Raw genomic sequence first — 70,380 nt, 5'->3', positions numbered from 1 at the left:
TTACCAAGGAGGATTTCCCTGCCCCCCCCCCCAAGCCCAGCCACTGTGGTCTGTGGGGAACTCTTCGTCACCAGTGACGCACGGCCTCCCGAGGGAACCACTTGCCCTGTGACTGGCACATCCTCCTCCTCGACAGCCGAGAAGCCAAGGGAACCAGGTCAGTGTGGCACACACAAGGAAGGTGATGCCAGAAGTCATCGAAGGAAGGCCCCCACATGGCCATGGCAGCCTGGGGCATAGCAAGAGGGGGGCCTCTCTGAATCGTGAAGGGCTGGTGCAGATGAGAGCCTGGAACTGGTGACAGAGGGAGCTGCTCAGAATGACAACGCTTCCCTTCTCCTTGCCCAGAGTCGCTCAGCAGCGTCTCATCCTTACGTAAGGTGGAAAGACAAATCCCTCCCTTCAATGCAAGTGCGGCAAGGACGCAGGTGAAGAGAAGCCCCCCCACCCCGGCAGCCGTGCCTGCAAACGGAGCCTCCACCATTTTAAGCAAGACAGGGCTCCATCCAATGGCGGCTGAGGCAGGGAGCACACCCACCACTCTCAGTCCATCATGGCAAAGCAGATGGAGACTGAAAACCAAGTCATGCAGGACTGGCTGCAACTGGGATGGCTCTGAGATGCGGGTGGGAGGCAACTTTCGCTCCCCCTTGAAGCAGGCAAACAGCTCTTGGGAGGCGCTTAGGAGGGCTCTGCTGAGCCGGCTTCCCAATTACTGGAGCATGAAACAAGGGCCTGCCGCAGAGGCAGCTCTGGGCGAGCTATACTTGCTCACATCCAGAGCAACTCACGTGAAACAAAAAAGAGGAGAGGGGGAGTAAGGGAAGAGACACAAGAAATGAAAGGCACGTGGAAGCCTATGCAGCCGGGGAAGAGCTTTCCCCCCAGCCAAGGCTGGGCTAGCAGAGCTTGTGGAAAACTCAGAATAATGCCAGGGAAAGATGCCACCACCTCCTCACAGCTGCCATGAGGTTGGCCAGAGAAACCAGGAGCACTTCCAAACAGAGGGCTGAGATAAGAAGAAGAGTTGGTTTCTATATGCCAACTTTCTCTACCACTTAAGGAAGAATCAAACCGGCTTACAATCACCTTCCCTTCCCTACAACAGACACCCTGTGAGGTAGATGGGGCTAAAAGAGCTCAAAGAGTAGGATTGCCAGGTCCCTCTTCACCACCGGTGGGAGGTTTTAGGGGTGGAGCCTGAGGAGGGCGAGGTTTGGGGAGGGACTTCAATGCCATGGAGTCCAATTTCCAAAGCGGCCATTTTCTCCCAGGTGAACTGATCACTATCGGCTGGAGATCAGTTGTAATAGCAGGAGATCTCCAGCTAATATCTGGAAGTTGGCAACCCTACCTAAGAGAGCTGTGACTAGCCCAAGGTCACCCAGCTGGCTTCATGTGAAGGAGTGGGGAAACCAACCCGGTTCACCAGATTACTGTCCGCCGCTCATGTGGAGAAGTGGAGAATCAAACCTGGTTCTCCAGATTTGAGACCACTGGCCACTCTTAATCACTACACCATGCTGAGCACTAAGCACACTCTGTCACCACTCGGGACACCGACAAGACACAGAGCATTTGGGCCTATCCAAATGGTGCGGCCCCAGCTAAGTGGCTGCAGTGTCAACGTGCCCCACCCCCAATGAGAAGGAACCTTTTCCTAGAAAGACCTCCTATGGGCCCACCTCTGGCTTCGAGCTACAACTCGAAGTCTGGACACAGTTAAGAGTGTGGAGACAGAAGGGGTAATGAGCCACAAGATGCCAGCAAGAAACTCCAGCCAAGGGAAAGGGAACTGGGCCAGCAGGACACCACACAGCACAACACCAACGATTGTTCCACTAACTGGGCTAGCCTTGCTCTTTCCCAGCAAACTACATTTCGCGGTTTGAATGCGCAGGAAAAGTCATTTCCCGACAACGGGACTATGCCGTCTGGGTGGGTTAGTGATGGCTGCACCGTCTACTCCAAGAAACCACAGCGTCTGGAGAAGCCCTAAAATGTGGTATCGTCTGCAAATTTTACTACTTCGCAGTCATGACTTAATATATGAACGGAGGGGGAAAGGAAGAGGGTTGACTCTGACGGCCCCTTGCAAGAAGAACCGGCTGTTCAAGCCAACCCTTTGATTAATATCTTGGTAGCATCCGTTGATAAACCACAGAAGGATGTTCCTCTTTTAATGCTGCTTTTCCTTAAATTTTAAGAATTAACTGCTTGCTTTGCATATAATTCCGGTAGGAGCGGCAATGCTTTTGTGCTTCCTGGTCCCACATGGTACTAGGCATGACAACCTAGTGTGCTGTTAGGATGTCCAGACAGGAATGAGGAGACAAATCTCCGCTCAGCTATGAAGCCCACTGCCCTGTCCTTGGGTCAGTCACTCTCAGACTAACCTACCTCACAAAGCTGTTGTGAAGGTAAACTTAAGGAGAGGTTAGCCATGTATTCCACCCTGAGCTCCTTGGTAGACATGCAGGATTAAAATGTAAGAAGTTGCTCTTCAACTACAGCTGAAAATAGCAACCAAGCTCAAGGTTTTCCTGGGCTGCTCAAGGCAGGAACTCTCTTCTTCTGTGCTCACATTAATTTGAGAGATTCCCAAGAAAGATGGCCAGTTAAGGAGGCTGCTTCAGATTTTCTGTCCCCAATTAAGTCAAACCCAACATGCTGTCATGCCAACATGCAAAATGGCTAATGGAAAAGAACACTGAATTCTAGATCTCGGTTGATCTCAAGATGGCTAAAGCAAAGTGCCTCGGGATTAGTCTCCTTTGGGTCTCATGTTTTTACTTTCAAAAAGCAGCAGAATGCAAATTTATACATTGCCCACCATTTGTATGAAACGATGTGCTCCATTGTCAGACTTGGCCATAGCGGAAAACAGCCTTCAGAAAACAATTGTTTTATTTATTCATTATATTTACATCCTGCCTCTCTTTTTTCAAAGAAAAATGCAGCCTATATGGTGTAGTGCTTGGACTAGGATCTGGGAGACCCAGCTATTAATCTCTGCTCTGCCGTAGACTTTTTCTGGGTGACCTTGGGCCAGTCACTCTCTCTCAACCTAACCTGCCTCACAGGGTTGTTGTGAGGATAAAAAGGAAGAGAAAAGAACAATGTTGTAAGCTGCTTTGGGTCCCCATTGGGGAGAAAAGTGGGATATAAGTAAGTAAAAAAATAAATTCAAGGTGGCTAAAACACCAATAGGTGAATGCAAGTCATGCCTCTCCCTCCTACACTTGCAGATGGATGGCTGAGTGACATTTGGCTTAGGCAAGTTGATAGAACAGCACTTTCTCCTCCTGCTAAAGCTGCAGAATTCACTTTGATGGCCAGTGACACCACCCACATGTCACCTGGGGGGGGGGGTTATGCAGTAGAGGGTCCGAGACTTTGATCTCAGAGTTACCCTAAGATGACCAAAATCCATCAAGATTCCAAGGTGACTCTGCTACCCACCCCCCACTCCCCTGCTTGGGTCATACCCTGACCACCTGTGTTGCTTTACAAAGCCATCAACTCCCATCATTCCTACATCTCAAGAAGGGTAGTCCCCTGATCTCTTCCCTTAAAGACAGGGGAGAGGAAGCCTCCCTCCCCTGACACACACCAGCAGCCTTGGTGTCTCTAGTTTTGATGCACCAGCCTGATGTCTACGGAGCTGTCAAAGCCTAGCCAGGCTTAAGGCAGCCTGACCCTAGATCTCAGTGTGTTTGCAGCTAAGCTGTGACCAGATGAGAGGCTGAGAAAGAGGCAGCTTGTCAGGCCAAAGGACAGCGAAGGATTGGAAAGCTGGCTTGAGTAAAAAGACAAGGCGGGGATGGGAGACGGGATGGGGACAGGTACTTCATAGAGCCGGCGTGGCATGGCAGCACCCAATCATGCTTCCATGGCAGCGTGGGAATTTGAGCCTGGGTCTTCCAGATCCTATAATCTAAGCACTACAACCATGCTGGCATAACAAAAACAGAATGTTAAAATCCCACGTGCACCCAGCTCATATATTTAAAATCCTCAAAGGCTTTCTGGGGCAAAAATGTTGTTCCCTTTCTCACACTAGATCCCTGCCTCAGTCCCTGTGCTGAGCTGCCCGATGGACGCAAACTGTCCCTTCTTGGCGGCGGCAATGGGGCATCCCTCTGGCTTCTCACAGCTCTGTGAGGCAGGACTGCAGAGAATCCTGCCCTTGTCTCCAAGCCTTGGCACCGGCACATAGTGAGCAGCTGCTCCTGTGCCACAGCGCCAGGCCCTGCCAGGAACAAGCCCGAGCTGGGCAGCGGTTATCAGCACATGGAGGAGTCTCTCTTCTCCGAGTGGCTGAAATCCTGAAAGGCTGGGAAGGAATTGCTCAGAAAAAGCCCGCTTTGGACACCTTCCTGGCTCAAAATAATCTAACAAAGATTGCCTCCCACACATGTAGATACCATGCCCGGGTGGCCCCGTCCTCTCTCCTTTGGTGGCTTGCAGAAGAGCTGCCTCAACATGGCATTGGCAAAGAACCGGTTGTTGGTGAGGGCGGCTTGTGTGGCTAGGGACAGCTGGAAGAGCACTCCCTCCCTAAAGCAATCCTGGAGATCCTGCACCAAACACACCAGGGAAACGCAGGGTGGGGAGTGAGCAGGAGAGCCAGGGCCAGCCCGAGGATTTTTGGCTCCCTGGATGAATGACCTTGCCACACATTTCCAGTACTGCAAGGAAGCCATCACACCATCCTCCCACACACACACTACAAGGAAGCCACCCCCACGCTCACTGCCTCCACTGGGGCCGGGGCATGCTGCAGTGCCACGACTCCCAACGGGATGGACTGGGAGGCACTGGAAAAGGGCCCAGCCCCCCACCACACACCCACAATGGAGAGAGAACTATCAGCCTTGCAGCAGGCTGCTCATTGAGGCTGGGGGCGCTGCTGTTTGCCATGGCAAACCCTGACACCTTGGTTGGGCGGGCAGTGACAGGGCTGATTTTGCCACCCCTCCAACTGTGGTGCCCTAGTGATCACCTAGGTCTGCCCAATGGTCAGCCTGTATCTGAGGAGAGCTGTGTGATCCACGGAGGTGGCAATCAATGCCAGACATCAGCATGGCCCACAAGGACACAGCCTACCTAAAGCCAAAGGGGCTGGATGAAAGCAATACCGTGCAGGGCAACCAGCAACATTTCCAGAGTTTGCCCACAGGAAAAAACCCTCTTTGTTCCCAATTATGATTGCACTGTTGACATTCTAGCCTGAGGCATGCATGGGCAAAGCCTCCAGAAAGCAGGTCCCATTTCCTCTGGGGAATGATGTTTTAAGAAGCAGAGTAGCTCCAGGCTCTGGCCCAGTACTTCAGAGAGGTCTACTGCACAAACAGAGAAAAGTAGGTAAGAGCCCACCATCCCTTCAGCATGACCAAAGACCATGCCTGCATCTATCAGTGGGCAAAAATCAATTTCTCGGGGAAAATGTACTCCTCCTCCTTCCCCCACTATGCCAAACATGCAACATCACACAAGGAAAGAAACAAAGCAACTGCAGCAATACTTCCAATCCCCCTTTCCAGACAAAATTTTATCTGGGAATATCCAAGCAACATAAACTTCTTGGGGCATAATTAGCCAATAGAAGGGGTCTAAAAATAAGCACAGCCGCCTGGAATTCTCAGTTTTCAAACAGAAAAGCAAGTTTATAGCTCACAGGGTCTGCAGAGTAAAGAGTCACAATACAACAGCATTTGAGGGTTTTGTCATCCTCATGCAAGATTCTGTAGACAGTGATTCCTTCTCCTCCTCCACCACCCATACCAGCATTTAATTCACAGAATCCAGAGTGCAAGTGGTAGAAGAAGAAGAGTTGGTTTTTATATGCCGACTTTCTCTACCACTTAAGGCAGAATCCAACTGGCTTACAATCACCTTCCCCTCCCCACAACAGACACCCTGTGAGGTAGATGGGGCTGAGAGAGCTCTTAATAGAACTGTGACTAACCCAAGGTCACCTAGCTGACTTCATGTGGAGGAGAGGGGAAAGCAGCCCTGTTCACCAGATTAGCCTCTGCTGCTCATGCGGAAGAGTGAGGAATCGAACCCGGTTCTCCAGATCTGAGTCCACCGTTCCAAACCACCACTCTTAACCACTAAACCATGGTGAAAGCAGGCACAAGCAAAGAACCCACAGGGCTACACAGACACAGTTGGAGCAAACGAGCGAGTCCGTGACACAGTCTCCCATAAGAGAATGCAATGAAAAGTTCAGAATTGGTTGGCTAAGTCACCAGAGAGGGGAAGAGAATTGTTAAACCTTGAGCACAGCACAAAACACATCTACCAAGTCTAGCCAAGAGGAAATTTTATTAGGACAACCACCCTGCAGCTGAGGATATGATTCATGCTGTACCTGCTCCAAGATACTTTCAATCCAGCTTGCATCCATTCGCACCAAGGATGGGCACTGTCACAGATTTGGGGGAGGGAGTACTGCGCGCATCATTGCTGGAGCCATGTTAGGAAACCAGAGCCATACTGTCCCCAATTAAAGAACAAAAATAATTACTCACACTGCCACATTGCCTTTATGGCTAGAAACAGCAATCCACCCTCAGTTCCTGTGGAGACTACAGGCAAGTTTTCACAAACAAGTGAGATGCTCGACCAGTGCTCTAAGTCGCACCATCCTAGACTGCAGATGGGCACTCCAATGAATGTATGCCCCTTCATCCATAAACAACCCCCTCCCCTAAGATTGAAAAGTACGATGTCAAGAAGGAGGGTTCTGATCTGGTCTTCTCCCTGATGCTCTACTTTTCTGTTGGGGGGGTATGACAAAGTGTTCAGTCATATGTACCCCCCACTAGCAATCTGAACAGCCAGAGCCTAGATGCAGGCTTATACTGCCTGAATTGCCATTTACAAGAATATACTAGGGGCTTTTAGTGGGAAAATTCAGGAGCTGCGGTGCTAAGGTTCCGCTTCCCTGCATGGTGAACAGGTGGTAGCTGTCCTTTCAGCACCACACCGTCTTGTCGGCCCCAAAAAACACAAAGGAAGCTTAAAGGAGTCTCTGGGTAGGGGAAGAGGCTGAATAGCACGGGTGTGCATTCCTTTAACCACCACCAGAACCCATATTTCGTACCAAAAGAATTAGCATTTCTGTGGATGGCATGAATCACGCAAACCAGGCATCTTTGCATTTATTGGCTTTGTGTAATTTATTCTGTTCCTGCTAAATTGCAGAAATGCGCAAAGAGGTGCAGCAGATTACTAAAGCTGGAGCCCCAGTTCCTAGAAAGACTGGAGAAAGGACTTCCATCTGGCAGCACTGCATATTAATCTGTATATTCCCTGTTGCATATGAATCTGGATCAACCCATTGAGTAGGAGAGAGAAACATGCAGGGTTCCCAAAAGATTTACCATACAAAGGATCATGGAGAACACAGACTCGATGAGTGATTTCTAAAGCTCTTGCCAAGACCCATTGTTAGACTCCAGGACAAGGCTCAAATCCAGTGCCTTCACCTTCCAGAACCTGCGGGGAGGCAACTGCTCCATCATTCTCACATATGACCCGGTCTGGTCATTGGAGCCTTTGGACAAGGGATGTGTATGTGTTAAGGTCTGGGCTGGACAGATGTGGAACCAGGACTGAGAACTTCTGATAAATCTAGGTACTCAAATGAGCCTGCCCAGAGGCTTCCTGCAGAAGCTGCTGCCTCCTGCATGACTTTAGGCTCTGTGGGGGTTGTTCAGCCAGCTAGCTGGCAGGCAGGCAAATGGCACTGTGCAAGCAGCCAGCAACCTGCTCAGATTTCATGTACGAGTCCTACATGAGTCCTGTTCCTCACCAGCCACAGGTTGTCTACAAACTGAATTTCAAACTTGAATGCCCTTGAACTAAACACAGATGGGCCAAGGGAGACTGCATTGCACCTTCCCAAGAGACACCTGCCTGCGTGCTTCCTCCCTACCCCTACTGTAAGCCTGGTCTTCTGGCCACCTGTGCCCTCTCTCCTTGCACACCCACCAACTGAAGTTCAGCACCACAAACATGGCTTGGCCTCAGCTGATGTGCCAAGGGGACATCAACCCAGGAGCAAAGGTTTCCCAGCTGCTGTCTTCCCCTTCACATTCAAGGCAGGGGACAGAGTCGTCACAGGCCAGGGCTACTGACCTTGCCTCTCTCGACCCTTAGATTTGTCCGTCTTCTCCTCTCACTTTACACAGAAAAGATTGCTCCCAGGCTGTTTCCTGGCCCTGCACAGCCCCTTGGTCAAACCTCCAAAACCCAGGATTGACCCCTCCCCAAGCTTGATAGTGGGGGAGGGGGCAGGGCATCCTTTTTTTTGCAAAGATTGTCTCACAGTAAGTGAAGCAGCTCTGAGACCACAGAGCACCCCTCCCCTGCCTTCCTATTGTGATGCTAGGCCCAAAGATCCAATAGCATGGGGAGTAGGAAGTACCAATCCTTGGGACAAGGGCGCAAGGGAGATCCAGCAGACAGAACAGGGGCCAGGCAATATGGCCAAAGTCCAAAATAACCACTGCCAAAGCAAAAGCAAGACTGAGCTGGCAGATTTTATGGCCTTGCCAAGCCAAGCGATATATATAGGCTGCCAGGGTGGGCAAAGTCACCTTGGGATCTGGGAGGACATCTTTGTTCAGGGAACCCTTCCATTCTCATCCTGAGTGCCTTCCCCAAAGCACAGATGTGTAGGTTCATGGCTTTTGCCATGCTTGCCCCTGGAACATAGAAGGCCTTTGCTCTCACCCTCTCTCTGAGCTGCTGCAGCTTCTGTGTTGCAAATGCATGGACACAGAGGTTGTTATCTTCTATGCACATGAGGGATGAGGCAGGGAGAGTCCTTGCCCATATCCTACTGGCAAAAATGACTCGCAAACTGGCCCTAGTTTCAGTTAAGCTTACTCTCCCAGTGCCTAGGCCAGCCTTTTCTCATGCCTTACAGATGCCAACCCTGCTTACTCTTCTGTACCACGACAATTATATCTGACATCTGGACAGTTGTCAGCCGCAGGCCCCCACTCAGGTGGGTTCCTGCTTGTTCCCTTCAAACAAGAGAAGCAGCCTTTGCTCCAGTTGAATCACTATCATCAACATGGAACTCAGTCCAGCCAAAGGCTCCTTCCCCCTTGAGACACCTGACCACTTCATCCATCAACAGCGATGGCGCTGAAGAGCAGCAGTGAGCAAGCCAGCAACTACCTCCTTTGGCAAATGTCCAGAGAGTGATGTGCCCAGTCCCTACTGCATAGATTCATAATTCAGGTCCCATACCAATTCACGTCAAGAGAGCCATCAAGGGGAAGTACAGGCATGTGCAGATTAGTCTTGAACCATCAGCCAGTTACCATATGCAGTAGTTTACCGATAGGAGCATTATAGTAGGGACTCAAGTCCTGGCAACGTTCCAAACAAAACCTGGCACAGAATTCATGGGGGTGAAATTAAATTTGAGAGCCCAACAGCCCAGAAAACTTGTTTTTGGCATTACGTTTAAAAGCATTTGCTCAAAGGTCTCCATATTCAAAGCATGGTGGTTTCTTCACTTCCCTGATCGCTTCCAGTCATCTTTTACATCTCACCCAGTGGTGTTGTCCACAATCTATGTCTCTCCTTTGGCCTCCACATCAATCCTTATCATTTCATTCCTACTTTCCCAGAATTCTGATAGTGGGCCCGGCAAGCAAACAAGCAGGTTGATACAAAATACATAGGTAAACTGATTTAGTGTGCATGCATTTGTGTATGCTTCAGAGAGATCAGTAGCTTTTCATCATACAGAGCATGAATGTATCTAGCAGGCTTTCCACCTCTCTTCATATAAGGCCTGGCTTCTTTGTTAATGTCCAGTATGTCCAGGATGGTTTAAACCACTTCTGCTTAGCATTTATCCAGCACATTCTTCATGTTCAAATATTTCTGTGATCCCTACAACACTCCTACAGAGTATTGCAGTATTGCAGATAGGGAACTAAGGCTGAGAAACAAAGAGAGAGAGGAGCTTGGCTAAGGGTATATAGTAAGTATGTGCTGAAGAGAGATTTGAACCAGGGGCTTCCAACAAGCTCACCACTCAGGCACTTAATTCCATAACAACATTCATGTGGAGGGCCATTTGTGTGCCCATAGTAAGGGCAACTTTCTGCAGAAGCTTGTCTTTTGGAGTGTTCGCCCTGACTGCCACACACAGCTGCTGCCACACGGAGCAATTTAAAAGAGCCTCTGCATGGTGCCTTGCAACACATCAACCAGTCTTCCCCCTTCTGAGGCAAAGAGATAAGATACACTCTCAGGCTGAATGATCTGCAGCCATGCAGGCCATGGCCCCGGTCAGCAGCCAGGAAGACTATCTGGAGGGGAGCTTTGCTTCTCTGGAGAGCAAGCCTGAGAGAGGACTAGTAATGCTCACTTTGCCCAGCCATCAGATATTTAAACCGGCATCAATAGCCCTTCCTGGTATGTGCCAGTTCAGACTGCAAGAGGGATTAGAATACAAGCTTGCAATGAACGTGTGATGGACTTGAAACACAGCTTCCTGCTACAGGCACTCCCATACACATGGCCGCTACATAAGAACATAAGAAAGGCCATGCTGGATCAGACCAAGGTCCATCAAGTCCAGAAGTCTGTTCACACAGTGGCCAACCAGGTGCCTCTACGAAGCCCACAAACGAGACGAGTGCAGCAGCATAGTCCTGCCTGTGTTCCACAGCACCTAATATAATAGGCATGCTCCTCTGGACCTGGAGAGAATAGGTATGCATCATGACTAGTATGCATTTTTACTCGTAGCCATGAATAGCCCTCTCCGCCATGAATATGTCCATTCCCTTCTTAAAGCCTTCCAAGTTGGCAGCCATCACCACATCGTGGGGCAGGGAGTTCCACAATTTAACTATGTGTTGTGTGAAGAAATACTTCCTTTTATCTGTTTTTGAATCTCTCACCCTCCAGCTTCAGCAGATGACCCCGCATTCTAGTATTATGAGAGAGGGAGAAAAGCTTCTCCCAGTCCACTCTCTCCATACCATGCATAATTTTATTGACCTCTATCATGCCTTGTCCAGTCCCAAACTCATCTCTTTCCCTAATGCCACCATCCCATGGGGAAGCAGCATCCCGTGGGGAAGCAGCATTCTGCCCTTGTTGCTCACACTGCCAGCCGCTGCTGGGACCAGTGGACGAAGGCAATAAGGGGAAGGTGGAAGCCAGGCAAGCCAGTTGGAAAGGGCCTGTGGGCACACCCGGCTGCCTTGTGAGAGTTCGTGGCACCAGCATGCCTGTGCCATTGAAGAATGTAAGGATCTCCTGCCTTTATTCTCTAGAGAAGCCTCCATTTCCCCAACAGCACAATGGGTGGCACTGCCTAAAACTACAGCCGGCACGGGACACTAACAGATACCCCATTCCCAGAGAAAGTTTAGTTCAGCATGTAAGAGGCAGCTCTTGGTTACTGAAACTTACTATCAGTTCTGGAACATGGAAAGCAGTAAGGAGGACTGGAGTATGTCTGAGCAGGTACAGAGTGCCTTTCCTTCATTTCCAAGAGTACACTACCAATACCCAATGTTTGGGGGGAAAGATAAGAGGGATTCCAGGCAACAGGAAACCTTTCAAATAAAAGTGTGACTAAATGAGATGCCACGAGATCCATGGTGGAATCCTCCTGGGGATTTTCAAGCACTAATATCAGCCTCGAAGGGACCTAGTTTGGATTAATGCATGAAAACGCATCAATGAAAAAAGGGACTCGGCTTCCCCCTTGTGTTGTTTTGCTGATCAAAAGTGGCCCTTTACTATAACTATCCATTAAAAGGAAAAAGACAGGCTGTTTCTCTGTTTTTTTCCTCTGTAAGACTAATTACAGCCCCGGGGAAAGAGTTCAGTGAAACTGTGAGGGGAGGGGGGAGTTCAAGCCCCTCTTTCCTCCCCGCATTGCCTCATTCAGAATGAAGCTCTGTGTGGCTGAAACTGGCCTATTCAAACCCTTGGGAGGAACTAAGCACAGATCTCCCCAGGTCTCATCTAGTTTGACACTGAAGACGACAAAAGTTACTAGTCCATAAAAACATATACAGTTTTGCCTACATTGCTTATTTGAGCCCTTGTTTACAGGATAAAAGAGAAAGTGTGAACATGAGGATTCCCCCCCCCCATTTTCAAGTACTTTACTCCCTGGTCTCCTGGAGCTGGTTTGCAATCGCCCTTGGTGACAACCAAGTGAATTGGCTGTGGAGATGCTCGACTGCAGCACACAGCTTTCACTCAAGATGGGCTGAGTCCTCTTTTACTCAAAATGAATCACTGACTGGCAAGGCTTGAATACAGAACATGGGAGGTGTCACCAGCAGAATTCATGAAGGTCTGGACACTTCCGTTCCCTCCTGCCATAGGTTCTGCCTTGACTGCCTCCCAGCCAAACAAACATCTGAAAAATAGTCTATGACTTCCTGCTGCCAACAAGATGCCTCCTGGTTCTTGCCTCTTTGGGCTGCTTGCTTCCATTAAATAGGGTTGCCAGTTCCAGGCTGGGAAATACTTGGAGATTCTGGGGGTGGAGCCTGAGGAGGGCAGGGTTTGGTGAGGGGAGGGACTTCAATGCCATAGAGTCCAATTGCCAAAGCAGCCCTTTTCTCCAGGGGAACTGATCTCTGTCACCTAGAGATCAATTGTAATAGCGGGAGATCTCCAGCCACCACCTGGAGGCTGGCAACCCTACTATTAAAATATCCTTGTATTCCATACTATGAAGCTCACTGCTGAGCCCACTCAACATCACTGCCCCAGCCTTACACTATATTTGTTTCTTAATGAGCCAAGGGAATTCCTGGGAAATTTCAGCAGCCCAGCCCAGCCCAGTAGATAGTGCAGGAAGCTACTTGGAGCAACAGCATTCCAGTGTCTCCAGGCTAACAGGGAGGATCCTCTAGGGAGAAAACCAAAATTTTTCACAAATACAAACTCTTCCTGATCCTCCTAGAATAACAGGCTTCAGGGTGTGAGGGTAACTGTGGCCCTTCTCCACTGTCCATACAACTGTGCATTCCATGAGGGACTACAGTCGAGAAAACCCCCTAGAGGAACAAAACACCCTGTCCTTCCTTCGTCCCAGAAGTTGCCATTCCAAAGGCCTGGAGTGGCGGTAGGCATTCTTTCTCTTAATTATATGGAACAAAATGGGAAAGAACTGTTTGAACGTGAATGCATGAAGCTGCTTTATACTGAGTCAGAACACTGGGCTATCTAGGTTAGCATTGTCCACTCTGACTGGTAGCAACTCTACAGGTTGAGATCCTTCACACCACCTGCTACTCAGTCCTCTTAACTGGAGATGCTGGGGGATTGAATCTGGGACCTTCTGCATGGAAAGCAGAGGCTCCACCCTTGAGCCAAGGGCCAGTCCCTTTATTTGGGTAGTTTCAGAGGGTAGCCAATCTGCAGTAGAAGAGCAAGATTAGAGTCCAGTAGCACCTTAGAGTCCCGATAAAATTTTGGGGATATATGTTTTTGAGAGTCAAATCTCCCTTCATCAGATCTGGTAGCTGATGAAGAGAGCCTTGACTCTCTAAATCTTATCCCCTGAAAATCTTCTTGATCTCTGAGGTGCTACTGGACGTGAATCTAGCTCTCCCTGTAATTGGAAACTCCCCTAAAAATTAAACTCAGAATAAGATGCTGGACCAGAGACAGCAAAATAGTTTGACCCAGCGTGCTGCAACGAGCATTCGGCGCTTGAAGTGAAGGGAGAGCCAAGCCGTCCCAACCAGGCCAGAAGCCAGCAGCTGGGGCGGGCATCCACTCCCCAGAGATAAGTCGCCTATTTCTGTGGTGTCCTTGCTTCTAGAGATACTTCAAGCTGAAGAAGCTTTTTCATCCTAAACAGAAGTGGAGTCTCGAGTTCAAGTTACTAGCCCTTTGACAGGAATGAGGCAAAAATGTACCACGTGCACAGTTTGAGAGATTTTTTTGCACATTACGAGGCAAAACAGGCCAGGCAGAAGAGCCACTCATATAGCTGGTCTTGGCCTTCTTAGGGGAGAACAAAGCAACCCTCTCCACAGGCCCAGCCAGATCAAACACGCAGTTGACTCGCCACTGCCCGGCACATGTCCAGTCTGAGGAGTTGCAGCTCCCCCCACTTCTGGTGGGGTTGTCATGTCACCGTGGGAATGAGCTCTGAAGCTCCACATACTTTCTACGAAACCATTTCTTCAAGGGCCTGCCAGAAAGCACCGGGGATGCCGGGACAGCTGCGTGGTACCTACTTGCTGAGGATGTCCTCAGTGCCTAATTCTTCTCTATCTGCCTGAGAGGAACTCCGAGGCCCAGCCCTAGCCTTTAGATGGCTGTCTTGCCAGTCTTAAGGCCACCCCCCCACCTTGCACATAAGAACACAAAAAGGCCCTGCTGGATCAGACCAAGATCCATCAAGTCCAGCAGTCTGTTCGCCCAGTGGCCAACCAGGTGCCTCCAGGAAGCCCACAAACAAGACAACTGCAGCAGCATTATCCTGCCTGTGTTCACCTAATATAATAGGCATGCTCATCTGATCCTGGAGAAGTAGAAAAGGGCAAGAGTCCAGTGGCACCTTACAGACTAACCAAAATATTTTCTGATAGGGTATGAGCTTTGGTGAGCCACAGCTCACTTCTTCAGATACCTGGAGAGAATAGGTACACATCATGACTCTTCTCCATTTTTACTAGCAGCTATGAACAGGCCTCTCCTCCATGAACACGTCCACTCCCCTCTTAAAGCCCTCCAAGCCGGCAGCCATCCCCGCATCCTGGGGCAGGGAGTTCCACAATTTAACGATGCGTGGCGGGAAGAAACACTTCCTTCGATCTGTTGCGAGTCCCCCACCAGCCGGCTTCAGCAGATGACCTAGTATTAGGAGCCCCGCCCCGCCCCAGCAAGCCCCCCACACCGGGGAAGAGGGGCGCTTTTCGACCCGCCACCGCTCCCCCCCCCCGGGGCCGATCCGCAGCCCCCCCCCGGCCTCCCCCATTCGGCGGGGGACGCGCAGCTCCCTTGCTGGCCCGCAGACCCCCGCGCCAGCCCGCGGCCCCCCCCCCCCGGAGCGGGGCCAGGCGGGAAGGGGCTCCGCACGACGCCCAGCGATGCCCGCTGTCGGGGCTCGCCAAGGAGAAGCGAGGGAGCGGGCTGGAGGAGGGGCGCGGCGGGGACGCGCAGGCAGGGGACGGGCCCGGATCGGACCCAGGACCCCCACCCCACCCCCCGGGAGGCAGGCAGAGCGGACCCCCCACCCTCGCCCACCGTCCGGAATCCCGTCTGCGTTTGCGGGGGGGGGGGGGAGGACGGACGATGCCCGCCTCCTCGGCAGCCGGGAGCGCCCGTGCACGCGCCCCGACGCGCGGCCGCGCGTCGGGGCGCGTGCACGGGCGCTCCCGGCTGCCGAGGAGGCGGGCATCGTCCGTCCTCCCCCCCAAAAAACGTCCTCCCCCCCAAACGTCCTCCCCCCCAAAACGTCCTCCCCCGCCGGGCCGGCTCAAGTCCGGGAAAGCCCCCCCCCCGATCTCAGACGCCTTTCTGTGCCCCCCCTTTTTTTTTAAAGGGGGGGGCGCTCCGTGCAATCCTCCTCCGCCCCGTCTCCATGGCAACGCCGCCGGGACCGGTGGCGGCGGCATGCATCCCCCCCCCCGTCGCCAGCCTCGCCCCCGCCCCCGGCCAGACGGGCATCGCCGGCAGAGGGGGGGGGGCGCGAAGGCTCCAGCCCGCTGCAGCCCCAGGGAGGGGCTGGAGCGGGGTGGGGGGTCTCCCCGCGGGGGCCACCCAGGGGGGTCGAGGCCGTCGGTCCGTCCGCGCCCGGATCCCCCCCCCTCCCCGGCTCACTCACCCGGCCCGGAGCTGCTGCTGCTGCGGGGGCGGCGGGGGCGGCGGCAGCCCCGCGTCAGCCATGCCGGGCAGCAGCCAGACCCGTGGCGGCGGCGGCGGCGGCGGCGGCGGGGGAGGGGGGCGCGCGCGATCCCGCAGCCGTCAGAGCCGCCCCGCCGAGCCGCGAAGTCCCCGCCCCGGCTCCGGGCCGCGCGCCTCTCCGGCTGGCCGGCCCCGGGATCGAGCGCGGCGCGCGCCCGGCGGGGAGGGGGAGGAGGAAGGGGAGGAGGGGCAGCTCGGGAACCCCCCCGCCGCCTCCGCCCAGCGGCCTCGGAACAGGACCCCCCCCCCATCCTCATCCTCATCCTCGCCGTCCGATCTGGGTGGGGGGAGGGATCGTGCTTTGCAGGGATGGGGGAGAGAGCGGTGGTGGCTCTCCCACCCAGGGCCAGCCCCCACTGTGGCCCTCCGGCCTGTGCCCCCGCTCCCCTCCCCCACCGCTCCCCTGTGGCTCAACCAGGGGCAGGGGAACCTACCTAGATGGACCAGGAGAGCGTCCATCACTTCTTCCTCCACTGACCCCCCCCCCCTCAACCTGGGCCTCTACTCCACCTCCCTCCCCGCAATACCCCCCATGCCACTGCCTACACCAGGGGTGGGGAACGTCAGGCCCGGGGGCCGTATAAGGCCCTCAAAATCATTTGGTCTGGCCCTTCATGGGTCCTGGTAGATCTCTAGCTCAGAAGGATGCTGCCCTGCCTGAATCTCTTGGGCCCAGCAGAGCTCAAAAGCAAGTCGCTCTATGCGGCAGTTACTCGGAGCCGTCTCCGGTCGTGCCTCTTGGCTAAATGTTTGACCAAATATAGCAGGCTAATTTTTAAGTTGATAGTTTTGTATGGCCCCCGAATGATGTTATAAATATCCAAATGTCCCTTGGCAGAAAAAAGGTCCCCCACCCCTGGCCTACACACATCCACACACCCACTGGACTGAAGTGCTACTGCCATGGAGCAATGGCGGCTGGCACACTCAGGACCAGTGGCTGTGACCCACCTCTGCCAGGGAGCTGCCTTGCTACAGCTCTCGGAAGGGCCCCCCTTTACTTCTGGCCTCCCAGCACTGCCTCCTGCTGTCCCAGAGATAAGCATCTGGGCAACTGGGAAGTGCCTACCAGTTGCCGAAAGACTGCGGGAACCAAAACTCTAGCTGATCAGATTCCAGCGCTTGTTCAGGGTCAGCCTTAAATCGGGGCAGGTTAGCTCTGGGCCACGCATCCCCAAGTGACTCTCCTAGCACTCCTTCCACCAGCAGCGTGGTGTAGTGGTTAAGAGCATTGGTTTGGAGCGGTGGACTCTAATCTGGAGAACCGGGTTTGATTCCCCACTCCTCCACATGAGCGGCGGAGGCTAATCTGGTGAACTGGGTTGATTTCCCCACTCCACACAAAGCCAGATGGGTGACCTTGGGCAAGTTACAGCTCTGTTAGAGCTCTCTCAGCCCAACCTATCCCACAGGGTGTCTCCTGTGGGGAGGGGAAGGGAAGGTGATTGTAAGTCGGCTTGAATCTCCCTTAAGTGGTAGAGAAAGTTGGCATATAAAAACCAACTCTTCTTCTCTTTCCCTGAACTCATGCCTGGCCATGTTGGGAGAAAGGCACTGAGCTAACTCACAGACAGCTGTCCCATTTGCCAAGTGCCTCAGCTGTCCCATTTGCCAAGTGCCTCAGCCATCCCCGTGCTTGCTGGGTATTGCAAAGCTTGTGGTATTTACAGCTGCTTTCTCAGCCAGCCAGCCAAGGCATTCTCATGTGCAGTCAGACACCCCCACTCCATATAGTTGGAGGACCAAAGACAGGGGAGCTACAGCCCCTGAGACCCCAGACTCTTTGAGGAGCTGAGAATGCCTTGGGATAAAAGATGGAGCCCCCCTCCCATTTGCCACTAGGGAGAAATGGGCAGTGTAGCACTTTCACCATCTGGTGGCTGGAACGTGGGTTGTTGGTTGCCAGCAGAGGGGCACATCTCTCCTGACGTCCTTGGGTTACATCCCTAGCCACTCACCCAGCCTCTTAACTGTTCTGTTATTTGCTTCAAACAAAAATAAGGACTTGAGCGTACCAGGGAAAAGTTCCAGAGACCTCCTGAATCCCACGGTCTTGTTCCAGAGACACACTAGTCCTGACCCCAGCCAGGCCTTAGCCAAGAGGCAGGAAGGAAGGGAGGAGGAGGAGGAGGAGAAGGAGAAGAAGAGTTGGTTTTTATATGTCGACCTTCTCTACCACTTAAGGGAGACTCAAGCTGGCTTACAATCACCTCCCCCTCCCCCCAGGAGACACCCTGTGAGATAGGTGGGGCTGAGAGAGCTCTAACAGAGCTGTAACTTGCCCAAGGTCACCCATCTGGCTTCATGTGGAGGAGTGGGGAAATCAGCCCAGTTCACCAGATTAGCCTCCACTGCTCATCTGGAGGAGTGAGGAATCAAACCCAGTTCTCCAGATCAGAGTCCACCGCTCCAGACCACTGCTCTTAACCACTGCACCTCGCTGGCTCTGCCATTCCTTGCAAATGATTTATGAGGCAGAGGGGTGTATGTGAGTGCTCCAAATCACTGTAACAAGGATGAAATTCAGGATAGAAAAGAAGACACAAACAACTTGGCTGGGTAGGTGATGTCACCCACTTTCCTGACAGTAGGATCAAGAAGATCACATTCAAGAGATAGCCAGCATTTCTAAACAAATTATTAGAATGGCCAGATGCTAACATCCTGACAGTGGGGCAGCACAAAGCAATGCCTGAATCCACAAAACACCCCTTCGTTGCTAGAAGGAATATGGGAAGAGGTTTCATCAGGGCAGAAAGGAACTGTACTAAGCACCCAAAGACATGCACAGGATGTAATCTGTTGGAAGGGTCACTTGGGTAAAAATGTGGTAGATCCTACCTGCTTAGAGTTGCAATTTTTGGTCAGCAAGAAGGATGTGCTGGTGTCAAGATAATGAACATGGCCCAAAGCCGCTAACCCAAGAAGATGCGCTTCACCAAAGGTATAAGCATCTAGCTGCTGTTTCTGGTAACAACCAATTAACCTTCTCTTGTCCATTTCCTGCTCTGTGGATTGAGTTTATTTGGATGCCACGTGAATCTGTGCTCTGTTATCCACAGCTGAAAAGTGCCAGTTTCTGCCAGCAGCTGCATTAGAAGCAATTGACTCTCCGGAGCAAAGGTTTGCAGTCTTTGCTCCTGATGAGCCTTCTTAAGTCTGAGAAATGCCTGCCCAGCCCCAAAGAGGCTGACAATAAAAAAAGGATAAGCAGACTTCTTCCTTCTCTCCCCTTCTCAACCTTACGTTAGGTCTGAAAGCAAACAGACAGAGAGCGAGCGAGCTAGATTGCCTATGATCCAAAGCTGTTTTTAAGCTCTCAAAGGAGCTAAGCAAAACAAAAAGACAGGGAGTCTGCAATGTCCCAGGGCAGTCTCACTCCTTTGGGGGGCAAATCTCCATCCTCAGAAGCCAAAGCTTTGGAGCAAGCAACCTGCAGTTCCTGAAAGGGATGGACAGGTGCCAGTAAGGTTTTGATATGAGCTGTTGGCTAACACAGTAGAGCACTCAGAAGAAGTTCTGCCAAGTCAGAGTTAAACATAAGAACATAAGAAAGGCCATGCTGGATCAGACCAAGGCCCATCAAGTCCAGAAGTCTGTTCACACAGTGCCCAACCAGGTGCCTCTAGGAAGCCCACAAACTTAGATGACGCAGCAGCACCGTCCTGCCTGTGTTACAAAGCACCTAATATAATAGGCATGCACATCCAATCCTGGAGAGAATAGGTATGCATCATGACCAGTATCCACCTTTACTAGTAGCCATGAATACCCCTCTCCTCCATGAACATGTCCATTCCCCTCTTAAAGCCTTCCAAGTTGGCAGCCATCACCACATCCTGGGGCAGGGAGTTCCACAAATGAACTATGTGTTGTGTGAAGGAATACTTCCTTTTTATCTGTTTTGAATCTGACCCCCTCCAGCTTCAGCAGATGGCCCCGCGTTCTAGTATTATGAGAGAGAGAGAAAAGCTTCTCCTTTTCCACTCTCTCTATACCATGCATAATTTTATAGACCTCTATCATGTCTCCCCTTAACCACCTTCTTTCCAAGCTAAATAGCCCTAAGCATTTGCACAATACTTCACTGTGGGCACAATTGCAGGTCATACCCACCACCCTTCCCAAAGAATGAGGTCCTCCACAGCTCTAGAAACCTGAACATGGTTATTTATTTAGATACCCTGCTTTTCACCCCAGTGGGGTACCCAAAGCAGTTTATAACCTCATTTTCCTCTGCTCTATTTATCCTCACAACAACAACTCTGTGGGGTAGATTAGGATGAGAAACAGCTACTGGCCCAAGGTCACCCAATGAGTTTCCCTGGCTGCTGAGAAAGGATTAAAACTTGGGTCTCACAGATCCCAGACTCATTGAGGAGCTGAGGATGCCCTGGGATAAAGATGCAGTCCCCTTCCCACTTGCCACTAGTGAGAAATGGCCAATACTCATGCAGGTCAGCACCTGAAGCTTTTCCAGACCAGAGATCCACACCATTTCAGGGTACTCTCCAACCCCAGACCACTTTTGAATCCTAGTGTCATTCTTCTTTGCTCCAGGGTCACCCATCAGCTCAACTCCTGTGTTGTTTTACTGCTTCCTGCTCTTTCTTGAATGAGGCATCCCTGTCCGACTCCAGAGCATAATCCCTTGTTATGAAAGCATATTTTCTGGTTCTTCTTTCTCCTCCAATAGGAATCACGGAGCCTGAGAAATCTGGCCACAAGTGAACTCTGCTCCTTTGCAAGTTGTATCCAAAGGTAGTAAAATGCTACAGCCTCACATGGAAACCATCAAAAAGGTGTTCTACGTGGCAGCATTCCAAATGGGGGCATAACACACACTTCTTCACGTGAACATCATCCCCTCATCCATGTGCAGCAGGACTATGCCAGTGGGAGGTATGTGCTGCCCTGGCACGTACTTGCTGGACATTACTGGGGCAACATCTGTGTGCACCCGCTATGTGAAGCGGTGCTATATGGAAATGCTGTTAGGTGGCCTCCCTGTGGTTGCTGCAATGTTTAAAACAGCCCAGAGCATTTCATCCCATTCATCTAAGAAGAGGAAGGCATGGGCCTAGCAAAGCTTCTCCTTTGTAAGCAGTTTGTTTGCAGGGCCCAGCGACAACCAGATAATTTCAAGGTCTCTCCTTGGTTGGTTTGGTTGGTTGGTTGTTGTTTTTTTTTAATATGCCGACTTTCTCTACCACTTAAGGCAGAATCAAACTGGCTTACAATCACCTTCCCTTCCCCTCCCCACAACAGACACCCTGGGAGGTAGGTGGGGCTGAGAGAGTGCGACTAGCCCAAGGTCACCCAGCTGGCTTCATGTGGAGGAGTGGGTAAACAAATCCAGTTCACCAGATTAGCCTCCACCACTCATGTGGAGGAGTGGGGAATCAAACCTGGTTCTCCAGATCAGAGTCCACCACTCCAACCCACAGCTCTTAACCACTACACCACGCTGGCTCTCTTTGTTGCTGCTGCCTTCCTTTTCCCTCAGCACCAAGGTGACATCCTGGGCATAGGACTCTAAAGAGTCTCCTTCCTATTCGGTCATGAGATTGGATAGGAAAGGCCAGGAAGGCAGTGTATTTCCTCCCTCCCCGCATACACCACGGCTTGCAGGGCGCGATGCGGGGGAGGAACCTTGCTGTTCCTTTCTGACCTGATAGGTTGCGCTGACTTCTGCAATCTGCTGAGTCCCCACTAGTGCTTAATATCATCAAGGCTGCCTCTGCGGTTCCACCAGCCTGAGCTGGCTGCCCTGCGAAGACCAGGGTCTCACCCACCTGACTCTGCAAATAGATTCTGCCTGAGTGGCAGCACCACCTCTGCCTCCACCAATTACAGGCCCTGAAGGCAAGCCCCAAGCCCCTTGCAAGGTCTGCTAGCTGGCTATCGATATTGTCTCCTCCAAAACTTAGGCCACGCTGCTGTGGCCTAAAGGCAATCTGGTTTGGGAGGCAAGTGCCCCTTTTTGGACAGAAAGCCCTTCTCAGACATCAGCCATAGCAAAAATTGAGTGCTCATGCAAAGCCTCCCCTCTCTCTCTTTCACAGGCATGCAAAGACAGGAGCAGCCCAGGCTAGAGGCAGGTGTGGCAAGTTCAGTCCCTTACAGCTGTCAACAACCTGATGCTGCCAGAAAGCTGTATTAGCAGATGGATCGTGCCCAATACGCAGGAGGAAGCAACTGTCTCATTTCTGCAATGCTGGGGAGAGATCTTTTGGAATAGGATGTGAATGTGAAACTTGGAGCTTTCGGGCAGATATTGACGAATATTAGGGCAGTGGGAGATGACAAAGATGTTCTGAATATATAACAATATGTGGAAAGAAACCAGCATGGTTTACTTTAAAAGGTAAAGGTCCCCTGTGCAAGCACTGGGTCATTCCTGACCCATGGGGTAACATCACATCCCGACGTTTACTAGGCAGTCTTTGTTTACGGGGTGGTTTGCCAGTGCCTTTCCCAGTCATCTTCTCTTTACCCCCAGCAAGCTGGGGGCTCATTTTACCGACCTCGGAAGGATGGAAGGCTGAGTCAACCTTGAGCCGGCTACCTGAAACCGACTTCTGTTGGGATCGAACTCAGGTCATGAGCAGAGCTTTTGACTGCAGTACTGCAGCTTACCACTCTGCGCCACGGGGCTCCTGAAGATAGTTTACTTTAAAGAAATGAAAATATGGAGGAGGGAATTGGCAAGCATGTCAAAATATCTAATACTACTGCTGAGCATTTATATAGCACTGATCAAAGCACTTCAGACACATCTTGTAATCCTTACCACAGCCCTGAATTGTTGGTCAGTATTATCCGCATATTGCAGACGGAGTGGGGGGAGCTGAGAGGGGGTGTGGCCTGCCATAAGGCCAACAAATGAGTTCATGGCAGAGGCAAGATTCAAACCAGGGACTTTCCAGAGCCTCTACACCAGAGGTGGGGAACCTTTTTTCCGCCAAGGGCCATTTGGATATTTATAACATCATCCGCGGGCCATACAAAATTATCAACTTAAAAATTAGCCAACCAAGCCCCAAGCAGGCAGCTGCCCCGATGACCCCCTCCCCACGGGCAAGCAGGCAGGCACCCAACCAGTGGCGCACTCACCCACCTGTTAGCACAGGATGGTCTGTTGCACCAGCTGGGTGCCAACAAACCATCCGCCTTGAATAGAGGCTATTCCGCCTTGAAGAGAGGCTATTCCTGTCCGCGGGAGGGGGCGGATTGCCAGTCTTCAATCCTTCTGAGCAAGAGATCTGCCAGGACCCACCAAGGGCCAGACCAAATGATTGTGCAGGCCTGAAACGGCCCCCGGCCCTGACGTTCCCCACCCCTGCTCTACACTATGCCAGCTCCTCTAAAAAAAATTTTTTTAAATGAAGGAAGACCATCTGTGCACCCATTGCAAACTCCCCCAACACACACACACACACACACACACACACACACACACACAAATAATGAACAACTCAAATGAGACTGAATGTTTGGGGAAACGTCCCAACTGCAAGAAACTGATTTGAAGTCACAGCTGTTAGATTTCACACCTGTCCGTGGTGCTGTCCAAGGTCCTGAGCATCCTTCTCCTTTCACTTCCCTCCCCAATTGGTGCCAGAGGATGACCTAGCTCCTTTCGCTCATAAGCGTCAAAGAGTGTGGGCAGCAGCCACGTGGACACGCCCGCATACTCAGGAGTAAATTCCACTGGAATACAAGAAGCCTACTTTTCAGTAAACCTTCCCAGGGTTAGGATGCTTTGCTGGGCCTTGTTATACAGGGGATAGTGTCACAGAAAGGCTCCTCTGGGTAAATTTAGCACTTGTTAATTGCTGTTTCCATACTCGGCTGCTCCCAGAAGTGGGTGCTTCAGTCTCGTCTGAGCGATGCTGTGCTTGCCACTTCACTGCTCTCCTTAAGCCCAAACGCAGGCACGGATTTCTCCTCTGACAATTGTTCATACATTGTCGCGCTGTAACCACTAGAACTGTAAGACTGAGCTGGCTTTCCAGTGAGTGTGTTTTGCCCATTTGGTTTGATCTGAGTGCAGACTAGAGATACTGCTGCGTTGGCCCTGAAGAATGAGATACACAGAACGAGTAAAGCAGATGCCTTTTTACTAGGATCATCTCTAGTGGTTGGGTGGAATAAAGAAAAGGATCCTGAAAGCTTTGGAAGCACTCACAGGTTATTCAAAAGCCAAGGCAATCAGAGCAAAGAACGCAATCAATAGGAATCAGAACAGACACAGTCCTACGTGTTTTTACAATTTGCTCTGATCATGATTTTCACATTTTGCTCTGTGTCTGATGGGGGGAAAAATGACATGCTGCTTGAAAGTTTTGCAGAATGTTTAAAATGACCAGAGCCTGTGTAATAAAAAGAGCCACTTTGCTTCATCTGTGCTTCTCAGATGTGATGGGTTTTATTCTGTTATTCTCTGTCAAAACAAAAAACCCATGAAGCTCAGAAACGACAGGGAAAAGAGCAATGCCAGATCTTAGTGAATTACATTTCTGGGCGATGCAGGCAAGGCACTAGGTGCTTTTCATTGCATTATTTCCTATCCTTCTCCTTGCAGGGGCTCCCCCCCGCCCCATCTTACAGCATTTTATCTGTTGTCCCACCCAGCATCACCTATCTCACTTACAACAGAGTTACACCTTTCTAGGCCCACAGAGAGCCGGCATGCCTTAGTGGATAGAGTGTTGGACTAAGATCCTGGGAAACCTTGGTTAAAAACCCCCACTTATACCATGGAAACTCACTGGATGACTTTGGCCCATCGCGTACACACAGCTTATCCTGCCTCAAAGGGTTGAGGAGGGGCTGTGGCTCAGTGGAAGAGCCTCTGCTTTGCATGCAGAAGGTCTCAGGTTCGATCCCCAGCATCTCCCGTTAAAAGGACCAGGAGGTAGGTGATGTGAGAGACCTCTGCCTGAGACCCTGGAGAGCTGCTGCCAGTCTGAGTAGACAATGCTGACTTTGATGGACCAGGACCAAGGGTGTGATTCAGTATAAGACAGCTTCATGTGTTCCTGTTTTGAGGAAATGGAGGAGGGGAGAATGATGTTTTAAGGCACTAATTCTCCCAACTGGAGAGAAAAGCAGGATATGAATAAATAAATGCATGTAAACCAATGGACTTCAAAGGGTTTTCCTGTGTGGAATAGCACCATTATTTTATGTTTCAAATAATGGAGAATTCACTCCAGATCACACAGGAAATCCAGCAGTCTTTTGCGCCAGTATTGTCTTAGGGTTGGTGCAGGGGCAGTGTAGGGCGGCCCTGCAAGGCTGTCAAATGACACCAGCTTGAAATGGGATGCATTTCCCTGCTTCTTCAACTTATTTATTCAATCCAGTGGCAGTTCGCCTCAAGCTCTGAGTGGCATGCAACTGTAACATTTCAAAGAAATCCAATAGAATCTGGCAACAAAGAATAAAAGCCTAAATTTAAACATATTAAAACACAATTCTGAAGTTCAACCAAGCTGTAAACTTGCCTACTGATTTTTTTTAACACACTTTACAATTTGTGCTGCATTTCAGAAAACTAATGGCCTCGTTGAGGAGTTCCAGAAGCTATTACTCTGAGTAGAACCTTCTAAGGTCATGGGGAATGGGGCTCATCAGAGAAGGAGAGAGAGTCTCTTAAGCATGAAGGGCCCAGTAATAATACTGATCTTTAGAAAATCTTTCCCTTACTATTGTCCAAATTTTGGCTTAATTTTGGTTATTTTAAGGGTGGTTTGATAATCAGGCTGGCTATTTTACAGCTTTTATTTTATTAGCTGTTTTTATTGTTTATGCAACTGCAACTGAAAAGTAACCTAGACTGGTAGTGGGAAGTGCTATCAAGTTGCAGCTGGCTTATGGCAACCCTGTAGGGTTTTCAAGGCAAGAGACAAATATAGGTGGTTTGCTGTTACCAGCCTCTGTGTAGAAGCCCTGACTTCCTTGGTAGTCTCCTATCCAAGTACTAACCAGGGCTGACCCTTCTTAGCTTATGAGATCTGACAAGATTAGGATAGCCTGGGCCATCCAAACAGGACAGCCTAGGCTAACCCCCCCAAAAAAATTTCCCTTATATCCACAGCATGGTATGTGCTGCCCTAGTTGGACCTAGCGTAGTTGTGTTTGTGACCCTTTGTCTGGGTTGCTTGGGGACAGCCCTGAAAACCACCTTCTGCCTGGTGGTTCCGGTACTGTGTGAGAATCTGGACTGGCATTGAAAGAAGTGGAGCTGCAGACTCAGAGGAGAGGCGGTTTCTGCATGCAGGTGGGCTCATGCTCCAGCCTGAACCCCGGGGAGGCTGCCCTAGCAGAGCTGGAGCAATTCATCCTGATTAGCGGCTGCTATTTGAAGGGATAATTGTTACATAATTATTCTGAGCGCTCAGAAACGCCGCACATATCTGGTCCCCAGGCTCTTCTTCTTTGCTGCTCTTCCTGAAGCGAAATGGGGAAATTCTACACAGCGCAAGGGAAGTTCCAAAACAGAGAAGCATTCTGCAGATAGTGCAACTGGTGAGGTGGCTAGGCCATAGGATAGCAAACCTCCAGGTACTAGCTGGAGATCTCCTGCTATGACAACTGATCTCCAGCTGATAGAGATCAGTTCACCAGGAGAAAATGGCCGCTTTGGCAATTGGACTCTATGGCGTTGAAGCCTCTCCCCAAACCCCACCCTCCTCTGGCTCCGCCCCAAAAACCTCCTGCCAGTGGCGAAGAGGGACCTGGCAACCCTACTAGACCAGAGTGGCCATTTCTGGCTACTGCTGCTGCTGCTGCTTCTAAACTAAGCTCCTGGAAAGGTGAACATGAAACAGCCATTAAGGGTTCCTTCCCTAATAGCATTTCCAACAAACAGAACCTACTGGCCTTGAGCACAATCAGGAAGAAGAGGACAGAATTTCAAGCATGGTGGCAGAGCCCACCTTGATATCCAGAAGAGTCAGAAGTTACATTTTCCAAAGACCTGTAATGGAGCTGCCCACAAGAACCTATGCCTGTTCTGAGAAGGAAAACAATTCTCAAATGCCACCCATTCTGAAAAGCAAAAGTCCAGTATGGGGCCCTAGAATCTCAGCCACCTAGGGATGCCAGCCTCCAGGTGGGACCTGGGGATCCTCTGGAATTGCAGCTCATCTCCAGACTACAGAGATTAGTTCTTCTGGAGAAAATGGATGGACTCCACCCTCTTTGGAGGTTGGACTCTATGCATTGCACCCCACTGAGGTCCCCCAGGCTTCATCCCCAAATCTCCAGGAGTTTCCCAACCTGGATCTGGCTGGCAATCCTACAGCCACTCCCTGCTAGCCTCCCCTGCAAGGGTCAGCCCTCGCTATGTGTGAGGTGAGTGGGAGCCATTCCCAGAAGCAACCTGCTCAAGCCCCAGATGGGGCAGTTGTGAGTAGTTGCCACTGCCAGGGGGCAGCCTGAACCTTGGGTGAGACAGGTGCTGAGTGGCAGCGGTGGGAACTTGCTCATTTTGTCTTTCTCTTGCTTCACTGGGGGGCCCAGGCCATGGGTGGTTGGTCTCCCCCCTGCCCATTGGCTAAGACCACCCCTGCTTCAAAGCAATTCTTGTCTGTAACAGAAGGCAAGTCTGTGGTTCAACTGGCTGATGTAGGAAGATCTGCTAGTCTGCAGCAGGAAGGAGTCTGGGGGACATCCCACCTCTATGCGCTTTTCATGTGGGTCACATCACAAAACCATATCTTACTATGTTGTCTGCAACACCAATTGAATTTGCTCAATCAGTATGTGCAGCAGTGAACAGTGTTTTTGAAGTGTTCAATTCTCTGTCTGGAACGTGACAGTGCATTGCATCCTGAAAATGCTTCCAAAACGGGTTTAATGGAATTGTTCACAAGACCAGTTCAATGTTGTAAATCCACTGTTCCCAAAACCCATTCATTTTGACATCAGTGCTTCAAAACTGCCATGTGCTGAGCCCCTCCTGGCCACCTACTGGACAGTAAGGAAGCATCACAAAATGTGAGACAGCATTGGGATGTTTGATGTGTATGCATGGAGGGGCTAGGAAAGTATATTCAGAGGGCCTTGCTCCAGCACACACCAGTTTATTTATCATTTATTTATAAAAATTCTAGCCTGCCTTTCCAGTCAAAGAATACTTAATACAGCTTGCCATAAAATTATAAAACACAATAATGTATTGCAAACAAAACCATGAATAATTTTTTATTTGTTATTTAGATAACAATGCCTGTATTTTTCTTCCAAATGGAGACTGAAATGGCATACAATGTAGTTATTCCTTCCTTCATTTTATCCTCTCAACAACAACCTTGTAAGGTAGATTAGACTGAGAGTATGTGACTGGCCCAAGGTCAACCAGTGAGCTTCTATGGAAGAATGGGGATTCAAACCAGATCCTAGTCTGACACTCTAATGCAGTGGTCACCGATTCTTTCTGTAATTATGTGTGCGTGTGTGTTGTCAAGTCCCATCTGACTTATGGTGATCCCATAGGGTTTTCAAGATAAGAGACATTTCAGAGATGGTTTGCCATTGCCAGTCTCCACATGGGCTGAGAGAGTTCTGGGACAACTGTGGCTGGCCCAAGGTCACCCCGCAGGCTTCATATGCAGGAGTGGGGAATTGAACCCAGTTCTCCACATTAGAGTCTGCCACTCTTAACCTCTACACCACGCTGGCTCTCTGATACTCTAATGCTGCGGTCACCATTTTTTCCCTGTAATGATAGCTACTTCTAAATAATGAAAAGTGTTCCAAGCTACTCCCCCCCCACACACACACACTACCAGTTTTGGTTCTGCCCTAGAAACAGATCATGGACTAGGAAGACTACCAGAAATGAAAGTATCAGTTAAGCAGCACAAAGGAAAAGCTCGGAGCAGATCCTTTCTCAGTCTTTTCCTGGGTCTGCAGGGGCTGCACAAGCTACTCTGCTGCAGTCAGTGGGCTACTGGTAGCTCACAAGCTACCTACTGGAGACTGCTGCTCTAACCACTACACCATGGTGGCAACACAATAATAGAACATTTAAATCCAAGGTGGATCAACTCAAATCTTTAAAATCCTCAAGGGTTTTCTGGGAGAAAAATATTTTACCAACCATTGGAAATTCTGAAGAGATGGTGCCAGACATACCTCCTGGAAGGGGGAGTTCCAAAAGCTGACAGGAGAGCTGTGGCTCAGTGGTAGAGCATCTGCTTGGCATGCAGAAGGTCCCAGGCTCAACCCCCAGCATTTCCAGTTAAAGGGACTAGGCAAGTAGGTGATGTGAAAGACCTCTGCCTGAGACTCTGGAGGACGCTGCCGGTCAGAGTAGACAATACTGACTTTGATGGACCAAGGATCTGATTCAGTATAGGGCAGCTTCATGTGTTCATGTGTGTTCAATGGGAGAAGCAAGGGTAAGGTGATGCTAGATCTAGAATCAATCCTGTGGTTGTCAGGTGACCTAAAGGGAACATTGGCCTGTTAACACATTTATGGCTATACGATGATCTCTATGCAAGTGTCTGATTCCTTGGAATTACTGGTTTTTTTATACTCTCAAAAACATTTAATTTTTGAGAAAAATTGGGAAATAATCCTTGACAAGGGATAGGGACTTTGGGCAAGGAACTGTGGTTTTGTGCTATAAAACATCTAGATTGCACAAATTTGCTGACAGGTTTGAACACAAAGCTTGTTCATGCCTGGAGTGACACTGGACAATATGTAAAAAAAAACATAGTACGCCATGAATATTTTGGCTTTTGATACATATAACAGAAACTGAGAGGCCAAAATGTTATTAACTGAACTTTGCCCCTTGTGCCATAACCAAGCAGTGAATCACATTAGTCTTTTTTGGGTATCATTATATTCAATTTGGAAATTACATTATGAACATTCACCCATTATCTCAGATCCAAGATTTTCTCCTTTCTGAAATTCTGCATTCTACTAAAGGCAGCTTTTTCATTGGTACAGATGTAAACAAGACATTCCAGGACTATTGACTAATGTGGTTCAAATGTCAGGAACTGTATAAATACCAAGTCACCAAAGACATAAAAGGCTTTGTGGTGTATTCGCCAACATAGTGAAGCTCATAGGACTGAAAATCTGTAGCTTGGCTAAAGAGTGGGGGATATCTACCTTATTAGAAACTATGTTAATTAGATTACAAGCCCTATCCTAAGCTCCGGTCTGAAAGGGCTTGCGATGGTGACTAAGCTCTATGTTGGTGTATTCCTGGAGATACTGGTATATCTGGAGATATGTCAGTGGCAAGTCCTGCTAACATAAGGGTTTTAGGATGGGGTGCTGATATATTGCATACTCGCAATTGCCAGTTGTAACAGCTATTAGAAAAAATACCTAGGGCTGTGTGTAGCTTGTGTCTCATCCACAGATTTTTCTGTCTGCAAATTCCCTTAAAGTCAGGTCATCTTTCTTGCCATCTGATCTTGTATATCATAAACAAAGACCTGGATCAGAGGACCCCAGTTCCTTTTTGATCTTGTTCCTGTTCATTCAGGCAAGTGGATTGAAGGATTTATTATCAAGACAAGTACACATCTGCAATTCTCCCTTCAACCAGCATCTGCTGCCTGGATGGGCCGGGCAGGTTTTTCTGCTGCAATGTTATGTTCTGGCAGAACTGCAGCTGGCAGACAACCCATCAACAGGGAAAGCATCTTGAAGCCTAGGCAGGTGTCGGCTAGGAAGAGATACCCACCTGCTCTTTCAGTGTGGCTTGTGCAATTCACTTCATGTGATTTATCTGGGTTTAAAAAAAAAACACCTTGTTACTTCAGCAAACACAGGTGCCTTCCTCTTTGATATGAAAGTGTTTGTCCCAAATCTCCTGGGTACAGTTGTGTTCTGTGGTCACCAAAGGAAAAGGGGACTGCTCCAAACACCAGAGAAGAAAGGGAAGTCAAATAAGACCTGATTTTTAAAATTATTTTTAATCTAAAAACTCTGTTGTAGTTTAAAAAAAAAGGAGGGGAATAAAAACCCTGATGTGTTTACGTCACCTTTCTTGCTAAGAAAAGCCTCCTGTATCTGATGGCAAAAATTCCCTTGAGACCCCCATGGGGGGTATTACTTGTTTTTGACCACACAATAATTTTTAAATCAAAATCTAATGTATATTTACCCCTTGTTAGGCCTTTGTCTTCTTTTCTGGTGCTGTGTATTTGTGCAGACAGCAGGGAAAGATTATCTGAACATATACAGAAGCCCATGCCTACTTGCTTGGCATATCCAGGCCAAGTGCTGTCCCGCGCCTCATGCTCTGAAGCTGAGCTCACAAATCCTGGGACTGGCTCAGATTTAAGTGCTGCTCATGTGCTCTTCACATCCATTTTTCTTGACAGCCTAGTCTTAACATTAGCAGAGTGAGATGGTGGTCTGAGCGCTCCACTTTGCATCCAGATCCTTACTGACCTTGGTCCAACCAATGAGCTCTCTGGTGTACTTTTCAGTGTTAAAAAATAACAGGGATCCGGGCGCATCTCACAACCCAAATTGGCTGTCGATTTAAAACATGCTGAATCTAAGCCCCCAGACTAGCAGGTGGAAAAGTGCTTCTGCCCTCAGACGCCTCTAAGCAGAGCTCCTGGGATCCCTCTTCCTTCCCTCTTCCATAGCAGCCTGTCTTCCACGATCCTCCTGGCCCCTCCCTGTCCTGAAAGCTCACAGGCCTCACCCAGCAGCATCACAACTGTATTCCTTACATGAGCAAAAAAGCCCCTGCCTATTGCTGAGAGCAGCTGCTGGGATGAATGGGCACTGGAAGGGCAAGGAGATGGCTCAGAAAACAGCAGGGAACAAGATTGTTCATCCCCCCTCCCTGCCCCTTGTGCCGCTGGCTCTGGCACAAGCAGCATTTAGCAGCGACTTGGAGGAGTCGGGAGTCAAGAAGGAAAGGCTGGGATCTGTCAGTCTGGATTAATGCAGTGGCTGGCTGGTGCTAACAGGCAAGGTATCAGCCTGCATGGACAGCTGAGCTGCCAGAACCTGGCCTTTTTGTGTCAACCCAGGCAGGGGTTACTTAGGACTGCTCAGCATTGTTCGGATGGGCCTTGGCATGAACTCAGGGCTAGGGATTCCGCTGGAGGCAGGGAATGGGATGAGCATGACATTTCTTAAAAGCACCAATTGTGCAGGACAGTAGGTACCATGGAGAGGTGGAGGGCAGGGATAGCATAACCTCCTGCAACAGAGGGAAGGAGGGAATCAACTATCTGCACAAAGAGCTATCTGAATCCACTTTGCACCCAGATCCTGACTTATCTGAGTACCACTGATAATCCTTCCCAGGCATGATAGGACAAGGGCATATCACATCCCCTTCTGCTGGATGGAGAGATTTTGACAGCTGGGATCCAGCCAACGCAGGCGGCAGCTATTAGGCAGTCTGGATCAACCAGCAGGCAATAGTTAGCCTAGATTAGCTCTTGCGGGTTAGTTAAATCCTGATTAGTTCATGAGGGTTACTGAAAGCCGGATTAGCTCCGGTGGGTGATTTAGCCCTGATTTAAGCTTTGTGCAGACGTACCAGATATGTATGAAAAGTAGCCCAAATGGGCAGCAAGGAGAGGCTGGGTTCTGATGGATCCTGAACTCTGCTTGGTGCTAGGGGTGTGGCCCTGCCCTCACCTGGCTTGTTCAGATGAGCAGGGTGGCATGGGACAGGCAATGTGGTCCCTGCAAGCCTGTTCAGACTGGCCTGTTGCAATCACTCCTCCAGAGAAAACAAAGGAGAATGTGTTCTGTTGCAGTGAAAACACCTTGTGGGATCAGGTAAAAGACCACAAGGAGACAGCTTTGCACGAGGTAGGGTTCATCTCAGTCCAAGGGCTATTAAGCACCATCACTTCTGGGGCTACCTTGTTGCCAGACTGAGATTTTTCCAGTGTGACTGAGCTTCACCTGCTCCTCTGACTAAGGTCAGCTCCTAAAATTTATGCCATTCAACTTTAGACTACACTGGTATTGGGAAGCACAAGTGCAATTGAGCAGCCGCAGACTCTAATAGCAGCTGGGCTGTTCAGAGATGCTTGCTGGTATTTAGGTTTCTTTGCACAGGACCGTTTTAAGTGCAGCTGGCAGAAAACTAATTGGATTCTTTGGACTAGAAAAGCTTGCCAGTGTGCTGATCCTGTGCCCTTGTAAACCCCATCAAACCTATCCATTTGCACATTAATATATTTATCAAGACGCCATTAAGCCTCTAGTGCAATTTCTCCAAGGGCAACTCACTTAAAATAAGATGCCCTGATTTCCATTGTTCTGGGAAAGGTGACCACAACTGTCAAAGTTGAAGGGTATACACTCTCCATTTCCTTGTCTGCTTGGCAACAGCTTCTGCTGAGCCCTGGCAGGAACCAAAAAGCACTTAGGAGATTCTCATGAAACTTCCAGTTCCCTATCCCCCAGGCCGGTTACTCTTCCTATAGAGCAGTGGTTCCCAAAGAGGGCAGTACCACCCCTTGGGGGGGTGGGATTACTTGGGGGGGGGGCACTAAGAGCCAAGGGGGAAGCAGGGGGGCACTAGAGATGAGCCTCTTCAACTGTGTTGTTGGATAGGGTAGGGGGCGCTGGGCCTGAGTTTGTGGAACCAATCAACTGTGTTGTTGGATAGGGTAGGGGGCGCTTGGGTTGAGTTTGTGGAACCAAGGGGGCAGTGGCCCGAAAAGTTTGGGAACCACAGCTGTAGAGACATCCCCATTTTGGTTGGCGCTGGCCCCATGACAAAGGGAACGAGCAATCACAGAGAAGTCTCCAGAGGAAGATGATAAGTGTGGTGGATCCCAGCAGAGGAGGATGCTCTTGGACCCAGAAGGTGATTGAAAACGACGGGTGGGATATCCATAGGATACAGCCCGGCACACAGCTGTCTCCTCTCATTAGCGGAGGAATAAATCTCCATCAGCTCTGATCGGGTTTATGGCCCCAGCCAGACTTCATATATTTCACTGAAAGGACGGCCCTGAACTTAAAATATGTAGCACACTTGGGGCTAGGGTGGCAATGGGAATTAAATGGCAACTGGATCATGCTGGGAAATCCACTCCCTTGTACAAACCTGCACACTAATGATGGCAGACACTCAGCAGATTCCAGGGATAACTTAGGCAGCAAGAAGACAGCTGCCTTATGCCCTGCATCCAAGTCTGGTCCAGCAGGGCTCTGCTTATGTTTCTAGCCTCAAAGCCATTAGATCTAACAAGACAATACAGAGGCCTGCAAGGAAAGGTTGCTTGTTTCCATTTTATGATGGAGCTGTGAAAAGCACAAGACTTTTGGCATCTAGTGTTGAAAAGAACCTATTAAATTGGGGCTTAGCTTAACTCAGAAGACGCCCCCCAAGTAACGTTTGTTAAATAATTCTGAAAAAATTTATTTGCATATGGGAATACAGCAGTTTGTTATTTGTTAACTCGGTAAAAGTCATCCTGGCCAGAAAGCTGGGGCGCTAATCAAATGCCTTCTGGAAAGAAAAAAGTTTGGGCTGTATTTCTCATGAGAAAGGTGGCCCATCAAAGCTTGGATACTTTAGGCAGCTATAAGATAGAGGCACTGATGTGAGTTTGGTTCTGGCTCGGAGATGGGTGTGTGTGTGTGTGTCTCATTTATTTGCATGTTACCAAGCCATCCAGAGTGAGTTTTGTGTTCTTGAACACTGACACTTCTACAATACTTTATTTCCCTTTGTATAAAAACTTTTCATTATTACCAAGTCATCTGTTTGGAGACTTATGTCTTCAGATTTGTTATTTCTTTCTTCTTGTTGTTAAGCAAACTTTTGACTTGTGTTTTGTATTCATCTGCCCTTAAAAGTATGATAGGACTTAGACCAAAAAGTCCTACCAAGACAGAGCAGGCCCAGGGAGAACCATCTCTCCTGTTCAAGGAAGTAGTTGCAGAATTTCCAGAGACGGGCAAGGAACTGCTGCACTCACCAGGAATGTGACTTCAAGTTAGGCTGTACAACCACCATGCATCCACTTGGGCCAAGTTCCTTTGAGCCCACATTGCCCTCCTTGCTCTGGAGAAGGCGTCCTGGAAGTGAGGCACAGGCTTTACTACGATTGGCGAGTTCATTGTCTTCTCTTTGTTTGGTCACTGATTTCCCAAGGTTCAAAGAAAACTCTCTGGGATGCCGCAGGGCTGGCCTCTACAGGTATCCCTTCTGTATTTTAAGCCCAGTGGAAGCAGATGAGACAATGGCAGAGCAGGAACATTACTGGCTGCCACTGAGGTATGAAGCAACTCTCTCCCAGGCAGGAGTAAGAAACCCTCAGCATGCATATCAAACAAGGCAGGAGTTACCATTTTGGTGGGAACAGAGGACTGGTCTTTCTCCCCCTCCTCTCCCAATCAACCAAGGTTAGGTCTGGAGGCACTGGCAGCACCACTGGGATCCAGTTTGGTCCCACAGCATTTTGCCCAGTACAGCCTTTGTCTCTTCTCCACTTTTGTTTGCTGTCACACCAGTATTTTTAGAGGTAGATACGGGGAAGGTGAGTTTCAGCCTTTGGTCCCCAAAAATTGTGTACTTCAGCTCCAAGGTCTTAATAGCGGTTGGCAGATTATCTGTTGTTGGAGCATAGCAGTAATTCTTTCCCTGCTAAGGGAAAGGATGCCTTCTTGGTTTAAAAGGCACTTGTGTGGTGGTGGAAAGTGCTGCCAAGTCACAGCTGACTTATGGCGACCCTATAGAGTTTTCAGCCCTGACCTGACCTGGATGGCCCAGGCTAGCCTGATCTCGTCAGATCTCAGAAGCTAAGCAGGGTCAGCCCTGGTTAGTATTTGGATGGGAGACCACCAAGGAATACCAGGGTTGCTTGCAGAGGAAGGCACTGGCAAACCACCTCTGTTAGTCTCTTGCCATGAAAACCCCAAAAGGGGTCGCCATAAGTCGGCTGCGACTTGAAGGCACTTTACACACACACACATAGGGTTTTCAAGGCAAGAGACGTTCGGAGGTGGTTTGCCATTGCCTGCCTCTGCATAGGCTGAGAGAATTTTGAGAGAATTGTGACTGGCCCAAGGTCACCCAACAGGCTTCATGTGCAATAATCGGGAATTGAATTCAGTTCTCAAGATTAGAGTCCGCCGCTCTTAACGACTACAGCACGCTGGCTCTCAAGGCACTTATAGGGATCTTAAAACATGAAAGAAGAATGTCAGAGGATGTGAGACAAGAATGCAACTCTTGCTACAAACTCTTCTCCCAATCCCAGCACAAGTACTTCAAAAGTAGTCAAAAGTATCTGGGAAAGTTTCGTTTGGCCATCCCCATGACAATCACCATATACATTACTCCAATCTTGCAAATATCAACCAACAAGGCAGAACCTTTGTGACAGCCTTCGCATGCCTTGACATGGTGGTGGGATCAAAAGGTGTGAGGGAAGAACAGAACTTGTCCAGCATCAGCACTGAGCAGCATCAATTTGTAGGAACATGTCTAGGAAGCAGGGCTAGGGTGAATTCTCCCTGCCCCCCCCCCCCCCACAACACTTCAGACCCAAAATCTTCTGGAAAGTATGCTCTCTGTATTTTGTCTCAGGACATCTGTGGTACAGGGTTTCATCCGGTATAAATAAAGTATAAAATCTTACAATTTGTTTTGTCATTATTTTAACAAAATACTAAAAACTTATTAAAACCTGAAATCAAAGTGGGAAGGGAGACTCTAGCAATCACACGGGTTTTTGGAAACACTGGTAGAAAGTGGAGATTAAAAACACTCATTCGGCATGACAACCCCCTCCTCCTCCCGTTGCCAGGGCACCGCTGCGGTGCAGAAGCCCAGGGAGGGTGGGGCTGATGTATATGGGGGGCCCAGCTGGGCAGAGACCATCTCAAGTCCACACCAAGGCCTCTCTCTCCTTGCTGGGCCTCAGTACCGTCCAAAGGGGTTGTTGTTCTGCTGGGGCTGTGTATCTGTTTAGACCAAAAGCAGAGTTAGAATCTGAGAACATTACAGTGCACAGACCAAGACTCACAATAACAGGGCAAGGATGTCTGCTGTTCCACAGCACCAGCCGCCAGTAGTCAGAGCAAAAACTCAACTCATTTGGGGGAAGAAGAAGAGTTGGTTTTTATATGCCGATTTCCTCTACCACTTAAGGGAGAATCAAACTGGCTTACAATCACCTTCCCTTTCCCCTCCCAACAACAGACACCGTGAGGTAGGTGGGGCTGAGAGAGTGTGACTAGCCCAAGGTCAGCATCATCAGGTGAGCACTCCTGGGTTCCAGACAAACCCCCCGGAACACAAGCCAGATTTCCAATGTGCATACTTTACACAAACAGATATGCTTTGCTGCATGTACGGAGTGTCTCTGGCAAAGGGCAACAAGGTGAAACACTTGTGACTGCCATACCAGGAAACAGACAGCTACAGAAAACACAAACACCCCTCAAGGAAAGGGCTGCCAGCTTGGGGAGGGGGGGGGAATCGTTGTTATGCCCCCTTTCCCCATTGCTTCCTGCTCTCCAGTCTAGCCAAAGCAGCGGCACTCAGCTCCCCAAAACACATGGCCCTTTGTCTGGCATGAAGTGGGGGTGAGGGTGGTGCGGAAGTTACCCCAACTCCACCAGTAAGTAGCAGGGCACACCCTTCAGCTAATGTAAAGACCTTGCTACTGATCAGTTGTGGAAATTACTCAAGCACTGCAAGATGCCACGAAGGAGATCAAAATCAAAAGGAGATTTTTTCCCCCCTCTAACACAAAACAACTTCACAATGGGCTTACACTAGCTCAATGGGACCTGGCTCAAGAGGCAGCAATCCTGAAAGGGATTAACCAGCATGCCAGCACCCCCTCCTTTCCTCACGTCTCTGTCCCAAGGTTCATTTTTTGCAAGGGCAGAGTCCAACGTCTGGGCTGCTCCATGACCCATGATACAGACTCAGTCAGCATCTGCAGGTACAGTCATGCTCTGCTCTCCTTACTAACCTGCAGAAACCGGATTTCCCCCACCCTTCGGATATAATCTGCATCTCAGTAGGTCAAGTCACAGCGGCTCAGGCCTGCATCCCCTTTCTCAAGCCTACTCTGCCAGCTCAGGAAAGTCTCTTTCCCAGGCAGTTCACGCTCAAGCTAGCCTTGGGAAAGACGGTCGCCGGCCACAAGCTAAAGGTACTCCACAACACACTCCCATGTTGGTGCCAGGGAGGGTCTTCCTGTGCATCTCAGCCGGTCTTGTGTTTGTGAGCCAAACAGAGTGAGTGCTCACAATTTATCATTTATGCAGAAAAGGCTGGGGACAGGGGGCTGACCCAGGGCTGGACCCTACCTTCAAACCCATGAACAGGGTGAGTTGAGAGGCCTCACTGGGGACTGTGCTTTGGATTTCTGAAAACAGCCCCGGCTTTCATTGTCCCTCTTCCCTCCCAAGTCTTCTCGAGTCTTCCCAAGTGGCAGCTGAACTGTGCCTGCAAAGCCCCCACACACACACCCAGAGGTCCAGCTGCTTCCCCCTGCCCAGTTCATCATTAATGCGGAGAGGGGCTCTGCACCCCGGGTGTTGGGGGAGAAGGGACCCGGGCCTTACTGGAAAGCTGCTGCTGGAGCTGCCGGACCAAGGCAGCCGTCTGCTGCTGCTGTTGCGTTTGCTGGAGGCCCTGCCGCTGGAACTGCGCAGAAAAGGGAGAAAAGCTATTAGGGGAAACCCTGGGGCACAAGGAAGGGAGGGCGCCAGCTTCATCGAGAGGAGGGACTGTACTTACCATAGGCTGCTGAGGAGCGAGCGCCTGCATCCCCAGCCCAGGAGGCTGGCCCTGTGCTTGCGGCTGGGGGACGGCAGGCACCTGCGGCTGCTGCTGGGGTTGCTGCGGGGGAGGCTGCGATGGCTGCTGTTGTGGTTGCTGCTGCTGCTGCTGCTGTTGCTGCTGCTGCTATAAACAACAAGGCAAGAGGACAGAATCGGCAAGGCTGCAAAGGCCGTGCTTCATACCGGTTGCTAGAATCCAGGAAATCCGATCGGTGAGGAGCTGCAGGAGAGGCTGCAATACCCAGACTCTGGGGAAGGTCTTTTGTTGCAATGAGACATTAATGCTTTGGGGATAGCTGGGAGCAAGCGGTGAGGCCATCCCAGATTTCCATATGGTGCTTAAGCCAAAGACATCCAAATGTATGTGATGATGGCTGCTTGTTATTAGCTGAGATGGCTGAATGGAACTTCTGTGTACAAAGGTGCTATATATCTCCAAGTACCAAATGGTGGGGGCAAAAGGACAGGGCCAGGGCTATTGCTTTCAGGCCTGGCTTGTAAGCTTCCATAGGCCATCCATCACTGGAAACAGAATAACATCTTAGAGGGACCGGATCTTGGTCTGATCCAGCACTGCTGTTCTTATGTGCAACTTGAAGCCAAGAGAGAATGATGCTTCCTCCCACTTCAGCCCCCTTCCTCTTCCCATGTCAATCTCCATTGAAAATGGCTATGAAGAAGAAGAGTTGGTTTTTATATGCCAACTTTCTCTACCACTTAAGGAAGAATCAAACCGGCTTACAATCACTTCCCCTCCCCCTCCCCACACCCTGTGAGGTTGGTGGGGCTGAGAGAGCTCTAAGAGAGATGTGACTAGCCCAAGGTCACCCAGCTGGCTTCGTGTGGAGGAGTGGGGAAACAAATCCAGTTCACCAGATTAGCCTCCACTGCTCATGTGGAGGAGTGGGGAATCAAACCCAGTTCTCCAGATCAGAGTCCACCGCTCCAAACCACCGCTCTTAACCACAACACCACGCTGGCTGAAGAAGACTAAGTAGGACAGGAGGTAGGTAGGCAGATTAGGGGCTCAGCTCCACTGTGGCCAGATTGCGTCAAGACCCAGATTACATTTCAGGCTGCTGCCTCTCAGCCTAGGTTCCATTCACGCATAAAATTTTGTTCTGTCAGAATCAGCTCCCATTACTTCCCAAGACCATATACAAATAGGGCAGCCAGCCAATGGTCTATTAAAAGGAAAAGAAAGGTTATAAAAAGCACACTGCTTAAAGTCGTCTCCCAGAAGAGAAATGGACAGACAGGGTCAGTACAGCACCAGTAATGGTCAGATATCCTGTTGACCAACTTCTATTTATTCCTTTTTCCAGGTATGGAGGAAGTCAATAAATAAAAAGAAATCAAGAAACAAAACCTCAAGAGAATGAGAGAGAAAGCTCAACTACCCATTACAGCCTGTTCAATAACCAGGAAAAGATAACAGTGTAGGAATGGGAAGAATATCATAAATCAACTGAGCACAAAGCCAGGGCCCAATTCTGTGTCGTATGGACCTAAGTGAACGTCTCCATATAAAGAATTTTCAATTTGATTTCCATAAAAGTAAAAGATTGGGAGGGACATTGCTGTCGGCTGTCAGATCTAAACTATGCTTTCTTTTTTGCTCCTCCTGTCTCTGACTCCAGATACAAATCTGAGCATAGCCCTTCGGCATGCACTGAAGGGAAACAGCCAAAGGGCTCTTGGTTTTCACCCTGTGGCGTTGGACAAGCTGGCCCACTCGATCAAGGACTAGCCCAACATCTAGGAGGTTATTTTCTGTTGGTTTTATTTGAATGGTACTTTGACTGCATTTTTTATTTTTATACTTTGACTGCATTTTTTTGTTTTTGTTGTAAGCAACTTTGGGTTCCTTCAGAGAGAAAAGTGGCAAATAAATATGCTAAGCAAGTCACAGGGAACCACCTTCCAAAAGACAGGCCATAAAAATGCTTGCTTGGAAGTTTAAAGGCCCACTAATTAGATTGAGGCTTTCATCCGGAAAAATGGTTACCAAATGCCTGGGTGTGGAACCATGACAAGTTACAACACTGCCTTCATGCCCAGGATCCACTTGGATCTGTAGCACACACAACAAGCCATACCCAAACAATCATTTTCTTTCACTGTCAATAAAATAAAATTCTCTTTGCACGTGGCAAGACTGAGGAACTGGAGAAACACATGGCCTTGAGAATCCCAAGCCTCTGACACCACAAAACAAGGAGCATTGTTTCAACCACCATTGTTTCAATCCTTGTGCCAAAGCCAGAGATTCCTGGAGTTTCTGTGGGAAAAATGTGGCAGAGAAGTTGCTACTTTTTAGGCTCCAGGTCAAAATATTTCTGTTCACCGAGGCTTTTAATTAAGAGGTTGAGCTTTTAATACTATTTTTAGTCTGGAAACTGTTCTTTTAAGCTGCCAGTAGCCTGTTTTTATGGTCAATGTTTTTAGGCAGGTTGGGTTTTTAATGCTGGATTTTAATTAAAAGTAAAGGGAGTCCCTTGTGCAAGCACTGGGTCATTCCTGAACCATGGGGGGACGTCACATCCCGACGTTTACTAGGCAGACTTTGTTTACGGGGTGGTTTGCCATTGCCTTCCCCAGCCATCTTCCCTTAACCCCCAGCAAACTGGGTCCTCATTTTACCAACCTCGGAAGGATGGAAGGCTGAGACAACCTTGAGCCAGCTACCTGAAACCGACTTCCGTCGAGATCGAACTCATGTCATGAACAGAGCTTTTAACTGCAGTACTGCAGCTTACCACTCTGCGCCACAGGGCTCTTTTTAAATTTTAAATTTTTATTAATTTTTAATAAATTAGTATTTTTTAATGTTTTGTTTTTATTATTTTTATTTTGTAAGCCCCTTCAGGCAGGTTCCCAGAGAGGCAGCATAAAAATGTTTCTAAACCAATAAATAACAAGGTAAGAAAGAGGCCAACCAGACCACACAGGAAACTCAGGAACAGAGGCTGTGTCTCGGTTGTCTCTGCCCAACTCACCCTCAACATCTGCTGTTGTTGCTGCTGCCTCAGATATTGCTGCTGCTGCTGCTGCTGATCTGGCAGGAGCTGGCTGGGCCGAATCCCTGACGGGACACCCTGTGAGCTCATGTGGTTTATCCCACTCATCATGGGAGTTTGCTGCATTGACTGGTGAGGAAACCTGCACACGCAGAGATAAGAGGGGAGGCATGTGAGACTGGGCCTCCAAGTGGTTAAAGTTAGAGTACGCCCCATCCTCCCTTGGTTCAGAGTCAACCACTCATTTCCCTCCAAACCCTAAACGGTACCTCTGTGCTGTGCTGAGGGTGTGTCCATACCCAGGGGCTTGCTGATGCACATATCCACTGGGTCTCTGCATTGGCCTGACAGGGTCAATGAAGGCAGGATTGGAGCTTGGATGCGTGTTCTGATAGGTCTGGCTTGAATAGGCTGGGGGGACCATGGTGCTGGACTGGGAGGGGTGCTGCTGGAGGCCAATGTGGGAGACATAAGGAGTGTAGCCCTGCAGGAAAGAAAGTAGCAGCCTGTGTCAAAATCCTGCATCTTTGTTAGCAGAGACTGACGGGGGGGATCCACAACACAAAATCTAAGCTACCAATCAAATGTATTTATTTACATGTATACGCACCACTATCTCTCCAAATAGGTACTCAAGGCAACCATTTCCCCCCTTTTTATATATACACATTTTATTGTTCAAATCAAAAAGGCTTGTGTAATGTGGAAGACTTGTTCATGATAATCTTGATAATCTTATTCTGAACACAAGCAGCAGCTAGAGGGCTTTGTTATTCCAAAAAGTAATAAACAGGGAATACTGAATTGGATGGAAATTGGTTCTCTCTTCTTTTGCATGTGAATAGCCAGTCGAGTTATTTGCAATTTTCTGTCCCTTCTCTCCTGTGCTCAGAATCTCATTAACTCACTCCCCTGTGCTCGGCCATGAGAATTCTTGCTGCTCTAACTGCATATATGCTACTAGTACTCTGGACTCCCTGTTAGTGATATTTTTGAATACATAAAAAACAGAAATGTGAAAGGCTCCGGGTTCAACTTTAAATCCTTAATATGTCTGTGATGTCCAACGGGTGGGTTTACATTCCACAGGGCAGCTGTATGAAGACATAAAAAGATGCCCTATACTTATGACTTCTTTGGAGTCCTTGAACAGGCCCTTGCCTAGAACATTCATACTGCAAGGATGTGAACAAAAGCAGGACAGACTTTGACTTGCATCCCCTTTGCAGGACCAGCAACTTCCGAGGGTGGGGACTGGAGACACACAAGAGAAATCAGAGCCAAGGAGGACAAGCACTAATACTGGCAGCATCAAGTCAATCAGACTCCTCCCCCAGCACACTTCCTGCTCAAAAAAAGCGCAAAGCATCATGGATGAGGCACCCCCACACACACACACACCCTGCATGTGTTTAATTGCCACGGCTTCCCCTAAAGAACTCTGCAAATTGCTGTTTTCTAAGCATTCTAAGAGTTCTTCGGAGGCAGCCAGCCCCTTTTAGGCTCCTTTGAGCTACGGCAATTAGACTAGGAACTGGGACAAACATGTCACGTGCCATGAAGGACTTCGTCAAGTGAGGAAGGAAACACATTGTCGTAGCAACATGATGTTGGCATGACCCACCTAAATGAACAGCAAGAATGGGAGCTGGTTGATGGGAATCCTAAAAAGCGCCTGCTGCTTTTTTCAATATTTGGGCAACCCCGTGCCAGTTTTCCCCGAGAAATATGTCTGAATCTGATCTAAAGAGGCCAAAGGCTCTGGGTAAAGATTTCAGGTGGGGAGGTGGTTATGAAACGGACTTCACAGGCTCTGGGGCTTGCCCATCCCCTGCCTCAGCTTACCTGTGACGGCTGCACCGCTCCATAGGCTGGGGCTGGAGCCATCTGGCGTATGGGAGGCTGCCCCAGCATCCCCTGGCTCTGCCAGAAAAACAGCAGAGAGGTATAGCCAAGTGACGGTGGTTTTCCCCAGACCCTCTTTACTCCGCCCCCAAAACTCTTAAACCATCCCCCAAACCTCCCAGAAGCCTTGATAGAGACAACAGGAACATTTTGGTCTGCATTCCCTGCCACCGTTAGGAAGCAGAGGGACCCATGACTCTTATCAACAATATTCAGTCAGGAGTCCTCACATGCTGCATCTGGGAAGGAATCCCTGTGCTATCAGCATTCCTCTCAGGAGCCAAGGATTCCTCTCTGATCCACATGGCAAGCTCCCTTGGCCTTAAGGGGCAGAGGAAGATTGAGCTACGGTGTTCCCATCCTTCTCTTGCGAGTGACTGGGGAACATGGAATGGAGCCCTTACCAGCTTGGCCTGCAGCTGTTGACGCAGGAGCTGGCCTTGAGGCGATGGCTGTCTGTAGACACCCGGCTTGTAAGGAGGATCAATTCCCATCATGCCACCCATGCCCGATGGCAAGACCCCAGTGTAGGGGGGCCGGCTCGGAACCAGTTTCCCCAGTGGCATGCGAACAGGCCGGTAAGAGGTATCCAGCCGAGGGCCACCTGCAGAGAGAGGGAAGAGAACATGGAGAACGTCTCACATGTACAACCAACCTAACTCAGATATGCACTTCCGGGGCAAGGCTGGGGGCCAGAAAATATAGCTTCATATGTTTATTTAATCACTGTGCCCAATAGCAAACTGGCCGGCCCCTGTGTGGACGACAAAAGACACACAACGGGGCCACTGATAGACAAGGCAGGAGTCTCTAGTTACTACAGGGTATGCAGAAAAACACAGCTTCGTAAATTAATCAAATAGCCTGATGAGGACTGAGCATGGTCCAGAAGGCATGAACTGTTAAGAACTTGCGCATTTATATACCACTCTCTCCAAAGACAATTTTGCACAAGGACGTTTTTCAGTAAAAACAAAGGATGCAATACATCTTGCTAAAAACAAGGAAACAGTAAAAAAAAAAAAAACAGAAAACACAGCAGCACATCACAAAAGAGCAGAAGTGAATAGAAGTGTATGAAAAGCACGTCAGGATAAAATCAAGCAGAATAATATAGCAAAGGCCAGCAAGTAGTCTAGTAACGGAGTTACTGATGATCCTGAGCATTCTACACAGATACTTGGGAGAATAGCCAAGTTTTCACTTGGTGCCAAGGAGAGGGCATTTCACAGGCACGGCGCCACAACAGAAGAGGTCCTGTCTTTTGTGGCTGCCCACTTGTTGTTCAGAGGGTGCCAGCCACACACAGCAGGTCTTCAGAAGAACATTTTAACACTCAGGCAAGTTCATGTCAGAAGTGGTGATCCTTTAGATAACCTGGTCCCAGACCTTTCAGGATTTTAACACTAAGAACCAGAGCTCTGAATCAAGCCCACAGGAATGAACAGGCACTGGAAAAATAGGATGCATGTGATCAGAAAGTTTCTGAAGTTTCCAGACTTGCAGCAGCATCTAGCCAGGATGTAACCAGAACAGCAACAACCATTCTCAAGTCTAACTTTTCAAAATAAGGTTGCAGTCGGCAAGCCAGTTAAAACTGATTAAAGGGTCCTAAGGCTACGATGAGACCTGGGTATCCACATATAGGTGCAGATCTAGAAGCTGCAATTCAGCTCCTTGGAGGGGAGTGCAACTCTATCTGGAGTAGGGTGAAATCAAATTCCTCAGCTGGCTTTTAAAAAGGTAAAGGTCCCCTGTGCAAGCACCGGGTCATTCCTGACCCATGGAGTGACATCACATCCCGACGTTTCCTACGCAGACTTTGTTTTACGGGGTGGTTTGCCAGTGCCTTCCCCGGTCATCTTCCCTTTACCCCCAGCAAGCTGGGTACTAATTTTACAGACCTCGGAAGGATTGAAGGCTGAGTCAACCTTGAGCCGGCTACCTGAAACTGACTTCCGTCAGGATCGAGCTCAGGTTGTGAGCAGAGCTAGGGCTGCAGTACCACTCTGCACCATAGAGCTCCTACCCAGCTGGCTTTACCACTGCCTAAATACACCCCAGGGGGATTGAGCTGCAGTTTGCTGGCCTTCATCCAAACCATTAATGCCTCCCAGCACCCACTTTTGCACCACATCCACAAACTCAGCTCGCAGAGCACAACAGACAGACAGAAGAGCTAGATTCAAATCCAACAGCACTTTAGAGACCAACGAGATGTTGGGTGTATAAGATTTCAAGAGTCAGAGCTCCCTTCATCAGATAGCTCCTAACACTATCAGACATTTTCCCAACTCCTTTATTCACATGACTTATTCTTGTTGAAAATATGGGAACTTTTGCAACATCTGGAATATTTTGATGCAGGCAGAAGGAAGGGAGGCAGTGTGAAGCAGAGGCTGGAGCAATGGGTTTGGACGCAGGAAATCAAGGTCCAGATTCTTAAGCAACCACAAAGCCCACTGGTTGGTCCTTTTGAGCAAACTACTCCTTCTTCAACCTCATGTCGTTGTTGAGAGATAAATAAAAGAGATAAAAATGGGAAAGAACCAAACATTCTGTGGAAATAACAGGCTAGCTGTAAAGGGATTGTGGACATAAAAAAAGAAACCAGGGTAGCGGAAGTCTGAACTCTGCAGGACACAAAAACCAACCCAGGCCCCATGTGGCCCACGAACCTAATAAATGACCACCACCTTAAAAAGTCTCCAAGGACCCCAAACTCTCTCTTTTTTTTTTTTAAGAAACGAAACCTGGTGGCTTTACATGTGCTTTCCCATAATGGTCCATGCAGCAAGGAATTGTGGCTTACCATGTGTTTTGTGCAAAAGCGACCCAGATTGCGCAAGTGTTCAAAATGCAAACATTAGCACATAAGTGTATACAAGGTGAACTTAAAGGCAGCATACAAAATAAACATCACCATCTGGAGTTCCACATCAGATTTTGCATCGCCTAAAAGTGGATGTGGAACGGCCTCAGTCCCTGCCTACCTTGCCATGCACGCAGCTTGGTGTGGCTTCCAAGGACAAACCCAAGCATGACTGTAATTGGAGCACTGACGGGACAGGCTTAGTATTCAGGCTCAAAGAGGCTCTCCGGAGTCCTGACTTACCTGCTGGCAAAGGCTGGTTCTGGGCATAGAGACCCACCGGCGACTGCCCAAAGGCCAGCCGAGACATAGAATTCCCAGTTTGATGGTGCAGGAGCTCTGTGGGCATGCCACCAGCATAGGAGACTCCTCGACTTGTGCTCATCATGTAGTCCTGCAAGGAGAAGCCTCTGTGAGAAAGCAGCATGAACAGCAGAACCAGAAGAAGTGCCTAAAGGGGCCAGATGACAGTGACAGAAGAGAGGGGCAAGCAAACATGCAGGTGAGCAAGGGACATTCCTCATGACTGAGAGCAAGCTGGCTTAGGGTAGAATGCCACCCATCTAAAATTATGAATATAAAAAAAACTGAGTCTAAAGTGAGTTCAAAGAGAAGGAATGAATGGCTGGGTATCTCAGGGGCCTTCGAGTCACATCACTCTGGTCTTAGTGTGAGGTGTTCAAGTTGTTTTCCTCCGATACGTAGAGGCAGATGTGAGCACAGATGTCCTGCAAAACACAAGTCACCTGCAAAGAACCCATGAAGGTGTGCCTGGGCCCACAGCTAAAGCGTCTTGGAATTCCTGGGCTAAAAAAACAGGGGCTGATTCCTGGGCTACAAAAACAGTAGCCAACAAATCAGAAGCAGGGGCAGGAGGCAGGCACGCACCTACAATGTGGTTGTTTTTTAATGGCTGCTGAGGGAAACCAATCAAGCAGCAGGAGGCTTGTTGGTGCCAGCAAAATTAACATAAGAACATAAGAAAGGCCATGCTGGATCAGAACAAGGTCCATCAAGTCCAGCAGTCTGTTCACACAGTGGCCAACCAGGTGCCTCTAGGAAGCCCGCAAACAAGACCCACAAAAATTGGGGTCTGGGAGGGATGACAGCCCCCTCACCTCATTCTTGCTGGCAGTTTGGGCCCGTTTCTTGTTCTTGCTCGGCTTCTTCTTGGGCTCTGCGGAGGAGTTGGCAGAGTTGGTGCTGGCTTTCTCCACCTTGACTGGCTCTACTGCTTTCTTCTCCGGCTCCAGGGCTACGGGCGTGGGGGGTTCTTCCTCCTCCGGGGGCAGAGGGAGCGGCTCCAGGTAATAGCTGCGGGGTTTAGGCTTCAAGTGTGTGTGATACAGCAGCAGCCTCTGTTGCTCTTCAAAGCGGGACACCTTGCGATCCACCCGCACTGTCCCAAACCAACCCCAAGACAGTGGGGCAGAGTGCTTCAGGCCTTCAAACAGGTCCCAGGGAGAAATCTTCTGCTTGGTGGATACCTGCAAACCCTGGGAATGGGAAAAGGAAGAAGACAAAGATCAGCCAGGAGTATCCAGGAAAGACAGCAAGGGCTTGGTCATTCTTGCTCCTGGGCACCATCCCCTGCTTACCGGGCCAAGGAAACTGCCCTGCGGCATCACCAAGCCTTCTTCACTCTCCTAAGAGCTTTAGCACAAGTCTGTTTATTTCTAGGACATCTACCCCCACCCAGCCAGACCCCTGGCACATTCTTCCTGCAGCTAAAAATAGGACAACATATACAGTGGACAGGGCAGGGGGCTACAAGGGACTACTTGCCTCCTTCTTGAAAATGGAGTCAAAACCAGCGATCTTGTTGCCTTTGGTGTCGATGAGGGAGCCCTGAGGCTCACAAGTGATCACATCCCGAGTCTGCTTGGGCAGGGGCAGCAGCTGGCGGACCTTCTCAAGGCTGTCAGATTGACGGTCACCCAGCTCCTTCTGTAAAGGAAGAGAGGCTTTTTGGGGAAAGGAGGAAGGTGCTTCCCCTCATATTAAAAGCCAGCACACCTCCTTGCATGTGGATTGACCAAGGGGACCAAAGAGTCATTTAATCCACAGCCCACCAAAAGGAAACACTCCCACATTCACTCTTCTGGGCAAAAAGGGGGGGTCAGCTCCTCTTCCTCTGACTTTCAGAAGAGCAACAAGTGTACAAAAATTAGCATACGTGCAAAGCATCTCAACGTGCATCATGAAAACAGATCATAAGACCCTTCTGAACTCCTTCCCTGTAGGGGGCTTTGCCTTACCCGGAGCTTCTTAACTAGGTTCATGTAGGCACGCTTGTTCTCCTCCATGCTACCCTGTGAGATGCTGGACATGTCTGCGGCCAGCGTGCCATTGATGAGCACGCTCAGCATGTCCAAGACTGTGGTGAAGAGCTCACTGCATGATTAGAGCAAGAAAAAAAGCAGGGAGGGAAAGTCAGTCAAGAGAGGGGCCTCTGTGGTCTCCGTACCCCAACCCTGACCAGTCAGCCGCCCTGAGCCCAGTTTGCTGGGGGAGGGTGGGGTATGAATAAAATTTATTATTATTATTTCCAAAAGGCAGGAAAGCTGCCATCCCCAAGCGGTCCATCCATGTCACATTCCCAATACACATTCCCAAACGAGGCAGGGGTGCCTCCAAGGTCCAAGCCCTTACCCCTTCCATCTTCAGCACTGAAATTAGCAGCTCACACGAACAAGTGAAGCTGCCTTATACTTGGCCCATCGAGGTCAGTACTGTCTACTCAGACTAGCAGCAGCTCTCCAGGGTCTCAGGGTCACATCACCTACTGCCTGGCCCTTTTAATTGGAGACGCTGGGGATTGAACCTGGGACCTTCTGCATGCCAAACAGAGGCTCTTCCACTGAGCAGCGCCCCCTCCCATGTGTCCCTTTGACACAGCTCTTCTGCCCAGGCCCTCCTGCCTGACAGGGACAGTTTTCATCCTCAGTATCTACACTGTCATATAGTACCCAAATAAACCTGAAGGATTACGGCATTTCCTATAGCTCAGCATGCCCGGGAAGTAGCCACACCAAGCAGGACCATTCCTTTACTGTTGCTAAGCAGTGTGGGTAACTGTTTTGCGGGAGACCGAGGGGGGCAGCAGAGAGGTAGCTCCTCTCCCCAAACACTCACTTGTTGGACTGCATGTCAACAGTGCCGCTGCTGATGATGTCCAGGAGGAGGACTGCCCACTCAGTGGTCTGCTGGGTGCTGCGCTGCACCGTGTCAAACATGCCCCCCACCTGGCGAGAGGGGAAGAAGAGGCCACTGAAAGGAAAGGCAACAGCTGGAGCCAGCTTAACAAGTGCAAACTCTGCAGGAAACCTGGACAGAGAGGTGAGATGGGAACCTCCCCTCCTTAGGGACATCCAGGTAAAGGGGACAGATCTCTTCAACGTGAAGGAAACACCTAGATTCGAGTCCAGTGGTACGTTAGAGAGCAACAAGATTTTGGGAGTATCAGCTTTCAAGAGTTAAAGCTCCCTCATCAGAGAGCTTTGACTCTTGAAAGCTTATATCCCGACAATTTTGGTTGTCTCTAACATGCTACTGGACTTGAATCTAGCTGCAGACCAACATGGCTACCCTCTGAAACTGTTCTCCAACATGTGGCTTTGTCAACTCAGTACCTTTTATGGCAGCACCCTAACGCAGGAGATAATGACATCCCGTCTCCTCTAGCTTGCCAGCTACTCACCAGATTAAGTCGCAGTTTCAGGGCTTCGTGCATCAGCTGCTTGGCCTTGCAGTCGTCCTGGTACTGGTCTTCTCGCCAGTTGGTCACAATCTAGACAACAGTGAAGAGACAGAGGCCTGGAAGCTGACCCCTCCATGCCTGGGATCATACCCTATGGACGTCCAGCACTGCACTCTCACAAGATACAGACCTTGCGCCCAGAGAGGGTCACAGTAATGCCATGCCCTTTGCACACCCCTATAACTGGATTCAGGAAGCAACACACAGATCTTCAGTGATCCAAGCCCTGTAATCTGTTCAAATAATGCCCAAGCTCAGTCCTGGGACTGATGGCCTAACAACGTGGGAGAATGTATCTGAAGACAGTCAAACTACCTCTCTCGTATGACCAGGTAAACGATACACAACTGGGAAATTGGAGGATCCTCAGGGCATATTCTTGGCAACTCAACTTAGAAGTCAACCCTCCCCCTTCAGTCTACCTGCCAGCCTAAAGGAGGGGAGAAGAGACCTCCTTAAACTTTGACATGACCAGTGTGCCTACCTGTTGGACCTGGCTGTACAAAGAGGTGAGGAGGCCTTCCCGCTGCTCATCCTGGCCTTTCAGGCATGTTAGCACCAGGGACAGGAAAGGCTGCTGGCTCAGTAGGGACATGCTGCAAGTGGGAAGGGCAGGTGTGTGAGCAGCGTTGGGCATCGGCTGAAAGAAGATCCCTCCCCACTTTCTCCTTTCTCTGACCACACCCTTCTTCCCATCCCTTACCTTTTTTGCTTCTGGCGATCCCGCTCTTTGCGAGACGAGGAGCCCAGATGCTGCCCTTTCTCCAGCTCGTCTCCTGCAGCTTTCAGCACGTAGCCTTGCACTGAGGTGGGGAGCTTGGCGATGAGAGGGGCCACCAGCCACACGCCCGATCTCTCCAGGGAGCTGGGGGGCAGGCAGGCAAACAGAGAAGAGTCGAGCTGTTCTCGAAACCCTGCAAACATCCTCCTTCTCCAACCCCCACCCCGCACTTTTGCACACACCAACCTGAGGATGGGTTTGGCTTTGGTGCTGGGTGGCACCACGCTGGTAGAGCTGGCAATGCTGACGATGCCGTTGCTGGCGGAGCTGGTCTCAGCCGACTGCTGGAACACCTCGATGGTTGCCTTGGCGATATTCTCCAGCAGAGAATTCATTTCCTGCTACAAAAGGGTGGAGCGCAGATTTGGACACTAAGAGCCACTTGCCCAAACTTGGCACCTGCCCCCTGCCCAACCTTCATATCCTGGGTAAGTACTCAGTACTTGCTCCTCATCAAAGCCCTTTCCATCTCCAGACATACCAGAGAGGTAGCCTTAAAAAAAAAAATCTTAGCCCAGATTTGTCCTGCCACAAACACTGCATTTTTACTTACGTTGTTTGCCGTCTGCTTGATCATGAGCTGAAGTTCGAGCAGCGACTGCCGCATTGTCCACTGGTCCAGGTTCTGCAACATGCACAGACAAGCTGCCGTCATCCATCTGCTTGCTGCAGGCACCACATCTGCTCATGTCTCCCTTCCATTCACCAGACCGTGAACCTGAATTTCCTGGTACCCTTCAAGGTTTCACCAAAACCAAACTAGCCCTCCCCCACGGCCCATTCTTCCACCTATCTTCTGGCCTTCTCCATCAATCCCCACAATAAGTAAAGTTCAAATTTATGTCTTTCATACAAAAGGATATTATGATTTAATGTAAATTTTTAAAGTATTTGTGCTGAACTGAAGCCAAATTCTGTAGCGTGTATAATTTATACATATTAAGCAAAGATGCCTATATTTAATTACTTTGCATATTTATTCTGCTTCTGCTTGTTTGGGGGTGGGGAGACAAAGAGATGGAGTGCTGAACTCCCCTCACTTCCATCACACACTCAATATCCTGTACAGGGCTTTCTGACATTTCCATAACTATTTCCCAGCCACTTTCAAACCTATCTTCAAAGCCTTGAGAACTAGAAACTTGTCTTAAGTGATAACCGAGTCTCTCAAGAAGTCGAATTCTTTACTCAGTGCCAATCCAGAGCAGAGACCAAGCATTACAAAATACACACCTCCACACACAAAAACGAACCCTTCCCCACAGGATAAACTTCCCCAGAAGCCAACATCTAAAGGGGAAACTTCAGTGACTCAGAACCTGTAAAATGCGCTTGATCCTCTGCCGCTGGGGGTTCTCTCCCTCCTCGTTGTCAAGCAACCGGTGTGGATAACAGATCAGCTGCATCAGCCTTTGGGCCTGGGTACTGCTCAGGACAGGATCCTGCAGGTCATTGCTGTCTTCACAAAGCGATTTCAGGCATCTCTCGCCTACCCACTCCTGCAGGTGAAGAAGGCACACGGGTATGATGGCAACAAGTTCAACTTGGGAGACTTGGGGCCTATGATGTTCACTCCGCAAAGCCTACAACTTACCCGCCTCTTCTGCCGCAGTCTGTACTGGCTGCTGCTTCAAGTGGAACGAGCCATATTGAGGTGACAGCAGAACCCCTAACTTGCGGATAGGACTAACTTGGGGATAACATACTTTGGACTAACTTGTGGATAGGGATAACATACTTTGAAGGTCTGTTTGAAGACACGCCAGGCCTCACTCTAGCTCTGGACTACAACAATAGTTTAAGTATCAACCTGCCTGACATACATCAGTGAATCAAAGTAGGTTACCAGAACCATGCTGCCAGCAGCCTGGTAGCATGCTCCGCCTAGCCTAGCCTCTGCATTGGCTGGATTAAAGACAGAAAGGACCCAGGATCCTACTGGCCTCTCTCTCTTTCTACCGCCACAAAGTAGACATATTCCCTAGGATAAGAACTTATGGAAGTACCACGAAAAACAATGAAAACCAAAAACATGGGGGGGAGTAGTCCTCTGCTCCACTCACTTCCAGAGGTTCAACAGGTATCTTCAGATATGCCTGATGTGATGTAAGAGTTGCAGCCGCAGCTGTGACTTGTCATCAGTACCAGCGCATGGGAAGACAGAGGCACAAAGCCCAGCGTGCTCACCTGCTGGCAGATGCTCCTGAGGACATACTTGGCATAAACATCTAGGCTGGCTGTCTCTATGGAAACCATCCGGCTCGCAGGCTTCTTGTCATCTTCCATGAGGTCATCCACCCCTCCCGGGTGGGAAAAACCCGAGCCCTTTAGTTCAGCATCTCCTACAACCAGAAATCAGGGTCACCACTCGCAGCAGTGACCCGCATCTAAGAGCCCTATTCACCTGCATTCCTAAACTAGGAAGGGCAGGATACCCAAGCATCATCCACTTCCATTCCTGTCAAGGGCCTCTCCACATTTGACAGCCTGTCCAGGCACATACCCAGCACGAAGACGGCTTTCAAGACAGCAAAGACAGCACCATCCACAATCCGGTTCTGGGAAGCAGCCAGCAAGTGCCGATCACAGGAAGAGCGGATGCCCACCGAAGGCTTGCCTGTAAGGAGATCAGAAAGAAAAGAAGTCAGGAGCTATGGACTGGGCACTACAACAAGGTCTGACCCAAGCAACAAAGGTATCCAGTAGCAACGCACCTGGGGGCAGGTGGTAAGCAAGGGAGCAGCCCATATGCTGGTCAGATCCAGCTGTTTTACTCAGCCTCTCAAAGGGGACACATACTGAGAGCTTAAGAAAGCTCTTCTGCATCTAGTCCAGCAAGCTGCCCCTGGAAAGTCCTCAAGCAGAGCAGGAAGGCAATGGCCATCCTTTGCTCTCTCTCACTCTCTGCACCTGATATTCATAGCCTAAACAAAGGTTCTGTTTTGCTAACATGCCTCAGAGCCATTGGCAGACCTCTGCGCACTTGGGTTAACTAAAGGTTATCTAAACCAATGGCCATCACCGCATCACACAGCAGTGAATTCCATTAAGCTAAATGTGCACTGAGTGGCTGAGAAGGAACACCACATGGCAACTCTGGAAAGAAGGCAGGTCAATGCCTGGTCCTCCACTAGAGGAAGAGATTGGCAAAACTAGATTGGGCAGGAGGTTGGGGGAATCGTTCCTGGTGTAAAAGGGATGCCACCAGCTGGAGCTCTGTCCATACCAGGAGCTAGGACAGAAGTGTAAAGTGGTGGGGGTATGAAGAAAAAGGCAAAGAATGCCAGGAGTGGGAAAGAAAATGAGTGGGGCACACAAGGAATGCTTTGCCCTGACAAAGTGGAGAGGGAGAGAAAGACAGGCTGGCATGCAGGACGTCTACAAATCAACTGAGCCTTAGGCAACATCAGTAGGGCCAGCAGCATGAGGACAGTCCCAGCACAGCATGCTGGTAGACAAGGGGTCACTTACTGCTATCCTGCTGGCATGGGTTCAGCTGTGGGGTTTTGAAAAGATGCAGCAGGATCCGGCACGTCAGACGGGCTCCAGGCTCAGAGTCCTGCTCGCTGCAGGCTGCAGACAGAAAGGCAAAGTAACTGGCAGCAACCAATCGGAGCTGTGCTGCCCCTTCAGGCTGCACCAGGCCCTTGCCACAGGGCAGCCCCACAGAGCCGGAATGAGGCCCTCTTTGGCCCCGGTTTTTCCCCTACAAGGGTCCAGCGTCTCAAGGATGGCACTCACCAGCATTGAGCAGCGAGGGGATGGCCGCACAGCGGATCAGGTCCTCGAGAAGAAGACACTGGCGAGCAATGAGGATGGCCACAAAAGTGGCGAGGGAGTCGTGGAAAGACAGATCGCTCACCTGACAAAAAGGAGGAAAGGAAGAAGGGCACAGATGTTAAAAGACAGTATTGCTTACCTGGAAGTGGCATTTTTCAACAGTGGTCCATGTATCCTGCACAGTTTCCGGCAGGGAAACATTTCCAAAACAACAACCATCCTTTGGGTCCTAGAGACATGGTCCACCACGTCATTAGAACCTTAAGCCAAGTGAAAAGGGCCCTATATAGAATAGGGACAGGAGCCTCCCTCACCTGTTTCAAGCCACCACTCCCTGAAAAGTGGGCTAGAAAAGGGACTTTCTTAAGAGATCCCCCCAGTTTAGTTCATTCTCCCCTTTTATAATCTGTAGTCATTTTAGGTCTTTTTTGGGATGGGGGAGCTCTGCTGATAGCCCCCAATAACTGCATTCATCACCATCTGCCTTACTTTTCTGGACATTAAGATTGATTACTAGGATGAGAGAAGTAGAATACAAAGCAAGGCTTTCATGGGACAGAAGACACAGCTTACTGGGAAACTCCCATCCCTAGTAAGCAGGGAGACTGCAAGGATTTAGGCCCAAATGCTCGGAAGACAAGGCAGGAAAGGCTGGCGTTTCTGGCTGAGGCAGGGAACTTTTCAATTAAATTAACCACTCCTCAGAGGGGCGCTTTCTTCAAACAAACATATAACTCTAGTGTTCCTGTGCTTTAGCAAAGCATGCTGCCCATCTGGACAAGCGAATCCTTGGCTTCCTTGTGCCCCACCTTTCCAGACTTAAGCCACTTTGTCATTTGCCTGCCATCCCACACTTTCCCCCTTCCACAGATCCCATTGAAGATGCCAGGCCCAGGTGGCCCCTTACGTCCACATTGCAGAGGAGATCGTTGAAGCCACAGGTCCCGTTGTTGGAGGAGCAGCACAGAGCCTTCAGCACACCCAGCCACTCGGCACTGAGTGACTTGCAATAGCCTGTCAGCTCAGCACACAGGATTGCGATGTCATTGACCCTGTGCGCAAAAAGAAGCATCGTCAGCACACCTGGCCACTGGCTTGGGGGTAGTTGCCCCCTAGGGGGCCGCTGCATGCCCCCCCCTCCCGGGTGGTCCCCTCTAACCCCAGCGCATTCCGGCACTCACCGATCAGGGTCATGGTGCCCAACACACACGTGCATGAGCGCATTGCACACGAAGCTGTAGCGGTTGGCTGGGTTGTCTGTGAGGCTCTTGCCGAGGTTGGTGTAGGTGAAGTTGTGTGCCGATGGGTTCTCAATGGTGTCAATCATGAACAAGGGCTCCCACAGCATGTTTGAATCAGACGGCTCCACGTTGCAGTAGATTGTGTTCTTCACCTTGGAGCAGAAGTCACTGGTATGGAAAGACAGTGGTTGAGAAGCTTCCGCAAATATGGTCCCTGTCAGGCTCCCTAAACCCAACAGCAGCATCTGGGCCCATTCCATTCTGGGTGACGTGACCTAGCATGGGCTGGCCGCTGCGGCCCACTCCCAGACTCTCCCTTGGGGAAACCAGCATCAGAAATGGGTACTTGGCAACTTTGTCATAAGATGCTTGTAAAAAAGAAGTTATAACAAGCAAGACTCAGTGTCTGCAGGGTCCAGGTAAGAGGGATTGCTACTATAGATGGTGTAGTACTCACTGATAACATGCCCCTACAGGCTTCTGCCTTCCCCCAAGGCATGTTACTTGGGCTGGTGTGTTGCTTACACAAGATGCCTTGAGGTATTTGCTAGGGAAGGGCCTTCCTGAAGAGTAACTTCTCTCTGCTTCTGGTACACTGGGGTCTAGATGCTGCTGGGATTGGAGGATGAAGAGTGCTGGCTAGCAGCACTGAGTTGGATTAGACAGCCTTTGACCCAGAGCTTGCTTGAGCCTTGGAGACTGACATGGCCCAAGCTTGCAAGTATTATTAATTTAACCAATGATCCAATTAAACTAATAACCAAATTAAATCAGATGTATTGGTATTTATGTCTGTGCATGGCTGGCTTGCAATTTTGCTTTCAGCATGACAGAAGAGAGGCATAGAGGTCCTGGAGTCAAAGAGGGCAGAAGAAGAGAGGGAGAGCAAGGCGATCAAGAGAAAGGAACATGGTGATCAAGACATATGGATGACTGGCAGCTGTGCAATCTTGTATTTTTTTTCCTTTAAAAGGGGCCTCTGACCTCCAGAGGAAGGCACAGCCTTAAAAAAAACAGCCCTTAACCTAAGTAACAGGATGCACTGACTATGCAACTTTGACTCTTGCTCAGCCTCAGGTTCTGCAGGGGAGCTTACTGAAGTTTGAACTTAAAAAAAAAACAAGGCTAGGACTCTTTGTGAAAGGTGACCACCAGAGGAGGATGTAACAATACTGGATTGAACTATACAGTTGTGCCAAGTCCCCACTGCCAGGGAGACCAACAGGGCAAAACCAGAGGTGACGGTCAACAATCAGGACTCCTACTTCACAAACACAGCTACCTACTGATTAGAATGGCCATCTAATCAAGTATGCTTGTGTAAATGCAAAAGGGAATCTATATAATGCTTTAGATGTAACATAAAAAGTCCTATAGTCTTTAGGTTCCTTTTGTTTTTTAACACTATTAGCAATATTAATAGATATTATTATTAATAACAGAAATAACATATTATAAAGAATGTGAATAGAACAGATAATAAACAATGAAGGAAAGACTAACAACAATAAACAATGGTTTTCCAAAATAGGCATACTTGGATAAGTGAGCATTTATGTAATTACATCATACAGAATTTGCACAGTCACTGAAATATTTAAAATACTGGGTTCCTTTCCAAACAATCCACCCACTACCAAGCAGTGGACAGATCACCCTCTGGGCTTAGTGGTTCTAAATTGGGAACCTCTTTTTGAGCAAGTTTGTATCAAGATTTAGCCTCAACCACCAGAACTGTGCTCACCTGAAGAGCTCTCCAAATTTACTCTTGAGGTGACTGCAGGATGTGTACAGGTCATAGAGGTAAGCCAGTATGCAGCGCTCTGCAGAAGATCCATCAGAGCGGTTCATGCCATGCTTCACCACCCCACACAGCCTGTATGGGGAAAAGAGATACGGCAATGGGGGCAAATGCAGAATTAACCGCCACCCCACTCCCAGTCTAATCCCTGGTGGAGAGCCCTACCCCAAATTCAAAATGGCAAAGCCTTCACGCAGACAAAACCCTGAGGGACGAAGAACCTTTGCAGCCCTGAGAAATAAATTCCAAGCACATAGATTGGGACCCCCTTAGCCCAAAGCTGGCTCACAGCAGTAGCCCCCAGAATGCCAGGCATGGCAAAGAATGACCCTGCCTTGCAGCAGAAACAGCAAAGATGGCTTACCCTTCAAAGACTTGGGCCATCTGGTCCTGGTTGAGAATAAGGCAGGAATGATAATGCCGCAACACGGCCACGATGCAGAGGCACAGACTTGTGGTGTAACTTCCCACCAGGTCAGAGGATTTCAGCAGCAGCTCCGCCTCCACCACACTCAGCTCATTCAGTAACTATGACCAGTATCAGAGAAGATTCAGAAGAAATGGGAGGGGGTTACAAGTGATGGAGCCAGCTGGCTCATGCTGCCCACCTCCAAGCTTGTCTATAAAAAGAGGGGGTGGGGTGGGGGAATCTGCCACAGTGGTTTTACACAGCAAAGGCAGTGTGGCTCTCAATGATCTAAACCTGAGAGTCCTGTCCCCACAAATCCGAGTCACGTGAACACATGAAGCTGCCTTATACTGAACCAGACCCCGGGTCCATCAAAGTCAGTATTGTCTACTCTGACTGGCAGCGGCTCTCCAGGGTCTCAGGCTTTCACATCACCTACATGCCTAGTCCCTTTAACTGGAGATGCCGGGGATTGAATCTGGGACTTTCTGCATGCTAAGCAGATGCTCTACCAGAGCCACAGCCCTTCCTTGTCCCAGCTGTGAACTGATTGGAAGCCAACCATCTCTAAAATGGGAATCATAATCCCATCTCATAAGATAGTTTTCTTGCAAGAGCTGGTTTGTGAACATCATCTGAATATGTGTTTCTACCATCTGACCCACTGATTGGCTCCTCTTCAGCCTGTACAAGGGCATTTTTGGTTATACAACAGACATCAAAGAAAAATCTGCCTGAAGAGGTAGGGAGGGCATCACCTCATCCTGTTCCTCATAGGAGTGGAATTCTAAAGGGTCTCTGTTAGAAGCTGAGGGACTTGGCAGATAGCTTATAAGAGGCTGCTGTGTACTTTAAGCTTTCTATGTCTGTTGCTGCAACGATTGTGACAGATTTTATTGTTTTACTGCAACTTGGGCTTGCATGCGTAAGCCACCTTGAGTCTTCAGGAAAAGGTGGGGTATAAACATTTAATTAATAAATTGTTATGACTCTTTTGATCTTATTGATACTATCCTATTTCCATGTTGCTTTAGCTGAATATCTTTACTTCTGTCTTTGGCGTTCCTGAGCTCTACAGGACCACATAAGAGACTCTTTAGGCCCAAGGGAACCCTTAAGTTTTCCAAAAACGGCCACCCACCACAATAAATCTAACGAACCACAAAGTCTGGGCTAGAGCAAGAGCCACAAAAACAGACATACTTTTACCACATCTTCCCACAAGTTAGGAGCGCTAAGGATTTTTTTAATATATAACTGCTCAGTTGCCAAGATGCATACCTGGATAGCAAAATCAATAAGCCCACTGATGTTGAGCGAATACTCCATCAGATCAAAGATGAACTGGACATGCTGCACTAGAGGCAAGTGGTATGACATCCCTAAGGCAAAGCTGGTGATCTGCTCCAAGACGTTGCGAGATACCTGCATGGGAGGATTCATAGAGTGAACCATGATACACAGCTGCCTGGCAGCAAACTGCCAGAACACACATGTACAAAGAAAGGCATGCACAGCAATGGGCAATGTGTTGCCCACAGGCCACATACCTGAGAGGTAACAAGGTGCTGGTCAAAGTGAGAAAGGTGCTGGAACTTAGCAAAGATGTCCTCTGCAGTTGGGAAGGCCTCCGGCTTATTCCTCTTCCTTTTTTGGCCTTCCTCTCCCCCTGCCAAGCCAGACAAAATCCAACAGGCTGTTAATACTGTCATGCCCAATGCAAAGAACCACCCACCCTATCCTCCCAACCCTCCCCAGCACTGATTGTCTCAAGGCTCTGTGTACAGGAATTGGGATTTGGTCAAGGTTGGAGGCAGGCATTCCACAGACCTGTCTCTGCTGTGCTCTTCCTGTTTAACACCTTCAGGATGTCTTTGGTTATCTTCTTGATAGCATGCCTAGCATCGTCACGCTGCTTCCCAACACCGAAGAGGACCACCAGCCGCTGGTTACACTCATGGCTACTTGACTCCTCCTGAGGATTCAAAAATGGAAAGAGAGGCAAGGATCAGCCGCTACCACACTGGGAGATTCCCCAGCATTCGACGCAAAGTGCCTTTACCTACCTCAGGAGCTCACACAGCACCAAGGACAGGGCTTGTATAGCATTCAGTAAAGCACTTGGGGGAACATAGGTGAGTGAGTGGAATCTTTTAAAAATTATTAGTAATACTACAGGGCTGCTGCATTGGCACAGAGTATTGTTTCTCAAACTGTACAATGAAGGGACTTTTTATTCCTGAATGAGAACTGGACGGTTCACTGTTACTTCCAAAAATCTTTACTGTTACCCCGCCTCCTGCATGTCACTGATCTGGATTTGCTTCCCAACTAGAAGGAAGCAACCTGGTGCTGTGACTCAAGCAGAGATGCAACTGTCAGTCTCCTCTGAAGCAAGCAAATTTGCTGGGTGTTTGCCACAGGAGCGACTGAGATAGACAATCACATTTTTATCCTGCCTTTTCCCCAAGGAGCTCAGGGTGGCATGCATGGTTCTGCTTTCCTCATTTTATCCTCACAGCAAGTGTGTGGGGATAGGCTAGGCTGGGAGAGGACGGCTGGCCCAAAGGCCCCCAGTGAAGTTTGTGGTCGAGTGGAGAATCAAAACCAGGTCTTCCAGATCCTAGTCCAACCCTCTAATCACTAGATCAAACGGACTGTCATACCCGATGCAAAGATCCAGCAGTACTACCTCCTCCCATCCCCATGGATACACGAGGCCAGAACAATGAATAACAGAAATTCAGCAGGCAGCTTCTTCTACAGATAAGTACTTGGACATAGAAGAGCCTTAAATTTTATTTTGCATGGCACACTATTTTTTCCTGGCACACAGTGACACAAACTCTGTCATGAAGCCAGATGATCAATGCAAGTTATCTGTACATCATGTATCTCCAAAGGTAAAGGGTGGCAGAGGGAAAGTGGTAGAATCTCATCTCCATGGAAGGAGTGAAGAGGAACCCCTATGACGTTAAGCATCAACAAGACTTCCTTTTAAACCACAATGGTTTTCTATGCCTTTAGAAGTCTGAAACGACCAACACAAACACAGACTGAGCCCAAAGTCCACTGGTCAGAAAAGGGAAGCCAACCAGTTTCACTCCTATGAACTATGACACACAGAACCCAGTTCTCTCCTACCTGAGGGATGGGGAAGTGCGTGGAATACTGGATGTGCCGTGGCTGTTCGTAGAGTGAGGCCAGCATTCCATCTGCAACCCTGTCTTTCAGAAGGGCAAGAGGCTTGCTCTCCTTCTCAGAATCCAGTTTCTCAGGAGAAGGGCTGGCCTTGGATTCGCAGTGCATGGGAGGAGAAAACATCTAGGAAGAGGCAAGCAAGAACGTTTGGTGAAGTGGCATGGAAGGAACTTTACCAAAAAGTCAGGTCAGAAGGGAGTCCAACACATCATCAACCGGGCCAACATGCCCAAGCTATACAGGCCTTCCATTCGCAGCACACTGAGAACCAGGAGACACCCAAGGAGAATGACCAGGCTGGCCAAGATCTCAGTGAATTTCTTCTATCCATCAAGAATACCTGACCACTTTTTGCTCTGTTATCACAAGACACAGTGGCCATGCCAAGTTCCATTCTTGGCTTCAGCAGCCTCCTCAGATGTGTAAATGGAAGTGTTTTAGGGATGGCAGTTTCTTATGGATTTTCCCCTCTCCACCACTCAAAGAAAACCAAAGTCAGAGGCTGCCTCTCAAACACTCCTGCACATGCCTGAAAGAAAAACTGCAAGCATTCTGCAGAGTTACAAATATGGAGTTTGAAGGGGACTCTAACAAGGTTGTACCGAGAAATCCGTCTTCTCCACGTCATCAAAAATCACACTGGAGCTCTGGTCGATATCCATCTGGCACTCTGACAGGCCCATATCCTGGGAGAGACAGGAAACGACACAGAGTCATTCAACCCCTATGAGTATCACAAGCAATGCGTGAGTTCCCAGGAGTCTGGCATCCTGCCTTTCCTGACATCTCACCTCCAGTTTGATGCTGCTGTTGCCCTCTCCCTTCCTGTCATGTTCCTCAGTGGTGTCATCGAACGGCGAGGGGGGACGGGGCCCATGAACATCCAGGGCCAGGTCGCCACGGGAGATCAAGGTGCACATGTACATGTTGTGCGAGAAGACGTCGTGCCTGATGAGCTCGCAGAACAGCAAGACTAGGTTGAAGAATTCCACCTTCTCGTTCTCATTGCTGGGGTCACCTGCCAAGGATGGGCAAAGAGAAAAACAGGTGAGCAAGGCGGCAGCCCAGCCCATTCCTGAGCACAGCTCCAGGCTTCCCAGAGCCCTCAAGTGCCACTCTCATGAGAAGAAAAGGCAACTGGGGCTGGCATATTTCCCCTTGGCTCAGCATGGTCCAAGCCCAGAGAGAAGGTACAGCAGAACCCCTACTTAATACGGGTGCCTGAGTGTCCAAGAACTGCATGAGGACATCCTGAAAGACAGGAGCGCTGACTGCTGAGAGGGAGCCCGATGAGATGGAACCCTTCTCATCCACCACTTCTGAGTCACCACATCTCTAAGAAGGAGAAGGAGAAAGGAAGAGGGTTAGCGCCTTAACCCACTCTCTGCCCTTCCTGAAACACACATACAACCTGCTATGGTCACAAAGAGAACATTCACTCCACAACACATCATGTCTTAAAAGTGCAGCAGAGGCAGCAACGCCCAACTTGCCTAGTGCTTTACATCTACTCCCCCACCCACCTTTCACCCCTAGAGCACAGGCTGGTCTAGGGAGCTGACCAGCAAACTAGGCTTCTTGAACAGGCTCCCTACCACAAGCTTGCCACACAACCTCTTCCAGAAAACATTCCTGCATGGTCTAGCTCTGCTCCATACCCATAGAGTAGCACTTGCCTCTGCCTCGATCTCCGACTGCCGCTTCTCCAGCAGCTTGGCCACGACCATGGCCCTGTGGCGCCCAGACCGCTTGTGGCTGACAGCCCACTCACACAACAGGGCCACCACAGCATCATCATCGGGGGTGATCTGTCAGGAAACACGATTGGGTGGTGACAGAGATCCCTAGTCTCTCTCCCACCCATGCTCCCTTGGGTATGATATTTCCCTCCCCAACCCCAAGAGCTCAGCCAGACCATTTGGTCAACATGTACGTTCAGGAGCTGTAGCTCTTCTTCAGTCACAGAAAGGACTCTCTGCAACAGAATGACACTGGCACTAAGACTTTGGCAAGAGTATGAGGGGCAAACCTCTCTTCTCTGACATACCCAGAGTCATCCCGTATTAAATAATCAGACATCAGTTCTTATCTCTTCGCTGCCCCACATTATTGCTCACCAACAGAAAAAAACTTCTATCGTTTTCTCCTACCAACCTCAGCCAATGCCCCCTACCTCATGACTGTCTTTGTTCAGTCCCAAGCCAAATATTCTGTTGTACAAGGAATCCAAAGAGTTGCTGAAGTCCGATCTCTCAAAACTATGACTGTCTAGGACTTCCAAGGTGTGCAGCACCCGGCCAATTGTGAATCCTGGAGTGGAACAAGAAAACAAGATGGGATTCAGAGGTGAAGAGCAGAGCATTCCCCTGGTAAAAGAGAAAACAACCAGGCTGCCTGGAGCGCATAAAGAAGCAACAAAAGACAAGGAGAATGAGAGACAAGGCTGAATGAACAGCAACACAGAAAGAGAAAGCAGGGATAATAGGAGAGCAACATTGGGAAGATGTGTGGGCAGAATCTTTGTGCACTACCTGCAGTGGTTTCTTGGCATTTGTCAAAGGACCAGCGCACCTCCACAGCCTGGCCCCGCTCCTTTATCTGCTGCTCAATCTCCCGGAGCTTGGCTCGGACCTGGCAAAGAAGCAACATGACAAGGTTGGTGTGAGAGGCTGTAACTTACAAGCATGCTGTCTTAGCAAGAATGCTCAAGAAAGAATGAAAGACGACACAGGTGAGGCTGACATGAATCTCTTGCAGATCTATTTGCCACAGGACCAGAGACAGACATAAGGCTCTGATCTCTGCTGCTTACCTGCTGCATGAAAGCTGAATTGGCTCCAGGCATGGGCAGGTTGGAAGGGGCAATGGGCAGGTGGTCAAGTGGAGAGCCAGTCTTGATCCTGCTGTCAGTGAGGGAGTAATGCCAGACCAGGGCGCTTGGACAACACAGGACAATACTCTGCAAGACAAAGCAGAAGCACTGAGCACACGCAAGCCTGACCTCCGGAAGGTCAGCAAGACTTCTTTCTCCCTCCTTCCAGTCCACATATAGATTTCATACCCATTTCCCAGTCTTCCCTGACTGCTCCAGGAAGGAAAGCGCACCTTTCTTGACTGTCTCTGACATATCCACCATTCTAGCTCAATCTGTAGGAAGCGGCCTTTGCTTCTAGTTCCACTTTAGCCAATCTGCTAAAATTATCATATCAGACAAAGTACAGAACTTTATGGAACAGCCCTAAAGCCAATTTCAGGTGGCAGTTTCCTATTAACAGCCCTCTTTGCCTGTGTCTAAACTTCCCAGGACAGCATACGTGCTAGCTTTCTTTTCCTTAAAGGCCATCAGCCGGGCGCCTGCACATAACTCATGCTCATCGTCTCACCCAAACTTGCCTGGAGGATGCAGCTGAGCCCAAACACCACTGGGCGGTGCTGGGGGCACAGAAGCAAGTCACTGAAGGGGCTGGGGGGTGGGTTCCCTGCAGCAGGTTGAGGAGCAGGCGTGGAAGGGAGCACATTGCCCGCTTGTGCAGAGAGATGGTGGGGAGGGTGCCCGCCAGGGCCATCCAGCAGCAAGGCAAGCCGTCGAGTGCAGAAGTAGGCCAAGCGCCTGGACAAGTAAGCAGACTGCACAAATTCCCCAGAATACTGTTGGGAAGAAGAGAAAATAAACTAGTTCAATGCCAGGTTAGGGCACTCTTTTGGCACAAACCAACTCACATGAACGCATGAAGCTGCCTTATACTGAATCAGACCCTTGGTCCATCGAAGTCAGTATTGTCTACTCCGACCGGCAACAGCTCTCCAGGGTTTCAGGCAGAGGTCTTTCACATCACCTACTTGCCTAGTCCCTTTAACTGGAGATGCTGGGGGTTGAACATGGGACCTTCTGCATATCAAGCAGATGCTCTACCACTGAGCCACAGCCCCTTCCCAACACAGGCAGAGCTGTCCACAGCATCCACGGGGAAAAAACCTTCCCTTCTTGAAAAAAACAACACCTTCCCCATAAGAGCAAATGAAGGTTTTGACTACGGCAGGACGGACAGGCTCACCTGCAGCAACAAGGGCAAGAGTAGCTTTAAAAGCTCATCCTCCCCAGGCCGAATCTTCTCAAAGCACTCGAGCACCCAAGTCAGGAACTCATGCCGGTCCAGCATCCCATCCTGGAAGCAGATGGGGGAAGAGTTGAGCAGAGGGAAGGCATGTAATTTGTCCTGGCCCCTCTTGGACTCATCTCCCACTTGAGAGAAGACTGAGTTCAGCCTCTCCAAAGGAAACCGGCTTCCTTTCCCTTCCCTCCCCATCTCACCTGGAACATGAACATAGCCAGCTTTTCATTGTAGTCCCACTGCTTCAGAGCGTGCTCTACCTCCTGGGGCATGGGGCCAGAGGGAGACCCAGTGGCTTGACCCAGCAACTGCCGATAGAACTCGGCAATCTTCTGCAGCTGCTCCCACAGATACTTAGTGATGATCTGGGTCCACTCTGGAAGGAAGAACAGATATTAGCGGAAGGGAAAGGGAAGGGGAAAGGAGAAAGGTTAGGACCTGAAGAAGTGGGGAGCCAAGCACACTGACCCTTGCGACATGGTGGGAAGAGTAAAGAAAGTGAGGCGCTGGATGCCAGGCCAAGCTGCGGACTCAGGGACCAAGCTGCAACGCTAGAGGCACAAGCTGGCCTCATCCTGGCAAAAGGGGGAGGAAATGCCAACAGGCACCAGATGAGATGCAGCAACTGTAAGCAGAAAGCTTCAAGAAAGCCAAATCAGCCCTGTCCATAATACTCTGTGCAGGCAGCAAAAAGGGAGCAGAAGCTCTTACCACTGAACGGGTCGATGACGTGCCGCTTCTTCACCTTGGTTTCCGTGATGGCTGCATAGTAGGCACAGGTCATCTTGATTAGCCAGGCTGCTCGCATCACGGGCACAGTATACTTTGCCAGGTAACCAAAGACCTCTTCCTTCTTACTGAAGATGGGCACCTGCCAGAGGATGGAGTACAAAGGCTGGGGTCAAAGCATGAGAAAGGGACTGTCCCAAGTCACCTGCTTCACTTGGAGGCAGCTTGTGGGCAGATGCGATCCAAAGAGAACACAGCTCACACCTTTAGAGCTAGTGGCTCTTTGGGAGCAGGTCTTCTCATGGCTTAGAGCCACGCCTTCCACTTCCATCACTAGGTTCTTCCCAAAACTTCCTGAGCCCCTCCTCTTTTCTACATCCATCCCTAATAATACCAGTTCTACAAATCTGCTCTGAATAGTCCTTGTTTACCCTTCTCCCACCTAGCCTGCTCCTCTTTCCCCAGCTCAGCCCGTGGTTCTTGACCCCTTCCGATTTTGGAAGTCCACAGAAAGAGGAGAGGAAGGAAGCAGCTGAACCAAGAGCTCATCCCATTTCCTTCTGGCATTTTACTTGTTTATGGATTTGTATTCCACCTTTCTTGTACACAAGGCAGCTCACACTGCAATGAAAGCTCCACTCTAATACAAAATCAAAAGGTTAAAATCTAAACAGCAAAGTAAACATAAATGCCTATGAAAAAACAACACACAGACAACCATTCAGGAATATAATCATGAACATCAAAGCACTCCCTTTATAGATTAAAAACGTGCTTAAAGGTCTTATAACTTTCATGAAATCGAACATAGCAAAGGTGCTTGCCTAATCTCTGCGGGCAGTTGATTCCATAAGGCAGGCACAACCACACACACACTCAAAAAAGGCTCAGTTCTCACAGTCATAGATTTGTCTGAGCAGGAGGGGGTGAAAAAGAAGGCTACTGAGCTAAACTTGAGAGGCACTTAGGTGCACACAGCCAAGTGGAGACCAGAGGGGAAGAGCTGCACTTTGGGATAGCGATGGCTCAAAACAGACTGAACAGTTCAAGGGCAACATTTTACTTCCAGACCTCAGTTCAGCTCTTGCCACATCAGAGCTTCCCCCTCCTTACTCTTAGCTTCACATGCCCCTTACCTTTTTAGCAAGGTGAGTGAGTGGCTTGGTCCCTGCCAGATCATTGAACCAGTTGTTGATAGCACTCTGGGAGCGTGCGGTTACCAGCCAGAAACTATCCTTCTGGTTCACCTGGGGTTTCCGACGGCCTGTGTCAGGCAGTGTGTTGCAGCGTAGTTTCTCAGCAATAATACTACTGAAGTTTGAACTGATCTGGAGACAAAGAAGAAACTATAAAGCTTGGGACCTTGTCCTAACAATCATAGAGTGGTAGAGTTGCTGAAACACCCTTATGTACTCCTCCCCAACCAAAATCTCCTGTTTCTCGACATTCTCAACTCAGTCACCAAATGCAGGCTGCCTACGGCTTAAGTGTTAAAACTCATTCAAACAACACCAGAATAAGTGCCCCTCCCATTGTAGAAAACTATTCCTAGGCTTTCCTCACATGTGAAAGATCTTCTGCCTTCCTGAGAAACACACAGATAACACAATTTGGCCAAGCTAAGCACCATCAGAGTCTGAAGACTCTGTTCAAAGACTGTCCGAAAACAGTCACCCAGGCTGCTAGCACCCATATATCTCCCACCCACCCACCACAACCCTGACAGTCAGCCATCACCTCATTTCTCCAGCAAATCTCACTCCTCATCCCTCAGAAATCTGGCTCCCCAAATCAGTACACATAACAGAACAAAAGGTAGCAGGTAAGTGTTTGCCATGGTAAACCATTGGAGAGTTTTCATTTAACAGATTCTATTCAAATATATCCCCTGAACAGGGATATTTCTGAGTAGCTGATATTTCTGTAGCAACAGCATATAAAGCTTGAACTTTGCAAAATTATTATCTGGATTTCTGTGTACATAGGGGGGGAAGGATACAGAACCCAGAATTATCAACACTGATTCTCTCTGTCCAAGAAATCATTTGTGAGTTTGAGGTAGATGCACTACTAGAATGGTCAATGCCCTCACCTTGGCAGGGTTGAAGTTGACATTTTTGGCACTGCCATGCTCATCCCCAGAGACAGCCGGCTGGTTGTTGAAACCCTGCTTCACGTTCAGAGCTGTCAGTTCATCCTGTAGGAGGAAAAGGGAAGAGACTCCCAAGATCAGAAGCTGCTGAAAACTGGAAGGGGATGGCTTTCTCCACTGCGCCCTGCTTGAGAGCATCCCGAGGAGGCTGGGGTATGTGGACAGTCACTATCAGGGACACAGCAGTGTAAGTTAATTGTTACATTATTGTATCACATACATCTACAGAAGATGGGTCTATCAATTCTAACCAGCACCATAAAGGCTAATGTAGGTTCGTGCATTGGACAAAAGGACTCAGGCACATGAGAACATAAACAACCATAATATTAATATTACACCTCTCTTCCACTGTAATACTCAAGGCATTATATGTTGGGGGGGGGGAATCTCCTACCAGACCTGCAAGACCGCCGAATGGGAAACAATCTATTGTCGAAGGCTTTCACGGTCAGAGTTCATTGGTTCTTGTGGGTTATCCGGGCTGATACCACAGTGACACAGCCCGGATAACCCACAAGAACCAGGGAAACAATCTATTGGTCAATCGCCAAGGACAACACGTGTTTTTCATTTAGTACCTGCTGAGGTACCCGGGAATGGAACCTCCATGTCCAGGGGCAATATATCTGACATTCCAGTGGGGAAGACCAGGGAAGGCCCTCCATTTGACGCCTATTCTGGAGCTTCCTATGGACAGCTGACTGCTACATCGCTGGCCGCTACTGGTCCAGAGAACCCTCTGGCCATGTTGGCTGACCCACGATGAGCACTCTGATGGCCTGTCGTGGGGGGGGGCAGAAGAAACTTGGGGGGGGCGTGACCTACCGAAACCCAGCCCCCCCCTTTCCCTCTACCTCTCCAGCACCATGGCCAAGGCCCACAAGGGCAGCGACCCCTTGACCCGCGGGGGTGCCCTTCCTCTTCCCAGCAGCAGGGGGCACCATGTCCGTCCTCTGCCCTCTCCGCAGGGGGCGCCTTCCCCCCCTCACAGCCCCCCAGCCCCCCCCCCTCGCGGCCCCCCCAGCCCCACCTCCTTCTGCTTGGGGTCCTGCGGGTACACGTCAGGAGGGCCCAGGCGCGGCCGCTTGAGAGGCCGGTGCTCGTAGCTGAGGATGCCGAAGGCCGCCATGGTGGACGGGGCGGGGCCGGCGGCGAGAGGGGCGGCGAGGCCCAGCCGGGCCCGCGCCTGGCCGCTGAGGGGGACCTCGCAGGCCCAGCCACAACAAGGGCCGGCGGAAGCAGCCGAGCCTCTCCCGAGCGCTCCCGGAAAATACCGAGCGGGGCTGGGGGGGGGGGGAGAGAGGTAGGAACACTGCCGAATTCTTCCGAAGCCGGGCTCGGGCCGGACAACGAGCGCTGACGGAAATTGACGAACGGGGGGGGGGAGGAGGCGAGACTGGCGGGGAAGTCGCCGGAACCAAAAATCGCGGCAATGGTTGAAGGGAGCGCAAAGGGACGGGGGACACCCTCTTCGTCGGAAAATGCCGAACGAACGATCCGCGCCACGCCCCCCCCTCCCTCCGCCTCCGCGACTCGTACGGAAATTGACGACCGAGGACGGAATTGGCTGAAAGGGCGCTTGTTTGCGAGGCACTATCGCCCCCTGCCGTTGGGTTTGCGCTTCTTCAGCACAGTTGTGGCAGGAAGAAGTTAAGCGCTCCTGCGGGGCGAGTAAAGGTGGCTTTGAAGGGTTTCCTATGAGCTGTAGGATCAACAGGCTTTCTGGTTTTATGTCATGGTTGCTTGTACGTTTTTGGGATGTTCAAAAATACACAGCCATGTCAGAAAAATAGGTTCTAAATTAAAGCCAACGAAACAAGCAAAGGAACACTACATAAATAGACATAAACACTAAACAGCACTTGTTGGACAATAACTTTAATGCAT

The 70,380-nt window shown here is 49.7% G+C and overlaps 1 protein-coding gene across 3 annotated transcripts; it reads right to left on the bottom strand.

The window, feature by feature from the left end:
• Window positions 1-36,790: 36,790 nt before the first annotated feature.
• MED12 (mediator complex subunit 12) lies at window positions 36,791-69,725 on the bottom strand. Of its 3 annotated transcripts, none has more exons than XM_056859794.1 (44): window positions 69,524-69,724; window positions 68,431-68,535; window positions 67,475-67,666; window positions 66,321-66,480; window positions 65,810-65,985; window positions 65,553-65,663; window positions 64,891-65,145; window positions 64,310-64,456; window positions 64,029-64,128; window positions 63,671-63,807; window positions 63,174-63,305; window positions 62,706-62,832; window positions 62,289-62,515; window positions 62,100-62,183; window positions 61,441-61,620; window positions 60,127-60,271; window positions 59,847-59,965; window positions 59,578-59,721; window positions 58,252-58,415; window positions 57,831-57,962; window positions 56,027-56,254; window positions 55,753-55,897; window positions 54,807-54,927; window positions 54,537-54,638; window positions 53,569-53,682; window positions 53,253-53,407; window positions 52,385-52,564; window positions 51,619-51,690; window positions 51,252-51,406; window positions 50,988-51,149; window positions 50,769-50,880; window positions 50,225-50,314; window positions 49,660-49,769; window positions 48,783-48,918; window positions 48,310-48,471; window positions 47,643-48,020; window positions 46,768-46,918; window positions 44,057-44,256; window positions 43,593-43,670; window positions 42,017-42,231; window positions 41,727-41,889; window positions 38,684-38,851; window positions 38,509-38,590; window positions 36,791-36,891 (listed from the first exon to the last, which is right to left on the bottom strand). In XM_056859794.1, exons 1-44 carry the CDS (start codon window positions 69,620-69,622, stop codon window positions 36,848-36,850), a joined length of 6,459 nt encoding a protein of 2,152 aa, XP_056715772.1. In that variant the 5' UTR covers window positions 69,623-69,724; the 3' UTR covers window positions 36,791-36,847. The 3 variants fall into 3 exon arrangements, with proteins under 3 accessions (XP_056715772.1, XP_056715773.1, XP_056715774.1); XM_056859795.1 differs by having other exon boundaries at window positions 36,812-36,891; window positions 38,684-38,848; window positions 69,524-69,725; XM_056859796.1 differs by having other exon boundaries at window positions 36,812-36,891; window positions 38,684-38,845; window positions 69,524-69,725.
• Window positions 69,726-70,380: the final 655 nt, after the last annotated feature.

Source organism: Euleptes europaea, chromosome 13 (genome assembly GCF_029931775.1).
Source record: "Euleptes europaea isolate rEulEur1 chromosome 13, rEulEur1.hap1, whole genome shotgun sequence".
Classification (NCBI taxonomy): Eukaryota; Metazoa; Chordata; class Lepidosauria; order Squamata; family Sphaerodactylidae; genus Euleptes; species Euleptes europaea.
Note: the sequence above shows the minus strand (reverse complement) of the source record. Positions and strands in the feature narration are given on the sequence as shown.

Coding starts and splice junctions, on each gene's coding strand:
- MED12 (XM_056859794.1), bottom strand. CDS start 69,622: ATGGCGGCCTTCGGCATCCTCAGCTACGAGCACCGGCCTCTCAAGCGG. Junction 64,129..64,309: donor ATTCAGCTTTCATGCAGCAG/GTAAGCAGCAGA, acceptor CTTCTTTGCCAG/GTCCGAGCCAAGCTCCGGGA. Junction 61,621..62,099: donor TGGAGAAGACGGATTTCTCG/GTACAACCTTGT, acceptor GCCTCTTCCTAG/ATGTTTTCTCCTCCCATGCA.